At 38.3% G+C, this 72,089-nt stretch overlaps 3 protein-coding genes across 3 annotated transcripts; all 3 read left to right on the top strand.

The window, feature by feature from the left end:
* Positions 1-21,822: 21,822 nt before the first annotated feature.
* On the top strand, positions 21,823-22,566 carry LOC110944594. Its single transcript, XM_022186251.1, has one exon. It carries the CDS (start codon positions 21,823-21,825, stop codon positions 22,564-22,566), a length of 744 nt encoding a protein of 247 aa, XP_022041943.1.
* A 16,470-nt stretch (positions 22,567-39,036) lies between these two features.
* LOC110944593 lies at positions 39,037-39,763 on the top strand. The gene is made up of 3 exons (XM_022186249.1): positions 39,037-39,277; positions 39,379-39,472; positions 39,538-39,763. The coding sequence occupies exons 1-3, from the start codon at positions 39,037-39,039 to the stop codon at positions 39,761-39,763; spliced, it is 561 nt and encodes a 186-aa protein (XP_022041941.1).
* A 19,444-nt stretch (positions 39,764-59,207) lies between these two features.
* LOC110944592 (SWI/SNF complex subunit SWI3D-like) lies at positions 59,208-63,447 on the top strand. The gene is made up of 2 exons (XM_035974112.1): positions 59,208-60,600; positions 63,434-63,447. Exons 1-2 carry the CDS (start codon positions 59,277-59,279, stop codon positions 63,445-63,447), a joined length of 1,338 nt encoding a protein of 445 aa, XP_035830005.1. The 5' UTR covers positions 59,208-59,276.
* The last annotated feature ends 8,642 nt before the right edge of the window (positions 63,448-72,089 follow it).

Below are 72,089 nucleotides of genomic sequence, written 5' to 3'. Positions count from 1 at the left end.
GCAGAACAACCCAGTCCCTTGTAGTAACTAGGACATTCCTGTCACTAGTCATGAAAATCATGCACGTTTGTGAAAATACGCGTTTGTTTTGTAAAACCGGTATGTTTAGTATAAACCGTTCGTAAATCATTTGAGTTCCTTGAAATCCATTCGCAATATGGTTTAGAAATATGAGTTTTCGTTCAACGAAAAGTGGTTATATTTGCAAAACTTGCATGTCTTTCCACCCCCGAAAACATTTATAAAAATGTAAAACAGTAAAAAGTGGGGGTTATGAACTCACCTTGACATTCCTGTGCAATGCTAGCTTAGTGTGATTCTGTGATGTCATTCCAATAATGTGAACTCGCTAGCGTGCATCTATAGTATTCCTAACAAGGAATAACTTATCAGTTTCTAGTTTAAACGTAGCTAAACTACGTGTCCGAGCTCTACCGAGTCGTTAACTAAACGACGTTAAGGTGGTGTTATCTTGACTTAGAATAACCAATCCATGGTTATTTGATCCCGTTTATAAACAGGATAAATACTAAGTCTCGAGAGCGACTTAGTTTTCTAGTGTTTTAGGCTATATATATTTATATGCATAAATATAAATATTTACGAAGTCGTGTTAATCGTCGTGAATTAGAAGTACGTAGGTAAATAATGGTACGTATTCGAAACGTCGTGTATGATACGGTAACATACCATTGTAGTTTTCGTAGGATGGAAACTAATAGATATATATATATATACATATTCGAAAACGTGACGTTTGAAACGAATATAACAAATATATTCATGTTATAAGATTGTTCGAACTAACAACGTTATAACAAATATAACTAGTTATAATTTGTTAAATAATCGTCGAATAATAGTCATTCGAAATAACTATAAGCAAAAATATTTATCGTATAAAAATTATACGAATAACGACGTTGGAAACAAACATAGAACATTTTATATTTATTTTATAAATATGTTCAGAAATCTCGACATATAAAATAAATAGAAACTTCATATTTATTCTATGTGAATATTCAAAGTATTTCGAAGTGTCGGCGTTTTGGAAAGAAACATAAATAATCATGTTATTTTATACAAACATCAAGTTTCGTTAAGTAGTAAATTAAGTTTGTCGGAATATTATAACTTTGTTTTGAAATTCGTAATACGTTGCCAAAATAAATATACTTTCATATTTATTTTATAAGAAAACTCGGACTTTGATAAATATATTTGCTATTTCGGATTTTTACGGAAAATCGGGCAGAGTTTCCTCTGTTTTTGGACGATCCCGACAATAAAAGTGTCGATATTTTTATCAAAATTCAACAATTTTCAACAACAATTCGATATTATAATCAATCTATATAATAAGTTTTCGTCGAGTATAATAAATGTAAACTAATACCAATTCAAAACGGGTCGAGCTCGGTCGCGTAAGCTAGCTAAAACTCTAAAGCTATATAACTAGAATTTTTCACGTCGTTAAAACTTTACCGGGTCTCGTGAATTGACCGGGCGTTGACTGCTGATGACCGGTTCAAATCTGAGGTTGACCAGGTTTGGCTGAATCACCAAAAACTGAACCAAATTACGCGTGACTGTGGTTTGACTTCCGCTGACCGAGTTGACCGAGGATACCAAAGCTGACCCAAGCCGTCACGTTAACTGTCTTTGACTGATGTTGACTGCCTTAACTGTATGACCCGGACCCGAACCGAGTTAACTCGGTTTAACCGAGTTGACTCGAACCAGAACCAAAAACTCGAACCCGAACAGAAACTGTTGACCCGAGCCGTTGACCCGAACCTGAGACGTAACCCGAAAATGTGAGTTCATAACCTTTCACTTGAATCTGAGCCAAAACTAGATGAAATCACCATACTTCTGTCTTCATCGAACTCCGACGGCCGGAGCTTGTCTCCGCCATCAATATCTTCATCGTCAACAACAACAGTTAAAAATAAAAGAAATAAAATGAACAAGGACAGAGGGGGGGGGGGGGTCTTACTGTGAAACCAGGCAGAATAAGACACCACCACCGCTGCTGTTGTTAACTCCGGCAGCCATACCGCCGCCGTTCGTTCCGGCTAACCGATCGTCGCCGGTTATTGCGGCTACCGCCGCTGTTGTCGTGACACCGACTCCTCCTCTCTCTCTCTGTCTCTGTCTCTCTGTCTGTGTTACGCCGTAGTCGCTCACCACCTTCAGCCTCCATCATCATCAACATCATCCGAAAATCTGTCGGTGGAAAGCTCCACCGCCGCCGCCTCCACCGCCTCATCTTTCTCTCTCCGTGCTTCTCTGTCATAGGTGTGTGAGGACTGTGGTGGTCGGAATCACGAAGATCGGAGGGGAGAGGGTGTCTCGCCGGAGATTGTTGTCGGCTCCTCCCCATGGCTCGTCAGCAAGGAGATCGAGAGGGGAAAGTGGAGGTGTTGAGGGGTCTGCTATGCTGTGATTGAGAGAGGAGTTGTAGAGTTAGGGTTTTCTAAGTTGAAGAAGGAAGAGCAGAGTGAAGATCTGGGCGTGTGCGTGTTTGTGTGGTATGTGGTTTCAAATGGAGAGTTTAGGGTATCACTACACCTTTATACCTAGGGTTTTGTAGTGGGCTTTGGGCTTGGGCCCAAGGCCCACAAGCCCAATCCCGGTGTTTAGGTGGCCCGTAATTTTTCTACGTGACCCGTTACCAAAACCCGAGCTCCACTTAACGTCGAAAGATAAAATTTTATTATCAAAATACGTAAAACATAATCAATAGTCGTTGTTTATGCGCTCGATCGTCGATTACGGTAATATTCGCCTAAAGTCGCGTCATTTGTAGTTTTAACCGTTTTTCGATCCGGTTTCGACCACAGTAGTTATAATTTAATCACGAAGCTAAAATATATCGTAAAAATTTAATATTTGTCGACGTTGTCAGTATTTTGTTCGGTTTCAGTTTGTTACCGTTTAAATTCCAGCAGTTTCTCCGCAGATCGTCATACACGTACTGAATTGTCGAATAGATGTTTCTACGCACTCCAAAGGCCTAATTAAGTTAATCCACGTCTTAAACACTATTTATTATCGTCTTAAATATTGTTAATCGCATAATTAAGCGGCGTTAATTACCGGTTGTCACATTCTCCCCCTGTTGCAAAAATTTCGTCCTCGAAATTTAGTCTATGTTATCTCCTCAGAGTTGTGTCGTTCCTAGGTAAGTCCGAATAATATCAAAGTGAATGACCGTGTAATCGAACCAAAACTTATTCGGAGTACATGATTGTAAAGACATTTTGCATCAAGAATAACCCAATGGTTTAACTGAGTTTGTTCCAGAAATCGATGTCAAGTGAACGAGATGTTGTGATACTACCACCAATGTGACCAAGTTTACAGGGATCCAACAAAAGAGAAATTTCGACCAATAGAATTCCAAATGAACGTTCAGGACATGTAATTCAATTTTTGAAACAAAAGAATTCACTACCAACGGAAACTTGCGTTGGTCGTTGTATGATTGAAACTCGAGTTTAACAAGCTCGAATAAATAATAGAATCATAAAAATGATTTGTCAACTATTGAACCACTAAATTAACAAAATCAACGTGTTGACATTATTGAGTTGCAAGGATACACCGAAATGAAAACAATCGAACCTGGTGTATCATTGTCTTAATACATAGTTGCATTAAGACTACTTAAATGATGTGTCAAACGAAAAGTATATACAGTTTCACATGAGACGGTTGATCTTGATTAGCACAAGCTTCAAGTTTATACTGACGCCACAAGGTGTCGTAATGAATGAAACAATTCAATAATAGCGGTGATCGAACAAGTATCACCTGTGTTTTGCATTAAAGACTCGATCATGATTAGCCCAAGCTACAAGTTTATACCGACACCACAAGGTGTCGTAGTGATTGAAATATTTCAATAACGGTGATCAAACAAGTTCACCGTGGTTGAATTCAACTCAAGGTACAACAAAGTAAATCTGAATGTTTGTTTCAAACAAATCTCATAGGATTTTCAATTGAAAATGAAACAAGGAAATAATGTTTTCGATCGAAAATGAAAAAGCAATGAATATCACAAAATGTTCGATCGATGCTGAAAGAACTGTTAAGAGGTACACTGAAATACGAAATGAATTTGTGTACCATTATCTTAACACACGAGTGTATTAAGATTGCTTTAATATGACAAATCAACAAAGCGGATTTAATATCAATAAACAAATAGATAAATAATTAAATCCGTACATGATGTGTGTAAACGAGGTTAGCGCAAGCTTCAAATTTGTGAAAACGTCACCACAAGGTGATCGTGATCAAAGAAACGATTCAATAAAGTCAAAGACCAAACAAGCCTGTTATGGTTCAAAGCAAATGAAGTGCTTGTTGGGATTATTTCGAATATGATGGCTTCAATTCATCATATGGAATCTTGAATCGAATATATATAACGAGCAAGTTTAATCAATTGAACTTGGGTTAAGCACAATTCAACAATGATTACATGTATCAACAAGAAAGTTTTGCCATGGTTACAACGAAAAACCATGTATGTAGCTTGAAAAGAAAGGAGTTTCAGCGAGTTTCGTTGACTCGATATCAAAGAGTCAACATTATACAATAATGTTGTTTAGCTAGATCACAATGCAAGGAATGAAGATAGCGAAATAATATTTGAACTTGATAAAGCAACAATTTCAAGTGAAGCCACATGCTTAACAAATAACGCATGTGTAACATAAGAATTCGTCAAGAATGAAGCAAATGAGTATTCGCTATTATGAAAGAAAATTTTCGTGATGCAAGGATCATTAGGGGGAGTAGAAATATGAAAGTCTACTCACGATATGCAAAAAAAAATCAAAATTTCAACAAAAGAAATTTAAAGACTTTACCTGGAAGTTCACGTGAGGATTGGTTGTTATGTGACACTACCATAGAATGTCGTACATATCATAATCGCCATGAATGAAGTAGGGGGAATGCGGAGGCATGTGACTTATTTTGCGGCGCTAATAGTTGTGAGTCTCATTAGACTAAGTATCGATCGTTATGAAATCTTGTTTAAGCATACCTCGGCGTGATTCGTGTCGCTTGTAGGATCACGTGGCAAATTACCGTTTTTCGATCAGTAGTTCTCCCGTTGTCGGGATTAGCATCGTTGTTGTCGTGCCCATTCGTGTTTTCCCCAAGGCCTTGCCTAGAAGTCGTGTGTGATGTACTTCGACGTTTGCTGACGTATAGTTTAAGTTTCCTGTATATTCGCGCACTAGCGTTTCGTTCCACGTAGATTACCTGCTCGGGTAATTAGAATAGTATAGACAACATAGATAATGGCGTGTTCCCGAGTTGTTAGTCACGGTTTCTAAGGGAGGACCTTTAATGAGTTTCGACATAGGTTCCCAAAGGTCCTAAATGCATCTTATTCAAAACTCTCAAAGTTTTGCTTTCTGTGTGTTATTGTTTCGTGTATCGTGTATCAAACGCAACTCTTGTGCATGTTTAAAATCAAAACAGTTGGCTCAATGTTCTTGGCAACGGTTGGAACCCATATTCGAGTCTTAGGCGTTCTGTATGTGTTCAAGTCTTAATAATCTAATTCCTAGAGGAAAGTGAGGTTAGAGCCTAGGAATCTCTACAGAAACCTAATTCGCTGTAACCTATAGCTCTGATACCAATCTGTCACACCCCGAAATATCAGAGCTGGCGTGACTGGACTGGTATCTTCATTGCACAGCGGAAGCAATTAAGCTAAGACTTCTAGAAAATGAACGCAGCTAAGTACTCGAATTCCCATGGGTTCTCCTATTCCAACCGTGCCATATCTTTGAAAAGTAACCTGAGAAAGAACATGCGAAAAAGTCAACATAAAGTTGAGCGAGTTCATAGTTTGTCTTGAAAAGATTTAAAATAAATCTTTTTGATAACCGGTTTTAAAGTTTTTGAGAAAATATAGTAAAATTATTTTCTTGGCATGATATATGAAAAACTGTGAGTCTAGCCCACAATAGTCTTTGTGCATTGCACGAGAGAGAGTGGGCCGAGCCCAAACGAACCTTTGTAAGCAGGATCAGCGCTTCCTCTTACTTAGGTATAACTTGAAAACCGTTACTAAAGTTTGTAAATCCATGTACTTGTGAGTTTACATCAAATGAATCTTAAAAACATTTGAAAGTTCAGTTTATAGGTAGGTATGTAATGCGTCTATGAACATGTTGATCATTAATGTGTAGCTAAGACATTAATATGTGTGCCGACATAGGAAGCACTCAAGCCGGTAGACGATTTAAGTGTCGATTCACTTCGACAGGGACACAAAAGCACTCTAAGTGGCCGCACAAGGACCGTGAGTGGGGCTCGCCCGTACCCGATAGATCTACCCCCTGTTCCGTGGTCCTTAAAAGGATTAATGGTGCCTAAGTTAGCGCCTATTCGCACGTGATCCAAGAGTTCATTCCATAGCTTAATCATACCCTGGTTAATATGTATTTCAAAAGAAAAAAAGGGGGACATAAACCCATTGGGTTGTCTCGTTGTTCGTACGCAGAACAACCCAGTCCCGTTGTAGTAACTAGGACATTCCTGTCACTAGTTATGAAAATCATGCACGTTTGTGAAAATACGCGTTTGTTTTGTAAAACCGGTATGTTTAGTATAAACCGTTCGTAAATCATTTGAGTTCCTTGAAATCCATTCGCAATATGGTTTAGAAATATGAGTTTTCGTTCAACGGAAAGTTGTTTATTTTTGCAAAACTTGCATGTCTTTCCACCCCCGAAAACATTTACAAAAATGTAAAACAGTAAAAAGTGGGGGTTATGAACTCACCTTGACATTCCTGTGCAATGCTAGCTTAGTGTGATTCTGTGATGTCATTCCAATAATGTGAACTCGCTAGCGTGCATCTATAGTATTCCTAACAAGGAATAACTTATCAGTTTCTAGTTTAAACGTAGCTAAACTACGTGTCCGAGCTCTACCGAGTCGTTAACTAAACGACGTTAAGGTGGTGTTATCTTGACTTAGAATAACCAATCCATGGTTATTTGATCCCGTTTATAAACAGGATAAATACTAAGTCTCGAGAGCGACTTAGTTTTCTAGTGTTTTAGGCTATATATATTTATATGCATAAATATAAATATTTACGAAGTCGTGTTAATCGTCGTGAATTAGAAGTACGTAGGTAAATAATGGTACGTATTCGAAACGTCGTGTATGATACGGTAACATACCATTGTAGTTTTCGTAGGATGGAAACTAATAGATATATATATATATATACATATTCGAAAACGTGACGTTTGAAACGAATATAACAAATATATTCATGTTATAAGATTGTTCGAACTAACAACGTTATAACAAATATAACTAATTATAATTTGTTAAATAATCGTCGAATAATAGTCATTCGAAATAACTATAAGCAAAAATATTTATCGTATAAAAATTATACGAATAACGACGTTGGAAACAAACATAGAACATTTTATATTTATTTTATAAATATGTTCAGAAATCTCGACATTTAAAATAAATAGAAACTTCATATTTATTCTATGTGAATATTCAAAGTATTTCGAAGTGTCGGCGTTTTGGAAAGAAACATAAATAATCATGTTATTTTATACAAACATCAAGTTTCGTTAAGTAGTAAATTAAGTTTGTCGGAATATTATAACTTTGTTTTGAAATTCGTAATTCGTTGCCAAAATAAATATACTTTCATATTTATTTTATAAGAAAACTCGGACTTTGATAAATATATTTGATATTTCGGATTTTTACGGAAAATCGGGCAGAGTTTCCTCTGTTTTTGGACGATCCCGACAATAAAAGTGTCGATATTTTTATCAAAATTCAACAATTTTCAACAACAATTCGATATTATAATCAATCTATATAATAAGTTTTCGTCGAGTATAATAAATGTAAACTAATACCAATTCAAAACGGGTCGAGCTCGGTCGCGTAAGCTACCTAAAACTCTAAAGCTATATAACTAGAATTTTTCACGTCGTTAAAACTTTACCGGGTCTCATGAATTGACCGGGCGTTGACTGCTGATGACCGGTTCAAATCTGAGGTTGACCAGGTTTGGCTGAATCACCAAAAACTGAACCGAATTACGCGTGACTGTGGTTTGACTTCCGCTGACCGAGTTGACCGAGGATGCCAAAGCTAACTCGAGCCGTCACGTTAACTGTCTTTGACTGATGTTGACTGCCTTAACTGTATGACCCGAACCCGAACCGAGTTAACTCGGTTTAACCGAGTTGACTCGAACCAGAACCAAAAACTCGAACCCGAACAGAAACTGTTGACCCGAGCCGTCGACCCGAACCTAAGACGTAACCCGAAAATGTGAGTTTATAACCTTTCACTTGAATCTGAGCCAAAACTAGATGAAATCACCATACTTCTGTCTTCATCGAACTCCGACGGCCGGAGCTTGTCTCCGCCGTCAAGATCTTCATCGTCAACAACAACAGTTAAAAATAAAAGAAATAAAATGAACAAGGACAGAGGGGGGGGGGCCTTACTGTGAAACCAGGCAGAATAAGACACCACCACCGCTGCTGTTGTTAACTCCAGCAGCCATACCGCCGCCGTTCGTTCCGGCTAACCGATCGTCGCCGGTGATTGCGGCTACCGCCGCTGTTGTCGTGACACCGACTCCTCCTCTCTCTCTCTGTCTCTGTCTCTCTGTCTGTGTTACGCCGTCGTCGCTCACCACCTTGAGCCTCCATCATCATCAACATCATCCGAAAATCTGTCGGTGGAAAGCTCCACCGCCGCCGCCTCCACCGCCTCATCTTTCTCTCTCCGTGCTTCTCTGTCACAGGTGTGTGAGGACTGTGGTGGTCGGAATCACGAAGATCGGAGGGGAGAGGGTGTCTCGCCGGAGATTGTTGCCGGCTCCTCCCCATGGCTCGTCAGCAGGGAGATCGAGAGGGGAAAGTGGAGGTGTTTAGGGGTCTGCTATGCTGTGATTGAGAGAGGAGTTGTAGAGTTAGGGTTTTCTAAGTTGAAGAAGGAAGAGCAGAGTGAAGATCTGGGCGTGTGCGTGTTTGTGTGGTATGTGGTTTCAAATGGAGAGTTTAGGGTATCACTACACCTTTATACCTAGGGTTTTGTAGTGGGCTTTGGGCTTGGGCCCAAGGCCCACAAGCCCAATCCCGGTGTTTAGGTGGCCCGTAATTTTTCTACGTGACCCGTTACCAAAACCCGAGCTCCACTTAACGTCGAAAGATAAAATTTTATTATCAAAATACGTAAAACATAATCAATAGTCGTTGTTTATGCGCTCGATCGTCGATTACGGTAATATTCGCCTAAAGTCGCGTCATTTGTAGTTTTAACCGTTTTTCGATCCGGTTTCGACCACGGTAGTTATAATTTAATCACGAAGCTAAAATATATCGTAAAAATTTAATATTTGTCGACGTTGTCAGTATTTTGTTCGGTTTCAGTTTGTTACCGTTTAAATTCCAGCAGTTTCTCCGCAGATCATCATACACGTACTGAATTGTCGAATAGATGTTTCTACGCACTCCAAAGGCCTAATTAAGTTAATCCACGTCTTAAACACTATTTATTATCGTCTTAAATATTGTTAATCGCATAATTAAGCGGCGTTAATTACCGGTTGTCACAGTATACCCCCAAAATAGCGAGGTTCTGCTACGATGTAAGTATCATAACCCTTGGAGACGTATTAGATACTCTGCCCGATTGATTTAGGGTTCCGTAACGGCTGTCGTGGTTCTGCCCGACGTAGTCATTGGAATGCCATCTCGGGGAGGCTATTACTAATGTTAAAATGGGTTATTATACTAACACACGTGCATTTGTGTAATTTATAGATTATTCCCAGGAAATCCTTACTGAAAACCTTAAGATAGCAATGTGAGTAATCCTCTTTTTGTTAAATGTTTTTACAAAACCTTAAATACTTTTCCATGCGAATAACAGTATTGAGTATTTGTAAGAATACAATTATAGTGGGTATGTTGGGGTTTTGTATACAAAATTTGTTATCACCTGGTCAAGGAGTAACATTTCGACAAGCTGAGTATGACAGTACCACTGATGTTAATTGTTATAACTTGGAAACAAATGTAATTGCGGATGCGTCCTCAATACTGTGAAATGGTTTTTACTTAAACTTGATTAAACTGGGATTCACTCACCAGTATTTCCCACTGACAAAATGTTTTTAAAACGCGTTTTAGGTAACAAAATGTGAAAGCCAAATAGAAGCCAGCCGGACAGCACTGAAGGCTTGGAAAAGTGGCAATAAAGTTACCTAAGAATAAAATATATTAAATAAAATGGGATTTATTCCTATGAAATTATGTGTACTGAAAACTTGGGTTTTACCCATGTGTTTAATGATATGGAAATGTGGTATTTTACTCTGATAAAATATTTCCAAACTACGGTCCTGATGTAAAATTCCGCTGCCAAATTAGACAATAACGTGATACCACCGAAACTGGCTCACGGCCGCCCGTTCCTAGGGATTAGCGATCGGGGGTTGCGACATAATCGACCCGTTTGGCTCATTTATGGAATCATCCATTTTCGATGACTGCCAAACGTTTTCTAATCTAACTTTTGATTCATTCAATTAAGTAGGGATCATCGTCACTTCAACTAATACAAATCCTTATTTTACAACACGACTTTGAATCACTAAAATATCAAATTTACATAATGTAACGAAACAAGTTACATACTTGCATAATTCATCGTCATTGATTTCTAACAATAATTACCCATTCCCGGGGTTATCCATCTTAGCGTATCACTTCCATTCCATGGTTCACGCTTTTACAATTCACAACGATCAAGTGACATTCAAGTCACTTCTAAATTACTTATGTAAAATCCTTGTTTGACCCGTTAGGTTGTCTAATGGAATCCACCATCTTAGTGACAAACCAAACATACTTCAACAAATCTTTTGACCCGTTTTGATTAACTAGTGAACTTCATCACTTCTACAATAAACTACAATCTTTCATATTGCTAATTTCAAGATATTAACTACAATAAAATCAAAGTATAATGTAATGAAACCAAGGTTACATACCTTTAAAGTGCTTCTTTCAATCGCGTGTCTCCACCGGCTTGTCCACTTGACAATCCGGATTCCTTGCCTATAGAGTTCAACCAAATATTGTTTAGAACTCATTTCACAACATATCACGCATAATTTGCCGTATAGTTCAAACATGCGTTTTCATCCAAATTTCACTATGTTAGCTTTCTCTTAAGCGTTTTAACAAACACCTTAAGGGCATCGTTTTTAAATAACCGTCATCAAGTTCATGACTCAACTATTTCGCCGAATTTTTATACTTTTTTGCAAGTTTGCTATTTCTAACATGCATATTAACATCAGATTTGCTTCATGCAAACCATTAACATCAGTTTTCTTATTACATTTTTAGGATTCTTTATCAATCACAAAAACCCATTTAACACATAGATGGGTAAACATGAACATTCAAAATTTGAACATCAATTTCACAAATTTATTAGCTAGGGTTTACATCTAACATGTTTCCAACACTAAATTCATCTAAACATCAACATATCAGGTTTAGATTTAAATTTCACAATTTATCAAGAATCTGAGATGGAACTAAATGTCGAAATTTAGCATACCTTATGATCACTTTACTGAGAGGATCACTAATTTATGATTGGAATTCGATTTGGATCAAATTCGAGCCTTCAATTTGATCAAATGGTTGAAACTAGGGTTTGAGGGTGAGTTGGTCACCCCTGTGTTCTTGATCGTTCCAGACACACACACAAGTGTGTGTGTTTGAATTTAATTTTTTTTGTTTTATAAAAATTAAGTTTTCAACTTAACACTTTTGGCCCTCCTACTAATATCAAGTTAGATTTTTCCATGTTTTCAACCCAGTTTCTTGTTATAACTAGTCTTATGACTAACTAGGTTATATTCCAAGTTAGTTTATTCTTGTTTATTTTATACTTTATAATTTCAATATAGAGTTTTATATTTTGGGGTGTTACAAGTCCACCCCCCTTAAAAAGGGTTTCGTCCCTGAAACCTTCTTTAAGTAGTCCTTTGGTTTAGACCTAACCATCTTAGTTTCGTTTTTCAAGGCATTCTTTTCTTTTCCGGCATAAGGTTTTTATTCGTATTGACATGTGCGTCTTTACGACACATGTCCTATTGCACCGTAACCTTTTATCATTTATTTCCTATCTTTGTCGCCTATTTGATCGGGTTATCTTTTGACTATCCAGTCAGTCACTGAGTCCCTCAGCATACTTACTTCACGCTAGTCTTACACTGACAAGCGCTCTACATAGGTCACAACATTATTTTGACTATAACTTGTTTTATAGCCTAGACTGATTGGTCACCGTTTTACCTCATACCTCGTCATTCGGGTATACTATATTGTCGTCATCGGCCCTTTGCGTGTTTATAATTTCATATCCAGTAACTTATATTACAACGTGGTTGTATTCTGTATCACTTTTGTGTCCGTGATCACATCAGGTCATGTTTAGGTTTACATCAGTTTTTCATTATAATGAATCTTCTTTTGAATGCATCGTCTTACAACTATCGACGTTAAGACCTATATCTTTTAGTATTAACCACTTTCTAATTTCTCTCATAGTATTCATATTTGTTAAATGTTGTTTCTTACTGAATCTGAATCTTAGTTTAACGTCTATCTCTCTAACTTATGTCAATTACTCATATTTAGGAATTGACGACAAGAATTTATTCTTTTCCGCTATTATAGTACTCGGGGAATCGTAACCAGTCCTCGTGCTTTTACCCCAAGTGACCCGCAGGTTCTTTTGCTTAGCCTCGTAGGTTATTTCTTTAGGCTTTCACCCCTTTTTGGTTTATTTCTTTCTATTGCTGACACGTGGTTCATTTAAACCTTTAAACCCTTACATGGTTTATAATCCCGAGGGTTATGATGATTCCGTAGATCATCTTTTACTCATGTCATTTCATTTCAACATTGTTTAATTCGTTTTATTTTACTAATCCTTTATACAATCACACCTATCAATGTGACCGTCGTTCTTCCCCATAAAGATTTTATTAATAACATGTTACTTGGATAGTTACCCATACCCAAGTTTCTAAATCCTAATTTATTGATACTTCATTATTCACAGTAGCGAATAATACGTATTACCCATTTAGCTTCTTTCTTGAGGATATTTTTGTCCGAGTCTTAATTTTCTTATTTTTTACCTTAATCCATTGTAATAATAACAAAATCAATTTACTTCATTTTATTGTTCTATATTGTTGTAGAGAATTTGTCCACATTGTTTATTGATATAGACAATGCTTCTACATGTTTTATTTCGTTTGGCCAAGTCCATAACCATGTCCTTGTCATTTGTTACTATTACAAATTCCCAGGTTTAGGTTTGGGTGTTATTACGCTTCTTTCCAATACATCATTTATTTACTTTATTAAGTTCCCGGGTTTGAGTTTACGCGCACCCTTTCCCATGGCAATATTTATCACGACTATTTTTGCCTTGGTTTCACATACTCACCATTGTTTATTTTCTTATACATACATATAAAAGATAATCTCTTAAAATGCCCAAAGTGCAGAAATCATCAAACGGGTACATGATAGATAAGTCGGGTCTAAGTGATTCTTTCTTGTCTATACGGTCTTTATAAAGCGTGTTAATTGCCTGTAAGGGGGTTACAAGGGTGGATTAAGCAATTCTATATCTCGTTCAGTGTATAGATCCTGCGAGAACCTGGTGCTAGTTTAGTACTACTCCATGGATTGGCTGGGAATGACTGGCCCGACTGAGAGTAAGAAAACGCTTGCACCCCTTATTCATAAACTACTATTAAAACTTTAAACCAACCCCGCGAGGACTGTATCCTTCTGACTCAGACCAACAGGTTGAGGGTGATCGCCGCCTCGTAAAGGGGTCCACCACATTTTGCATTAATAACTTACTTAATTATCTTTCAATATTCTGACCTAGTGGGATTGTATCCTTGCTGACTCAAACCACTAGGTTGAGGGTAATGTCACCTCCAAAAGAGGGGCCAACTACTATAACTAAGATAATCTCTTAAAAGGCCCAAAGTGCGGAAATCATCAAAAGGGTACATGAAAGATAAGTCGGATCCAAGTGATTCTTTCTTGTCTATCATTTTTATTTTATTTTCTGTTTTTATCTTTTTATTAGTTTAATAGCCTTTTCTAAAAATTTGGTTCGATTAAACGTTGACGATAAGCCGGTACTAAAAGCTCTTGTGTCCTTGGACGACCTAGGTATCTTGCCATCACTATACTACGTCCGTGGTGGGTGCACTTGCCCTAACGTGTGTAGAGTGATAGTAAAATATCGTGTTTTATTAATTTAAAACTTGAAAATCGGTGAGTTAAAAAAGAGCTAAAAATATAACTAAAAATATACTCACTCCGACACACGTCAGCACAAACCTATGTGCGTATGTGTGTGTGCGTGATCAGAGCCATGAGAAAACCCCCAACTCTTCAATAACTAAATTGATCAATTGGAGGGCGAATTGGGAGTATCTTTGATGCATGTGTCAAGATTATTGATCTTCCGTACGTGACTTACATAAGGTATGTGGAAATTTTGAAAATGGTGAAGTAAAAATCTTGATAAACACTTGCAATGAAATTAAAGTATGAATTGTGGATGTTAGAGTAAGGATGGTGGTCAAGCTCTACGAAGAACCGAACACAAAGAAAATGTCATGCTTCCGCTTTTGAATTCTGTTCTTAAATGTTTTTTTTTTTGTATCGGCACTATATAAGTATATATAGTGCAAACTTATATGAAGATTATATTATACATATCAAGTAAGGGTCTTACAGAAATGCGTCGAAAAAATTATAGAAAAAACTGATTTTTAACATGTTAAGTTAAATTTTAAAAGTGTTCCCCGGTTCCTCGCTTTTTTAGTGTTCCCTAATAAACTCTCCCATATATATATATATATATATATATATATATATATATATATATATATATATATATATATATATATATATATATATAGAGAGAGAGAGAGAGAGAGAGAGAAACGGGATCAGGAGAAAACGTCTCAAAGTGTGAAAACGGTGAGAACGATTCTCAGCCACAAGATCTTAGTGGTTTGTGGCTGAGATTGATGCGGTTGCATTTTTGTAACTACTAGGGGTCTTGGAACTAACAGGAGGGGTAAAATAGAAAGATCTAAACAAGGGTGCACATGCTAATCACATGCCATTTCCCCAATCATATTTAAACGCCAATAACTTTTTTATACGCGATTATTCTTTCAAAAAAATCACACCATAAAATTCACCGTTTTTTTTATCTTTCCAACGAATATACTATCAATATATTTTTCAAAAAAATGAAGTGGGTTTTTTTATGGTGTTTTAAACTTTGTCTTTTACGGCGTTTTCAACTGGGTTTTTATCACGGTTTTTTTTTTTTTGAAGTGGGTGTTTTTATGGCGTTTTTCAACCATTTTTTATGGCGTTTTCTGAACTAAGTATTTTTCTGGGGTTTTCAACTGAGTTTTTCATGGTATTTTTCTGAACTGGGTGTTGTATGACGTTTTCAGTTGTATTATCATAACGTTTTTTTCTAAACTGGGTGTTTTTATGTCGTTTTCAAGTAAGTTTTTATAGTGTTTTTCTGAACTAGGTGTTTGATGGTATTTTCAACTGGGTATTTTTCATGGCGTTTTCTGAAGAAGGTATTTTTATGGCATTTTTATTTGAACACCCAGTTCATGTTATTTTTTTATTTCAAAAGTATAGCAATAGTATACTCATTAGAAAGATAATAAAACACTCAATTTTATGGTGTATTTTTTTTAAATAATCACGTATAGAAAAGTTACGAGAGTTTAAAAAAGATGGTGGAATATGCATGTGAGTGACATGTGTATGGTCTTTGACATGTGAGTGGCATGTGCATGAGTTTTTTGACAATATTACCCTTAATGTAAGTTAGCACCAACCCCACATGTCAACACCAAAATCGTGTCACCGTTTTCACACTTTTAGACGTTTTCCCTAAATCTCACCCATATATATATATAGGGGACCGCTAAAATGAGAACCACCTCGAGTTGTAAGAACCGTGAGAACTACACCGTACGGGGCGAGGTGGACCAAAATTTTTTTCATAAACGTAGATGTGTGTATTATAAACACATTTGTAAAAAGAATTCAAAAAAAAATGTCGTGTGTGTAGTTTTCAGCACCACAAGTTTGTGTTTACGGGTACCGTAAATCTTACCAGAAAATTTACGGTACCCGTAAACACAAACTTGTGGTGCTAAAAACTACACACACGACATTTTTTTTCAATTTTTTTACAAATGTGTTTATAATACACGCATCTACATTTATGAAAAAAAAAATTTTGGTCCAACTCGCCCCGGATCAAGTAGTTCTCACGGTTCTTACAACTGGAGGTGGTTGTTATTCTAGCGCAATTCATATATATAGGACAAAGATCCGTTAAGAACCACCCTTTATTGCGAGAACCGCGAGAACCAATGTGAAAACAACCAAAAATGCCTAAAAATAGCTAAAAAACACACAATTTTTTTTAATATTTTTTATAAGAAAATCGCTACTAAAAGTAGCGATTTTAACATAAAAAAATTTAGATTTTTTTTTAGATTTTTTTAGGTTTTTTGGGGGTTTAGTTTTTAGCATTTTAGCTTGGGGGGGGGGGGTTAGGTTTTTGGGGGGTGTGGGAGGGAGGTTTAGGTTTGGGGGGGGTGGGGTGGGGGGGTTAGGTTTTTTTTAGGTTTTTTGGGTTTTAGTTTTTAGCATTTAGCTTTGGGGGGGGGGGGGGGGTTAGGTTTTTTTTAGGTTTTTTTAGCTATTTTAGATTGTGTTCACACTGGTTCTCGCGGTTCTCGCAATAAAGGTGGTTCTCGCATGAACCTTACCCTATATATATATATAGGGAGGGGCTCATGCGAGAACTCCATTTATTTCGAGAACCGCGAGAACCAATGTGAACACAACTAAAATAGCTAAAAAAACCTAACCCCCCCCCCCCAAAAAAAAAAAAAAAAAAAAAACTTTTACCCCCCCCCCCTCTCCCCAAGCTAAATGCTAAAAACTAAAACCCCCAAAAAACCTACAAAAAACCTAACCCCCCAAGCTAAAATGCTAAAAACTAAACCCTCAAAAAACCTAAAAAAATCTAAAAAACCTAAAAAAATCTAAAAAAAAAAAATTTTTTTATAATTTTTTATGCTCAAATCGCTACTTTTAGTGGCCAAAAAAAAAAATTTTTTTTTAAGAAAAATTTAATTTTTTTAAAAAAAAAATTAATTTTTAATTTTTTTTTTTCTTCGAAAAGTAGCGATTTTTATATAAAAAATATTAAAAAAATTTGGGATTTTTAGCTATTTTTGGTTGTGTTGACATTGGTTCTCGCGGTTCTCGCAATAAGAGGTGGTTCTCGCATGATCTTCTCCCTATATATATATATATATATATATATATATATATATATATATATATATATATATATATATATATATATATACACACTATATACAAAAGGATATCCAAGGGGTTGGAATGGTAATTTGCCAATGTGTTGAAAACACCCTCAATGCAGAATGTACAACACTTAAAGCACCAAGAAACACAAATAATTTACCCTTGAAGTGGTTCATCTTCAGCCGTCCATTTCTCTCAATTTTTCACACGGATCGCGATCTCAGCCGTCCACTTCAGTTCACACGGATCAACTTTTCAATTCCTTTCTCTCTCAGACAGAACTAGTGGGGCGGTATGCCCCAAGATGGCGCCTGAAAACGCCCCCAAACACCGAAACGAGGGGCGGTATAAATGAAAAAATGGGGTGGGGCGCGAGTATTATAGCGGCGCTATTTGGTGGATTTTTGAAAATTTGACTGTTAAACAATGGTCATAATCTTAAAAAAAATCAATTTTTTTTTTTAATTTCACTCTATAAATAAGTCCCAACTCTTCCATTTTTTTTACAATTCATACTCAACTATTCTCTCCTTCTCTATATATTTTTTTTAAAAAGTGTTGAAGCTACTCTCTCCCTATTCAAAAAAATGGGTTCCCCGTCGGAAGACTCCTTCACCGATATTTACCGAAGATTTTTTTCACCCGAAGAAGACGCGGAGGAGGAAGAAGCGGTTACGAGTGCATATACTTTTGTGATACAAGCATTTGAGCATGTTCGGCCTAGTCCCCCTCCACGACCCATCTTGCGGCGCACCTATATCTTGCGAGATCGTGAAGCCGCGAACAAGCGTTTGATGAAAGACTATTTTGATGCGACACCGGTTCACGGACCCAATGTTTTTAGACGCCATTTTCGGATGAGCCAAAGGTTATTTTTGCACATTAATAATGATTTGGAAAATAAGTATGATTTCTTTAAGCAAAGAATGGACGCGCGAGGATATTTAGGCTTCACCTCAATTCAAAAGGTCACATCCACCTTACGCATATTATCATACAGAAACACGTACGACATCAACGACGAGTACTTGAAGATGGCGGAGAAACAACCCGAGATTGCTTGGAACATTTTTGCTATGGTATTTTTAATTGACTTTTATTTATTTACTTTTATATATTTATTTTTTTCGTAGCTTACTAGTAAAACTTTTATATATTAAATTATATTTTAGGTATATGCCAGTTATATGGAAAACGTTATTTGAGAAATCCCACTTGGAACGACCTTCAACAAATATATGAGGTGCATCTAGAAAAGCATGGAATACCCGGCATGATTGATAGCTTGGATTGTCTTCAATGGCGTTGGTATAATTGTCCAACCGCATGGTGAGGTCAACATACACGGGGTGATAAAAAAGGGCCAACTTTGGTATTACAAGCTGTTGCGTCATACGACCTTTGGCTTTGGTCGGCCTTCCTTGGTGTAGCTGGGTGTTTTAACGATATTAATACGTTAGAGGCTTCACCATTATTAGAGAGCTACATTTCTGGAACTATACCAAAGGCCGGTTTTCATGCGAACAGGAACGACTACGAGCATGGCATACTATTTGGGCGATGGTATATACCCGGAGTATTCGATTATTGTTAAAACGTTTTCTGAAACGTTCGATGAGAAAAGAAAGTATTTTAAAAAATTACAGGAGTCTTCGAGAAAGGATATCGAGAGGTGTTTTGGGGTTCTACAGCAACGATGGCATTTTATCAAAAATCCTTGTCGCATGTTGCACAAGGATAGAATACGAATGACCATGTATTCTTGCATCATTTTGCATAATATGATCATTGAGGATGATGGAAGAGCGATATGCCAAAAATATATTCCGGAAGATTTAGTCGAAGGAACCCAAGCAACAATGGAAGAGAGACTCGTAAATGCTCAACTATTGCGATCTAAGGAAATACATAACACGTTGAAGGCGGATTTGGTTGAGCATGCTTGGGCGATTCGCCCAATTCGATACAACAGTAACGACGAAGAAGATTCCGAGGAAGAAGAGGTTGAGGAATTCGAAGACGGGAACTTTGAAGACGTAGGTTTGGATGCCGGAGAAAACGAAGAGGAACAAGGAGAGAACGAAAATTAAGCCGAAGAATAAATTTATTTTTTTAGGTGTAACGTTTTTTTTTCTTTAACGTTTTTTTTATTTTAATGTATTGTTTTTTATTTAATGCAATGATTTTTAATTTTATAAAACTTAGAAATTAATTAAAAAATGAAAATTAAAATAATTGAGTAATGATGACAAAGGGGCTTTATGACTATGGCCTCAACTTGCATAACGCCCCATAAAGCCCCGTGGTGACGTGGCATGCCACATGTCGCATAACGCCCCTTAAAGGGCCTTATGACTACAGATGGCCTCACAACTCACACATCTCACAAAACCATCAGACCTTCTCTCACTCTCTCTCTCTCTCGGTGACTCAAGAAAACCATGCCAGATCTCTCACCAGATCCGTTTCATGACCAAATCTGTGAGGATTCCACCGCCTATTCCCCTCCGCCTTGTTACGCTGCTTCAATCGCGGATTCTCCTTCATTCCAGGTATCATACTTCTCCAATTGAATCGACAACTTTTAATTTTTTTCTCAAGAACTCAAAACTACCCATGATTTGTCTTTTTTTATTCAGAAATAGTCAACCTAAAATCAAAGCTTTGATCTTGATTTTGTTTTTAGGGCTTTGCTGATGTAAGTAACCATTGAGTCAAGATCAATCGGTGATGAGTGTACCATTTGATAGAAGGTTCGAAACTGAATCACCTTTCATGGTTCAGGTTAATTTCTGTTTTGTAGCCCTAGTTTTGGTCGCAATCCCAATTGGGTTTTCTTGATTTTAGGGATTTGTGTGTTTTATTTCAACTTTTCAAGATTTTTTGATCTGTGTTTGTTGTATAACCTTTTTTATGTTTGAAAGTTTGTGTTTATCTTTGTAGGGATATGTGCGATGATTCTTTAAATGTTTTAGGTTTGCAGGTTCGAGAAGATTTGAGAAGAAGACAAAGACGGATGCTCGCGTTTTATCATATCGGAGCTGCAAGAAAACTTTATTTCTAATGTATTACGCTCTCAATTTGGTTCGTTTTCTACTCCCTTTGTTTATGTATATTTTGTCTTATTTAATTTGATGTATCCAAGTTGTCATTGGCGGGATTACTAGGAGTATTCTTAAATTGTTTTGCTGAAGTGTTTAACGTTTTTTTTCCTACTAGAGGTAGAGGTTTGACTGGATGCCAAATGCCAATAACGTACTGCAAGATGTTTGACAAAGATTATACGGATAGCGCGTGTCTGCACGCCTTTCGTCTCAGTTCGTTATAAATTCTCTTTACTTTTTAAACATGCATTCTCATCTTTTTTGCTTTGATCTTTTATTTACAGGTTGTCTTCGAGTTGCGCTTACATTGTAAGTAGCATTTGGTACGAAGGTATGTCTTCCGGAAGTTATAAACTATCGTATAATCTACAATCTCAGGTTTTAAACTATACTACTCAACTTGTAAAAGTAAAGGATTAAAAGCTATTTTCAATGATAATACATTTCACCATGATGATTTTGAAATCCTTAATCTCTACACATCCAAGTACAAGGGTTTATTAGTTATTAGTTAAAAGATAGTTATATGGCAATTAAAGGTAGTTATATGGCAGTTACAAAGTACAGGGACTGAAGTTGACAAAACAGAACTTGTCAACCACCACCCTAAAGGGTGTGAAACCCCTTGGGAGGCACCTATTCACAAATCGCAGCCATACAAGGATGAAGGGACGCGACTTTTGGATCTTAGAGACGCACCTCTTCACGTTTAATTACAACCACAAGATCTAGAGACACATCCATTCACGAAGGGACATGTCTCTACACTCGTACCCGTTAGATTAGTATAAATAGGGATAGATAGTTTCATTTGTAATTCATTCTGTTGTATTCAAATTTCAGTATTCAATAAAGTTACATTTATCATTTGCGATCTAGAGATCAAAGATCATTCTGGGCAACAATTGGTATCAAACCATCAGGCTCTAGGCATCGCAGGGAATTCGTGATCAAGTTTTATTATTCTTTCTCAATTCGCAAGTTAGTTTTATTTTCGGTTCAGGGTCGAATAGGGGTTAGGAATCTAGGGTTTTGATTCTGGGGTTTAGTGCGAATTAGATTGATTGTTTGTTACGCGTTGGGTTATACACGAGGGTTAAGGATTAGAGGTTTGTTGAAACCAAGAAAAATAAAAGTTTTTGAAAGTGAAGATTGTTCGGTCGGAAGACATGTCAAGAGCAACCGGACCAAATTCACAAGTTCTAATTCAAAAGGAAGGAAGTTCTCTTTCCCAATTCCAGTGTCCTATTTTGAAACCAACAAACTATACGGTTTGGGCAATTCGCATCAAAACGATTTTGGAAGCGAATGGACTTTGGGAAACGATTGAACCGACAGAAAATACGCAAACGGATGTTATGAAATATAAGGCGACAATTGCTTATCTGTTCCAAGCAATACCGAAGGATGTTGTATTGCAAGTTGCAAGTTGTAAAATTGCAAAGGAAATTTGGGAAAATCTCAAGACAAGTCACGTTGGTGTTGATCGGGTACAGAAGGCTCGTTGGCATACACTTATATCAGAATTCGAGTTAATGCAAATGAGGGAAGATGACACTATAGACTCCTTCACCGCAAAGAAAAATAGTGTAGTTACCCGGGCAAGCGAATTAGGGACAACACTGAGTCAACCGACTCTGGTACGTAAACTCCTAAATGCAGTGCCGGATAAGTTTACTCAGATTGTCGCCTCGATGGAACAGTACTCCGATCTAGAAACAATGACGCAAGAAGAAGCGGTCGGAAGGTTAAAAACGTTCGAAGAAAGACTTAAGCAAAAGAAAGGAAGCCCAGAAGAAAGTCAAGACAGGTTGATGTTTACACATCACGACAACAACTCAGGCAGAGGAAGACAGTTTGGAAACCGCGGGCGTGGCAGGTTCAACCAAACGTGGAAACTGGCGAGACAATAAAGACAAGCAAGGCACTAAGTATGAAGGATCTTCGTATAGACCTAGAGGTAGAAAGTCTAAGAATTGGAGGAATTTTGGAAGAAACCAAACACACACAAGTAAGATCCAGTGCTACAAGTGTCAAAAGTATGGACACTTTAAGAAAGACTATCCTGAGAAAGATGTTGTACAAGAACAATCAAACCTCGTCAAGGAAGACGAAGCACCAACATTACTAATGGCAATACAAGAAGAAAACGTTGTTCAAGAAAGGGTTCTACTAAACGAAGAACGCATAGAACCAGCAAGTTACGCCACAGAAGATGAAAGTCTATAGTATTTAGACAACGGGGCCAACAACCACATGCCAGGAATGCGAAGTCACTTCAGAGAATTAGATGAAAAGGTGACAGGGCAAGTTCGGTTCTGTGATGGGTCACACGTAGAAATTAAAGGCATAGGTTCAATACTGCTGGAATGTCTGAACCAAGAATAGAAGATTGTTTCTCAAGTATACTACATTCCAAGTCTGAGAAGCAACATATTGAACCTCGGACAACTCACAGAAATCAGTTGCAAAGTAGTAATGGATGGAGACTTACTAACAGTCCGCGTCAGAAACAGAAAGTTACTAATGCGAGTCAGGAGAATGAGGAACAGGTTGTATAAAGTAAAGTTGAAGATTGGGAGGCCAATCTGCCTGCTCTCAAGCACAGAAGATTTAGCATGGTTATGGTATGCAAGGTTTGGCCATTTACACTTCGATGCTATTAAGGAAATGACTCGAAAGAACTTGGTACATGGAGTTCCTCAAATAAATCATGCCAATCAAGTATGTGAAGCATGCTTATTAGGAAAACATAGTAGGACACCATTTCCAAACCAGGCGAAATTCAGATCTTTAAGACCTCTGGATTTAGTCTATGGAGATTTGTGTGGTCCTATATCACCACCAACACATGCTGGGAAGAAGTATATATTTCTACTTGTAGATGACTGTACTCGCTACATGTGGGCATATCTACTAACTTCCAAGGATCAAGCATTCGAAACTTTCAAGCAGTTCAAAGAAAAGGTGGAGACAAAAAATCGAAGCAAGTTAAAAATGCTAAGGACGGATAGAGGAGGAGAATTCACGTCAGCTGAATTCAACAAGTATTGCAAAGACAATGGCATAGCAAGACAGCTTACAGCGCCATATTCCCCACAGCAAAACGGAGTAGTGGAAAGAAGAAACATGACGATGTTGTCAACTACTCGAAGTATGTTAAAGGCGATGAACATGCCACAAAATTTATGGGGAGAAGCAATAAGAGATCCGTTATATGTATTAAACCGGATTCCAACGAAGGCTTTGGTAAACAAGACCCTGTATGAAGCACTGAAAGGAAGAAAGCCGAATCTGGAACACTTAAAGGTTTTTGGCTGCACAGTATACGCTAAGGTATTACCACTTCAACAAAAGAAGTTAGATGATAGAAGTGCACCTATGGTTTACCTTGGAATAGAAGAAGGATCAAAGGCATACAGATTATATGATCCGGCGAAGAACAAGATATGTGTCAGTAGAGATGTAAAGTTCATGGAAGGTCAACCATGGAACTAGAATAGTTATTTGGAAACGGTAGATTCAGGGAATCCCGAATGGACAACCTTTGTCATTCAAGAAGATGACAACCCACCAGAGTTAGAAGAAAATGAACCAAGTAGTCCTGGTAGTAGCGGGCCACTGTAGGTCCCCTTGAGTCGTATGGATCTTCACAGAATTGTATATCTAACCTAGAGTGTGGAATCCTCTAGATCAGATTTGTTACAGAAACGAGTAGAAACAGAAATTCCAATTAAACAGGTCTTCTATTGATTATCCAAACAATCAGTTTACAATCAATTCAAGACATCACAACCTCACAGCCTATCTCTGTGATATTGCCTCACACAAATTCGTTTTTCTCTCTCTCTCTATGTTTTCTCTCTCTAAAACTCTCTAACCTCTAAAACCCTAATCACAAAAACATGTTTATATACCACATGTTTGTGAACTGGGCTTCCTACATGGACTAGGCCATTTTCCAAGCCCATTACAACAATAAACTCACTAACCAATAAGCTAAGCCCAATACAACATATCCAAAGACTAAATAATCAAACTATTAAGCTGTTGTCACCGAATATGCACCAACAGACTCCCCCTTGACAATACCTTCATAGTGTAACTTTGTCTTCAAACATCTTGTGTTCTTTTGGTCTTTGGATAGCGTCAGCTACACAGTTTCTGACATCAACAGACTCCCCTTTAGCTGATGCTTCCAATCTCCAAAACTTTCATTCTTTGTAGATCAGTTAGCTAGCAATCCTTGGTTAAGCAAGTATCTCCAAACTCTTCCATATCTCTTCATCTTTCTTCAATGTAGTAGAAGGATCCTACCATGCATCTTCACACATCTTCACTTCACTCTCAATCTGCACTTTACTTGTATTCTGCACTTCATTTTGATAACTGCATCAATCTGTTTACCAACACAAGCAAGTATCTCGAAAAACCATTACTCTTTTTCACATTTAAAGATAAACTAATATTTTATCTTAGTTTGCAAAAACAACTACCTGTCAGTTGAAAATGGAAGTCCTTTTAAAAAGAAATATTTTTGGTATTTTTGATATTTTAAGAAAGCAGTAAACTATTTACAAAAGCAATAAACACTCTATTTTTGTGAGAATCACCGGTAAGAAGATCATATCAGCACAATCAAACTTGTTTTCACACTATTAGATAATTCTTTATTTAATTTTTCATGAAAAGCAGTCCAAGACGATTACCAGTATTTTTGTCCATTTAAACAAAATGCATGAACATTTCAAGTACCATTACCGTATGATACGTTAAGGTAATTTTATTTCTGATATACTAGTGTGTCCCACTTCAGGATATACCCCCGCGATCAAGGTATGTACAAAGATTCATCGTAGTAGGTGAGTATACTGATGTCATCCTTTAAGATATCCTGACTGTGTCTAGGTCTGCATATAATCTGTGTTATCATGTTTTGATTGCTTAACTATGAACACCCAAATAAATACCAATCAAATCCTGGAAATATAAACAACACACTCTATCATGCAAGTATCTTCCCTACCACATATTTCACAAGTCCAATCCAGATTTCTAAAATCTTAACTGGGAATAGGTTGAGAAGAGAACAGAATAGATCTTTAGTAGAGATGGTATAATATACAGATCAAATGAGATTTTCTCAGTTTGATATAGGTTTCTTGGGTTTCTTTTGGGCACTTGAGGGCCTCTTTCGGGTGTATTAGATCTATAGCGCGACAACGTACAGCTAGGTCAGCATGTATCTGGATGCAGCAGAAGCTGTCGTTGCCTAGCACCTCCAGGTCAGCATATATCTGGATGCAGCAGAGGAGGTACACGACTTTTTTCAGAGAAGATTTCAGAGTCAGATCAAAATTGTGTGTATCGGGACAACATACAGACATTCAAATAGAAATGAGCTAATTCCAAGTGACTTTCTTTCCTGGGGTCATGTACAAATTTTAGTTCTAAACAGAAAGATAGCCAAGATATCCCCAGATGAAATAACAGTATAAAGACCCAAAACTTCAGATTTTGGTAATCTATCAACGCAAGAATTAAGGTCATTAAACCATACACCACTGATGTCTTCCCCACTCATATTCAGTTCATTTAAGTTTATATCACATTGGTAAGTTGATTATTTCATGCTTTTTGCCTACTGGTACATTATATAATGAAGCTGCTATCACACTTAAGCAATTTTGGTTCAATTTCAGTGTGACAGTCTAACTTGCTGATGTACTATCATTTCTTCTTTTTCACACAGTGAAATCTCATTTTTGTTTTTCTATTTTTTTTATGTTTTTGGTTTTTTTTAATGTTTTTGTATTTTTATGATTTTTTAATTTATAACTTACTCCCCCTAAACACACGCACTAACTAAACTCTTTTTGGCTTAGGGTGATTTCTCCCCCTAAATTTTTGTTTTTATGGAGCAAGTTTTGAAAACACAAATTTTAAACACAAACAGACTCCCACTTCAATCTGACAATAAGTTTTTCACTTTTGAAGTCTAGAAAAATCATATCCATCACTGATGTAAATAGTTCGTTACCCATGTTAACCTACTATTCACCTCAGACGCTTTACAGGAACAACCACTGTCGAACACATCAACAGTCCTTCTTGGTCATCCTGCACACATTCAACAACTTAGTTAGACTTAACAACCCAAACCTGGCCGGTTTTGGGTCGACCATGTAAATCCGTATAAGATGCTTCTAACCAATATCCATCACACCTTACTGGTGTCTTGGATGTTGTACTCGTTGTTGAACAAGATTTATAACTTCCACTAGGTCTTTGATCGTGAGAGTTCCAATAAATTCTCGGATTTTCCGACCTTTGAAAATTATTATCTTGATACCTTCTTCGCCCATTATTGTACCATGAGTTTTGAATAAATTTTGGATGTTGTTGAACATTTGAGTTACTAAAACCCCTATGTTCGTTTCTTCTGTGAAAACATCGATTACCAAAAGTATGGTATCGATTTTGATATCCAAAATTTCTATTTTGACTTTGAAACTGATCTGATTTACCATTAAAATAGCTAAATTGTGTAGAATTGATTCTTGGCCTATCAAATCGTCTTGATGTTGAAGTTTTAGATTGAAATCTTGGTTGATTACTTTGACAATGTGGTTGCATATTATTATTTAAACCAACCCTATTCCCATCTTTAACCTCATCAACTTTTCCCTTATTCTTCTTCAAAGGACAACAACTCGCCACATGTCCTTTAGTGTGACATTTAAAACAAGATTTTGTCTTATAATTTTTCTTTTTCTGAAATCTCTTTTTAAATGTTTTCTTCTTTTCCTTTTCAGTGTCCTCATCCGATTATGAGGTGTACTGTCAGACTCAACAGATTCTTTCAAAGATTCTGGACTACTTGGCAAGTCCACAGCTATCGAATCCACTACAGCTGGTGTAGTAGGCACAAAATCAATTAGCTCATTTTCATCAGGTAAAAACGAGTAATCTTGATTTTTAGAAGATGAGGCTTTACTAAACCCCAAACCCTTTTTATCATTACTCTTTTTCAAACTTCTTTGAATTTGAGTCCTAACTAATGAAGAATTTCCAAATTTGTCTAACTTTTCGTTAAGTTTGACAATTTGGTCTTGTGCAATGGCCAATTCCCTGCACTTATCAGAAAATTCATTAGTTTTATCTTTCACAGTTTCACGAGCCAAATCAATAATCTGTAACAGTTCATTGACTTTGCTTGTTAAACTGCTGATTTCTTGTTCATTTGATTTGAGTTCATTTAAGCAATTTGACTCTCTTTTAATCAAAAGAACATTTGACTCTTTTTGTTTTTCCAATTCAGCTAACAGAATTTTGTTTTGCTCCGATAGTTTGTTAACATGACCTTGTAGTTCAGTGCAATTATGACTTGTATGACTTACAGATTCTGTTGTTACCTTCACCTCTGTTGTAAGTTCATTCACACCATTCAAGCACTTTGAAACTTCTGCATGTTTCTTCTCAACATTCTCCTCATCAGCTTTTTTCTTCTCTTCTTTCACAGCATCTGCATTTCCCTGATATCGCTTTTCTAATGCATCCCACATATACTTTGAATTAGTGTACTTCTTAAAGGTATGCTTGATGCCATCAGGTAAGGACATTTTTATTGCAGCTAAAACTTTCTTCTCAGCATCAACCACCTGTCTCTCAGATTCATCCATCTTGTCATAAGACATCACTATAACCCTTCCTTCGACACGACGTGTAGGAGCAACATATCCATCAATCATACAATACCACATTCTAGTATCTTCACTCTTCACAACCGATTCAAACTCCTCCTTCCAGACAACATATTCTTTAACGTTTCTCAGCTTTGGCCAATTCTTAACAGTCTCACTGACCTTATCCATTTTAACCATCTTAAAACAAGTTTTACCGTAACCGTACTGATAAAACCGTACAAAATTTTTCCGAAAACTGTTTTTACCAAATTATACCCTTAGAATCGTCTCGAAAAAAAAACGAATCCAATGATATATAATGTCGAAAACCCAATTCGGAAATTTCCAAAGGTTTTTTTTTTTTTCTTACTCCACCTTTTAATTCCTCTAGCTAATTTTGCTGGCAAACCAAGTTAATTTCGCCGGGTTACGCTAATTATGCTGGCAAGCCAAGTTAAATATGCTGATAGAGAAATTATAAATTTGCTGGTAGAGTAGATATAAATATGCTGACTTTTTAAATTCGCTGGAACAAATTCGCTGATTAATTCCTTTGATCACTTAAATTCGCTGGGTAATTCCTCTGATCACTTAAATTCGCTGGGTAATTCCTCTGATCAATTAAATTCGCTGGGTAATTATGCTAGCTGATCAAATTCGCTGGTAAATAATTTCGCTAGCACGACGTCTAGTAACTTCGCCGATCACCGTAATAATGTCGCTGAGGACAATTAAAACGGTCACCAAAGTCGCCTTTGGATTTTAATTTCGCCGGTCACCGAGTTGCTAGGATTTAATTTCACCGGTCACCGAGTTGCTAGGACTTAGTTTCACCGGTTTGTCAGTGTAGATGTTAAATTTGCTACGAAATTGTTAAATTTGCTAGCAAATTTTGGAAACTCAATCTGATCGAATTTTCAGTAGATTTTCCAGATTCTTCTAACAGTTTCCTGCAAATCAACACAGCAAATTATCAGTAATTTTCTGCAAATTATGATGAACACCACGAAGAACACAAAGAACAGTTCTTCAAATCTTCAAGTTTCCTTCAAGCAAAAACACCAAATATGCAGAATTAAACTCGCTGAACACCAACAACAGCCTATTTTCAACCAAAAACCTTAAAAATTTCGAAAATTTTCCTCCAAAATTTCGAAACCCTAGGTCTACCACCTTCAAAATTTTCGAAAATCTCCAAAAGAACCCGAAAATCCACCCTTTTCTGCAGCAATAAATTCTGAACCGAGCTTCTTCAAGAGCCTAATGCTCTGATACCAATTGTAGGTCCCCTTGAGTCGTATGGATCCTCACAGAATTGTATATCTAACCTAGAGTGCGGAATCCTCTAGATCAGATTTGTTACAGAAACGAGTAGAAACAGAAATTCCAATTAAACAGGTCTTCTATTGATTATCCAAACAATCAGTTTTACAATCAATTCAAGACCTCACAACCTCACAGCCTATCTCTGTGATATTGCCTCACACAAATTCGTTTTTCTCTCTCTCTCTATGTTTTCTCTCTCTAAAACTCTCTAACCTCTAAAACCCTAATCACAAAAACATGTTTATATACCACATGTTTGTGAACTTGGCTTCCTACATGGACTAGGCCATTTTCCAAGCCCATTACAACAATAAACTCACTAACCAATAAGCTAAGCCCAATACAACATATCCAAAGACTAAATAATCAAACTATTAAGCTGTTGTCACCGAATATGCACCAACAGCCACATCATGATGATTCGGGAGTAGATCAGACAGAAGAACCAAACTCCTATGTAACCTTGCCAACACAATCGTACAATCAAAACTCATCAGGAAGTTCAAGCAGATTATCAAGTAGAGGTCCATCTACCTCTGAAAGTATAATGGAGAGTATTAGTGACACTCTAGTAAAACTAAGAAGTCTCAAAGAACTATACGAAGAGACAGAGGAAATTCAAGTAGATCCACTAGAATTATTACTTGCTGAAGAAGAACCAAGGAATTACAAGGAAGCATCTAGTGACAAAAAGTGAATTGAAGCAATGAAGGCCGAGTTAGACTCGATAAACAAAAATAACACTTGGAGGTTGACAGAGTTGCCAAGAAATCATAAGGCAATAGGTTTAAAATGGGTATTCAAGACTAAGAAAGATGCAAACGGAAACATGGTCAGACACAAAGCAAGGGTGGTTGCAAAAGGATATGTTCAGCAACACGGAACAGACTTTAACGAAGTCTTTGCACCAGTAGCACGCATAGAGATAGTTCGACTAATGTTGGCTTTAGCAGCATATCAAGGTTGGGAAGTACATCACTTAGACGTGAAGTCTGCATTCTTACACGGAGATCTCAAGGAGGAGGTCTATGTCTCACAACCAGAAGGATTTGTAAAGCCAGGAAATGAAGGAAAGGTTTATAGACTATCAAAAGCACTATATGGACAAGCACCAAAAGCTTGGAATACGAAGTTAGATCAAACCCTAAAGTCACTTAACTTCAAGAAGTGCACTTTAGAGAATGCAATCTATACAAGGACGAGTAAGACTTCAACACTAATAGTCGGAGTCTATGTTGATGATTTGATAGTCACTGGAACATCAAGGAAGGAGATAGATGTTTTCAAATCTCAGATGAAGAACAAGTTTGAAATGAGTGATCTAGGATTGCTAGCATATTATTTGGGAATAGAAGTTATTCAAGCAGGGGGTGAGATAGCCATCAAGCAGACAGGCTATATCAACAAGATACTCAAAGACACTGATATGTTATCCTGCAACGACACAAAGATTCCCATGAATCTAGGAACACAATTAACGAAGACTGAAGAAGGAGATCTAGTAGATGCAACACATTACAGAAACCTGATAGGTTCTCTCATGTACCTATTGCATACATGGCCAGATCTATGTTACCCAGTCAGTCTGCTTAGTAGATTCATGTAAGAACCAAAGGAGCAACACTTGAAAGCAGTGAAGCAAATACTGCGTTATATCAAAGGAACTAAAGAGCATGGAATCATATACAAGAAGCAAGGAGGATGTAAGATCACAGGTTATAGTGATAGCAGTTTTGGAGTTAATACAGACAAAGGAAAAGGAACAACTGGTTTGGTATTCTACTTTGGAGAATCACCTATAACCTGGTGTACACAAAAGCAACAGAAAGTGGCACTATCATCATGTGAATCGGAATTCATGGCAGCCACTGAAGCAGCATTCCAAGCACTATGGCTTAAAAGACTATTAAGTGAAATTATAGGCTGGAAGGAAGAGAAGATAACACTCAGAGTGGATAATGTTTCTGCAATAGCACTCTTGAGAAATCCAGTCTTTCATGGAAGAAGCAAGCACATTGATACACGCTATCATTTCATAAGAGAATGCGTGGAGAACGAAGATATCACTGTTGAACACATCAGTGGAGAACTACAACGGGCATACATACTAACAAAGGCACTAGCAAGGGTCAAGTTTGCTACAATGCGAGAACTACTCGGAATTCAAGATCTGCAACAACTCAAGGATGTTCAAGATTAGGGGGTGAATGAAATCCTTAATCTCTACACATCCAAGTACAAGGGTTTATTAGTTATTAGTTAAAAGATAGTTATATGGCGGTTAAAGGTAGTTATATGGCGGTTACAAAGTACAGGGACTGAAGTTGACAAAACAGAACTTGTCAACCACCACCCTAAAGGGTGCGAAACCCCTTGGGAGGCACCCATTCACAAATCGCAGCCATACAAGGATGAAGGGACGCGACTTTTGGATCTTAGAGACCCACCTCTTCACGTTTAATTACAACCACAAGATCTAGAGACACATCCATTCACGAAGGGATATGTCTCTACACTCGTACCCATTAAATTAGTATAAATAGGGATAGATAGTTTCATTTGTAATTCTTTCCGTTGGATTCAAATTTCAGTATTCAATAAAGTTACGTTTATCATTTGCGATCTAGAGATCAAAGATCATTCTGGGCAACAGATTTCAGTGAGCCTAGAAAGAAGGCTAGGAGAGAAGTTGAACAAGATACCGTGTTCAAAGTGTTCATTCTGTGATGTTGTCATTTTCTAGCTGATGTTAAGTTAAAATAAGCATAGTTAGAGTATTAAGTGTCGATTGTTAGTTAGTTATCTACGTTAAGTTGTATGAGTTATGTTACTTATAGAATATTGATGTTTGTGTTTAGCAGGGCTTAAAACAGGGAATAATGAAGGTTTAAGGAGCTGACAAGTCAACATATGGAGCTGAACTGGAAAAAGTCAACAGGGACATCCCCGCGATACGCAGCACATGAGCTGGTTAGCTCCGCGACTCGCCTGAGGATATTAAATGAAGTCGGTCCAGATACTCATCCCCGCGATACGCGGGGTGATATGCGTTTTCTGTCGCGACTCGCGGGCCAAGGTGCCGAGAAGAAAAAGTTTTTAATCGCCACGATTTGATTTTTAGGGTTGGTCCGCTATTTTTCTAGAACAAGCAGCCGGCAATCAGGTTTTGACGAACGTAGAGCATCATCTCTCCATCATACGCAATCATTCAAATCCATACTTCATGTTTTGCAATTCCCGAATCATTACCGAAGCTAGTATGACAACAATGAGCGGCTAAACTTCTTATAACTTCTACTCGGATGAACTTTTACATTGTTTGGCATTAATTCTTGTTTGCGGATTCGTGTAACTGGTACAGCTTGACCACTCGTGTTGGATTCTTGGTAAACGTTTATTGTGTTTGAATTATTTGTCGTTTATTAAGCGTATTGGCAACTTTCTTGCGTTGTTAGCGGGTTGGTAAATTGGCGGGTAGTTGACACAACTGAACGGGTTATTAGGTGGCATGGTGAATCTTAAAAACTATCCTTGATAACTGATCAGATTCATTAATTCCGAGGCCATGTCTATGTGGTGTTTTGAATCGGTAAACAGGTTTTGATGTTAAACGGGTAATTGGGATTCCGGGTAGAGGTTATTCTTTCTCGTATTGATTACAACTTTATTAATTAGCTTTCTAGTTTTTATAATCAAATTCATAAAACCCCCAATCTAGTTAATTTAGTTCTTAGTTAAAAACGCGACACTGACCACAAATTCCCCGTGGATACGATACCTTACTTACGCTATCTACGTAGTTTAATTAGGTTTTTGATTGACCCTTACGACAGTCATCAAAATGGCGCCGTTGTCGGGGAGTTCGGCGCTTAGTGTTAGTTTAGTAGTAGTCGTTTCTTTTATTGTTTTTGAAAAAATCATAAAAACCCAAAAATATTTCTTTTTGTTAATTTTTGTTTTGTCGGTATTACGCTTTGTTTTCTTGTTTCCTTGTGTGCAGGTGATCTTTTTGCATGCATACTCGGTTTTCAGGAAGATCTTCTCCACTCTTGTTTGATCCTGAAATTGAAAAGACCGCACGCCAAAATCTGCTTCTTCGTTCAGCCTTGAAAGGAAAAGCAAGTCAAACCACCATGAATCCTTCAGAAAACCAATCCACCCCACAACAGCCAACACCACAACAAACATCGACCACTGAAGTGCCACCAATGCCACCGCCTCCATTTACATCTGAACCACAACAACAGATCACACCCATTGCACCATCATCAAGCACAACCACCCAACCAACCTCTGCTCCAACTGGAGAATTTCATTTTATTGGTGGACCACTCTATTCTCTAGAAAGCCGATTACCACCACAGCCCGATCCTTTACAGACTGTGAATCAACCAAATCTTGTGCCACACCCGAACCGGTCGGGTGCTATGTTTGAGCAAGTGGATAATAGGGCGAGAACAGAGACATGGGATGATGGATATGGAGACGAGGAGTGGGGGATAAACGATGGGTATATGGGGTATCCAGGAGGGTACCAAAATCAGGCAGTTAATCGCAATCAACCGATGTATCAGCGACAGAGGCAGCCACGGGGAGTAGATGCTTATCAGACCCCGCCACAGGTTCATAGGGCACCGATTGCACCTCGCCAAAGACAAAGAGACCCTCGATTTCCGGATCCGAATATTCGAGGAGTTGAAAGCCACTTTAGGCCGCACATTGCTGAGCATGCATCCCCGATAGTGATGCCAGTAGCACCGGGTAATGTGGAACGTTCATTTGAAGCAAAACCACATATTCTGAACATGCTACCTACCTTTCACGGGAAAGGTACTGAAGAGCCATATGCACACATAGCAGATTTTGAGGCAGTTTGTGGTATGATTGCTGGACACGGTTTCACGCCAGATCAGGTTAAGTTGGTATTGTTTCAGTTTTCATTAAGGGATGCTGCGAGGGATTGGTTTACATCGTTGCCATATGCTAGCATTTATACATGGCAAGAGCTGCAGCAACAATTTTTGGATGAGTACTATACCCTGCAAAGAACTAAAACGGGGAGATTAGCAATTAGAGAGTTCCAACAATTACCGGGTGAGCTTCTTTACGAGGCTTGGAAACGGTTCAATCAATTGATCCGTAATTGTCCTCACCACGGTATTCAAAGATGGGAGTTGATTACCGCATTCCACGATGGGATTTCAAATGAGGATAGACGGGATATTAAGGCTATCACTGGGGGTACCTTTTTGAAAAATCATGTGGATGTAGATTGGGATTACTTGGATATTGTTGCAGCAGATTCAAAGAGGCAAGCACAGTCGGATAGGAATAAAAAGTATCCAATTGTGGCACCATCAAATGCAGGAGCTTCTAATGCAAGGGTTGCTCAGCTAGAGAGAGAAAAGGAGGCATTGGAACGCCAGTTAGCGAAATTTCGAGGTTTGGGCGAACGGGATGCACTGCATGCGGCGCAAACCTTCCCAGTTTGTGATTCATGTGGAGATTTGGGACATACGTTGGATGCATGCCCGAGTCAGTTTGTAGCGGCTGAGGAGGACGTGAACATGGTCTATGGAGAGCAAAGGAATTATGATATGAATTCAAACACATATCATCCAGGTTTGCGTAATCATCCAAACTTTTGGTACAGTAATACTAATCAATTGAATCCTCATTTTCAGGTACCGAATCAAGGATGCCAGCCGTATCAGAACCGTCAATCGAATTATAATCAAAATTACCCTCAAGGAAATTACAATAAGGGCAACCAAAGAAGTTATCAGCAACAACAGGAGCAGGGCAAGGCCAATACTTCAAACGAGGAGGTTTCCAATCGGGAGATTATGGAAATGTTGAAGCAAATGAAAAAAGACCAAGAAGTGCAAGCTAAATCTCATCAAGCATTGGAAAAGCAAGTCGCCCAACTGGCGACCGAGATGGCACAAGGGAGAAAAGATTCGAGTCGATTTCCTAGTGATACCACGAAGAATCCACAGCATCAAGGGAGTTCGTCTAACGCCAGAATTAATCAGGTAAGTATTCTTCGTTCTGGGAAAGTTTATGATAATCAGGTTGGGACTCCTCCACAGTTGGTTGAAGGTGTTGTGGAGGAGGTTGATGAGGAAAACGAGTCCGATGTGGAGCCGGGACCTATTAGCCCTAAAAAGAATAAAAAAGAAAATCTCGAAAATAATAGGGTGATAGATACTGAACCGGGTGACAAAAAGGAGAAGGGTATGGAGGGTAATACCGTACCATTTCCTAAGGCTTTAATTAATCCCGAAACAAAAGTTGTTAATAAACGGGGCCCACAACAGGATGAGATGTGGGAAGTTTTTAAACAGGTGAAAATTAATCTTCCGTTACTAGACGCAATCAAGCAGGTTCCGGCATATGCAAAATATTTGAAAGAGCTTTGCACCCAAAAACGGCACAATAAATTTCCGAAAAAGATAGCTTTGACCGAAAAAGTTAGTGCCGTTTTGTCGGGTGATCTTCCACCAAAGCTCCGAGATCCAGGTGCTCCTCTAATCCCCATTCAAGTGGGTGAATTTAAGATGAGTCGAGCCTTGCTGGATTTGGGAGCAAGTGTCAGCATCTTACCGGGAAGTTTATACGATCAATACGACTTTGGACCATTGAAACAAGCCGACACCACCGTGGTGCTGGCCGACTTGACGTTAAAACTACCCCGGGGGATCTTACGTGATGTCATTGTCAAAGTTGACGAGTTTTATTACCCGGTTGACTTTTTGGTTTTAGACTACGTGCAAATTGAAAATACTAAACAACCTAATGTCATACTTGGTAGACCATTTTTAGCAACCGCTAATGCACTAATCGATTGTAGAAATGGTACGGTTGACATCACGTTTGGAAATCGTAAGGTCCGATTAAATGCTTTTGCCAGTGCATCTGATTCTCTAGTCAATGATGAATGCTTCATGGCAGACATTATTGATGGGTGTTATCCTCACGAAAGTGGGGAATGCACTATAGAGACGTGTTTTGTTTGTGACAGGGATTTGGCAGAAATAGAGGGGGAATTGGAATATGCGGAAGAAGAGTTGGAGGTGATGGCTGCTAGGGAAGTGAAGCCGACTTGGACACATCAAGTCGAGAATTTACCGGATCATATTGACACTCAGTTGAAGCCATCACTTGAATCACCTCCATAAGTCGAGTTAAAGACATTGCCAAAGCATTTGAAGTATGCTTTCGTTAGCGACAACAACACCCTACCGGTAATTATTGCTTCCAATTTATCACCTGAACAAGAAAAAGCTTTAATGGAAGTGTTAATAGCCAACCGGGCCGCAACTGGGTGGACAATCGCTGATCTCAAGGGGATTAGTCCATCCATTGTTATGCATAAGATCATCACTGAGGAGGGAGCAAAACCGGCTCGAGATGCTCAACGAAGACTGAACCCAAACATGCGGGAAATTGTGAAAAAGGAAGTCTTAAAGTGGTTGAATGCAGGGATCATCTATCCCATATCAGACAGTACTTGGGTGAGTCCGACACAGACGGTGCCTAAAAAGGCGGGCATCCAGATTGTTACAGGTGAAGACGGTAAGGAAGTGGCCACCCGACCGGTAACCGGGTGGAGAATTTGCATAGATTATAGAAAGTTGAATGCTGCAACTTCAAAGGATCACTTTCCACTTCCTTTTATTGATCAGATTGTGGAAAAGCTCGCAGGTCAGAAATTTTACTGTTTTCTTGATGGTTATTCAGGTTATAATCAGATTGCTATTCATCCTGATGATCAACAAAAGACTACGTTTACATGTCCTTACGGTACTTTTGCGTTTAGGCGAATGCCATTTGGACTGTGTAATGCCCCGGCCACCTTCCAAAGGTGTATGATGAGTATCTTTTCAGATATGGTCGGGGAGTCTTTGGAGATTTTTATGGATGATTTTTCAATCTTTGGCACATCTTTTGAGGCCTGTCTGGAACAATTGTCACGAGTGCTAAAAAGATGTGTTGAAACAAACCTGGTATTAAGTTGGGAAAAGAGCCATTTTATGGTTCAGGAGTGCATCGTGTTGGGACACGTTGTCTCAAGTAAGGGAATTGAAGTGGACCACGCAAAAATTCAAGTAATTTCAACCTTACCACCACCCACAAGTGTGAAAGGTGTCCGTTCCTTTCTTGGACACACCGGTTTTTACAGACGGTTCATTAAAAACTTTTCAGTTATTACTAAACCGTTGTGTAATCTTTTGTTAAAAGATGTCCCATTTGTTTTTGACAAGCATTGTAAAACATCTTTTGAGACACTAAAACAAAAGTTAGTTGAAGCACCCATCCTACAATCCCCTGATTGGTCACTTCCCTTTGAAATAATGTGCGATGCTAGTGACTATGCAGTAGGTGCAGTTTTGGGACAGAGAGTTGACAAGAAACCGGTGGCAATCTATTATGCGAGCAAGACTCTCGCGGATGCTCAGTTGAATTACACAACCACAGAAAAGGAGCTGCTTGCTGTTGTCTATGCTTTAGACAAGTTTAGACCTTATATTTGTGGTAGTAAAGTAATTGTGTTTTCTGATCACTCTGCAATTAGGTATCTTATGGAGAAAAAGGACGCAAAGCCAAGGCTTATCAGATGGATCCTTTTATTGCAAGAATTCGATTTGGAGATACGAGATAAGAAGGGAAGCGAAAACGTGGTGGCAGACCACCTGTCACGAGTGGTGAATGAGATTGAAGGACCTGAACATGATATTCTGGAAACTTTTCCAGATGAACATTTACTTACTATTGATACTCAACCATGGTTTGCTAACTTTGCTAATTATGCTCATTCAGGTATCATTCCGGACCATTGGTCGAGATCTAGGAAGGCGCACTTTCTTTCACAAGCAAAGCAGTATATATGGGATGAACCGGATCTGTTTAAAGTTGGAGCTGATCAGATTATCCGGAAGTGTGTTGAGGATGAAGAAATTCCATCAGTTTTGTCATTGGTGCACGAGTCCGCATGTGGTGGACATTTCAGTGGACATAAAATGGCACGAAAAGTGCTATCGTGTGGGCTATATTGGCCTACGGTGTTCAGGGATTCGTTTGAATACGCTAAGAATTGTTTACGATGTCAACAAATGGGTAGCATTTCGAAACGGGATGAGATGCCCATGCAGCCGATCCTTGTTGTCGATATTTTCGACGTATGGGGAATTGACTTTATGGGCCCATTCCCGAATTCGTTCGGAAATCTCTATATCTTGGTGGTAGTGGATTATGTGTCTAAATGAGTTGAGGCCATTGCCACCAAGACCAATGACCATAAGGTTGTTTGCAAGTTCGTTCAATCGAACATTTTTTCGAGATTTGGTGTCCCTCGCGTGATCATAAGCGATGGGGGATCTCACTTCAAAAATTTTAACTTTGGCAAACTCCTTAAAAGATATGGTGTTGATCATCGAATTGCCACTCCGTATCATCCTCAAACGAGTGGGCAAGTCGAAGTTTCTAACCGGCAAATTAAAGAAATTTTACAAAAAACTGTGTGAGCCGACCGCAAGGATTGGTCCAATAAACTGGACGATGCTTTGTGGGCGTATCGTACAGCGTACAAAACACCGATTGGAACAACACCGTATCGATTGGTCTATGGAAAAGGATGTCACTTACCGGTAGAAATTGCACATCGTGCATTTTGGGTAGTTAAACAGGTTAACATTGATTATGATACTGCAGGTAAGGAGAGACAATTGACATTGGGTGAATTGGAAGAGATAAGGAATGAAGCTTACGACTGTGCTGCTGCATATAAGGATAAGATGAAGAAAGTGCATGACGCGAAGATTAGGCCAAAAGTGTTTGAATTGGCCAGCTTGTTTGGCTATACAATTCCAGGTTGCAACTGTTCCCTGGAAAGCTGAAGAGTAAGTGGACAGGGCCTTATCGGGTGACAAAGGTCGGAAAACATGGCAATTTTGAGATTGAGGACTTTGATGATCATATTCGCCAGATGGTAAATGGTCACAGGCTAAAACCATATTTCAATGCAAGAGAAATCAACGGTCCTGGGAAGAACGTGGAGGTGCTATTCGTGAGCACCGTTCGCGAATACGTCGAGTAATCACACAGGTACGATCTGGCTGAAGATCTAAAACTTAGCGCTCTTAGGAGGCAGCCTAAGGTTCATCTGTAGTTATTGTTGCTTTCGTAGTTAGTTAGATTGTTTTCTGTGGGTTTTCGAGTATAACCGTGTCGTTATTCAAGTGTGGGGAAGCTCGGGAGGTTTGGTCAAGCTTTAGTGCAGTTGAGGGCAACGCACATTCGTTTGGGGGGTAGGGCGAGGTGATTTTCAAAGCGATCACATAAAATTTTTTGTTGAAAAATCAATTTTTTTGAGTGTTTCTGCGAAATTTTCGGTTGTTTCGGGTTGTTTCCGGAGTATTTCAGGGATATGAGATGAGTCGGAGAAGGAAAACTATTAGAAGAGGACCCCAGGTATGTTTTTATTGCTAAATTATCATAAAAGCTCGTTTGGGGGGTGAAGGAGGTGAAAACAAGTGAAAAACCAAAAATTTTCTAAGGCATGGAGACTAAAAATTTAAGCAAACTCCTGGAAAATTGGTTCACAGGCGTGTCGCGAACGGATCCGTTGTCATTTCCGCGTGTCGCCTAGCATGCAAGTCAAAAAGTCAATTTTTTTTAAAAAAAACAGCTTAGCGTGTCGCGTGGGGTTCCTCTTATTCTTCCGCGTATCGCGGCCCAAACCAACTAAATAAAACCCTTGGTCACGCTCAGTCTTTCACCCTCAATTCTTTCCTCTAATCCCTTTGTTCTTCTCCATCAACGACCCACACCCACCTCCGACTACTGTTCCTCTCCACTACCACCATACCCACCACCGTCTCCTCCATCGACCACCGTGAACCCACCCATCATACCAACCGTCATCCACCATTCATCACCTTCTTTTACCACCACCGTCGCCGCTGGTGACCACCACTATTACCGTCGTCGACATTCAAGCAACGACCAGACTTGTTCGATTGAGAGATTCTTAATTTTTCTATTGTCAGTTCAAGGGAACCCAGGTACGAAAGCTACATTTTCTCAATTGTTTATATTTTGGTTAATTGAAAGATTGAGGACTATTATGTGGGTGTTGAGATTGCTTATTGAAAAAAAAAATTATTATAATAATAGTGATGGTTCAGGAATTTCAACCTAGGATGAGTTCAGTAGGGACTTGTATGAGAATTTTGGGATTGGGTTGATTTGATATTGAAAAAAAAAGGGTTTGATTTGGACTCGAGAGATGTTTCAACGAGTGTTTAGGATGCCTTAAGAGTTTTAGTCGAGATATATCAGTAGGTAGTAAATGATTGAATGGTGAAAGGGACAATTTCGAGTTCATGAATGTGTCAAAAAGCAGAAAAGTTAGGATTCGAGAAGGATGTCTTATAGAATAAGTTGAATTACATGTGTAGGAATGTGTTGAATTGGCCATGAAAGTCATGAAGATTTGATGTTCGGGTTAATAACACATGTGTTTTGCGGGGTGAGCGAACCTAGGAGGTAGAGATTTTAAGTCAAGTTGTGTAGTAATAATCAGACATCGCCATTTAGTGTAGTATGTCTAAGCATAGGTTGCGAAAGGGTGAACACGGGTCGATGAAGCAGGTAAGTGGTAAGTAAGTACAGTTATTGGCTATGTGGCAACTGCCGAGTCTTGTGAAAAAGGGTTATGAAGCATAATGGAGTGTATTTACTAGGTCGGGAAGGTCAGTTGCTTAAGTGTGTTAAAGGTGTAATGAAGTCAATGAGCGGTTCGGTTAATATCTATTAGGCGTTGAAGTAAGTTGAGAGGAAAGTAAGGTCGGTTTAGTCGGGGCTCGGTGTATATATTGTGTATATTGTATATAAAAAAATTGAAAATTAGAAAATGTCCCGTAAAGGTTTTCGCACAAAATGGAAAATGATAGGTGTAATTGAATCAGTGGCTTTTCGATTACTATATATATGAGATAATAAATAATGGGTCACACGTCTAATTTAGGATATGTGGATAGGCCCAGCCGGTTGAAAGGTTCCTTAGGCTTCATATAAAATAACTTAAAAATAGGAGTCTTGTGGGTTCCCGCCTTAGGAGCTATGGTAAAACTGAAACTGTGGAAGGTATAAGGGGTACGTCATAAGTAAAAAACTTATAAGTTTCTCCGATTAAACTGGCACACCTGTTTCTTTTTGTGAAAACAAATCCGAAACAGTGTGGCGCCTTGTGAAAAAAAAAATTCCATCCATCCATTCATCTGAGACATGTAAAAAGGAAAGAAAAAAAAAACGTGAAGTTTATGGCATTAACCATGGGGATGGTGATTCGTGTGGCGTATGTCCACTAAACTGATCATATACAAAAGCATGTAAGCTCGCAATATCATCCATTCTTCCAGCATAAAGTTTAATCGGACTAACATAAGAGTTTTTTATATAAGACGGTAGATTTAATATCTTTTAATCTCATAAGCTTGAAATGGGAATAGGTGGAATCGTAGTCTTTTGAGTGTGGCATAGACAACTATATATTACTTGAACTTAATAGATCGAAAATAAGGGCTTCGAAACCGGCGGTCGGGTTTAAGTGGATCGTATATTCACAATCTTGGTTAATCTGTGGTTAGATTTGTCTAATAAGATAATTGAATATATCGAAAGCCATTTGTTTTGATTGTGATTCCATTGCGAATAATTTTTTCGGGAACGAAAAAAGATAAGTGTGGGGATGTGATGTTAAGTTAAAATAAGCATAGTTAGAGTATTAAGTGTCGATTGTTAGTTAGTTATCTACGTTAAGTTGTATGAGTTACGTTACTTATAGAATATTGATGTTTGTGTTTAGCAGGGCTTAAAACAGGGAATAATGAAGGTTTAAGGAGCTGACAAGTCAACATATGGAGCTGAACTGGAAAAAGTCAACAGGGACATCCCCGCGATACGCGGCACATGAGCTGGTTAGCTCCGCGACTCGCCTGAGGATATTAAATGAAGTCGGTCCAGATACTCATCCCCGCGATACGCAGGGTGATATGTGTTTTCTGTCGCGACTCGCGGGCCAAGGTGCCGAGAAGAAAAATTTTTAATCGCCACGATTTGATTTTTAGGGTTGGTCCGCTATTTTTCTAGAACAAGCAGCCGGCAATCAGGTTTTGGACGAACGCAGAGCATCATCTCTCCATCATACGCAATCATTCAAATCCATACTTCATGTTTTGCAATTCCCGAATCATTACCGAAGCTAGTATGACAACAATGAGCGGCTAAACTTCTTATAACTTCTACTCGGATGAACTTTTACATTGTTTGGCATTAATTCTTGTTTGCGGATTCGTGTAACTGGTACAGCTTGACCACTCGTGTTGGATTCTTGGTAAACGTTTATTGTGTTTGAATTATTTGTCGTTTATTAAGCGTATTGGCAAATTTCTTGCGTTGTTAGCGGGTTGGTAAATTGGCGGGTAGTTGACTCAACTGAACGGGTTATTAGGTGGCATAGTGAATCTTAAAAACTATCCTTGATAACTGATCAGATTCATTAATTCCGAGGCCATGTCTATGTGGTGTTTTGAATCGGTAAAGAGGTTTTGATGTTAAACGGGTAATTGGGATTACGGGTAGAGGTTATTCTTTCTCGTATTGATTACAACTTTATTAATTAGCTTTCTAGTTTTTATAATCAAATTCATAAAACCCCCAATCTAGTTAATTTAGTTCTTAGTTAAAAACGCGACACTGACCACAAATTCCCCGTGGATACGATACCTTACTTACGCTATCTACGTAGTTTAATTAGGTTTTTGATTGACCCTTACGACAGTCATCACTAGCAACGGATGTACTACCACTAACACTTTTAGAAGCCCTATTGTTAATGATTCTCCATGTGATGATGTGGTGATGGTTGGGATCTCAAACAATTTGGTCAACAGGCCGCAAGTGATACACATGGAAGGTTTTGGCATTCCTTCATTCGATAATCATCATGAACAAATGTGGTTAGATGACAAACTTTTTTGGAGCTCCACAGCATCGGTCTATATCCTGAGTTAGTGGCACGCTCATACTCATTTTGCTTAATATATGATTTACAATACAGCTCAATAAAATAATGGGTCTAAATTGTGTGTTTAGCCTAAGTTGGACGACAAGGAGGATGAAGCAATCAAGCAAGAAATCAACCAACTGAAGATAAGACTTCGACAACAGGTTATAAAAATGAAAACGTATGACACAACATTGACAATGATCACCGATATTTACTATTCTTCCATTTTCTTTTTCATTTTTCGATAGAATTATAAAAAGAAGGCATACTTGGAGAAAATATGTAGAAGTTTCGGAAGCAGCAGCGTAGGTGGTTTCAAAATCAGGGAGGTTTTTAACTATATAAAACTATATCAACCATTTGAAATTCTACAGAAAAGTATTAGTTTGTATGTGGCTTATAAGGTGGGTGATAATATTAGTTATTGATATAATGAACTATACTAAACATTTGAAATTTTACTCATAGAATATTAGTCTGGTAGATTTTTATAGAATTATAGAACTCTATAAAACTATAGAACTTGAAAAAACCTAACGTCAAATATTTCTTTGTTTTAGTTAATATGATTTACAAATGCTAGACAGTATTTTTTATAAGACTCAATGCACATCCTTGTCAAACCATAGACCAAACTCTAATCTGAAAACTAGAGTTTTTGTCAGAAAATATTTTGTTAATCAGTGTATTCTAATTTGGGATTAGTTTCATAGGGTTACAATTATCTGAATGCGGGAGTTGATTGTTATAATATAGATTTGAACTTTTGATTGGAAAATATTTCGTCAATAAATGTGTTTTAATTTGCAATGAATCAGTTAGAAGATGGGAGTAGGGTTGAGCGCCTTCAAGCGTAATGGTGTTGGGCCAGACTTGATCATTTAGAATCTGCAGACGGTGACGATATATCAGAGTGGAATAACATGTGGTTGAAGCGATTACTGGTGGACTATGTGCTGCGAATGTCACACTATGACAGTGTCACAAAGCTTACAGGTATTTGGCAAACGTGTCTATGGTATTGTTTTTATGTTTCGAAGGTTCTGTTTCGAAGTAGATCAAAGTTGGGACCATAGAAGGTTCTGTTTCGAAGTAGATCTATATTTTAAAAGTTTGAGACTTTGTTGGCATCATGTCAGTTGATTATGTTCTTTCATTGAGTGGTACATGTAAAGATTTCATATAGAGGAACTATCTTGGATCTAAATGGAATTTGTTCCCCAACAACAAGCATGGTTAATATTGAGGAGTATTTACTGATAGTGAGATTTTTATTTATGTTTTTGCTTGTTTCTTTTCTTTTGACAGGATTATGTTGATATTGAGATCTGTTTATGAAGCCAATAGTTATCGATGCTCTGCATAATAAGGAGGTAGCCCCTGCTCTAGCCTGGTATGCTGATAACAAGTCAAGGTTAAAGAAATTCATGGTACTTTTTATAGTTATAACTTGTAATTGCTATTGACATAAGAAGGATGCAATATGTTTGTTATTTTGGTTATATTGGTTTTTAATAAACCAACCTTTGCCCCATTGGTAAATAATAATCCTACCTACAGATTTGGTAATTAATAATCCTATGTTTCAATATGTTGGTAATCAATGGACCTCCGTTAGTTTTTTTTTAACTAAAGTTAGTTTTTAAGTTTTATTTATTACACAAACAGTCCCTGTAGTTATAATTTACTAGTTTTAAGTTTTATTTATTACACAAACAGTCCCAGTAGTTATAAAAAAATCATAAAAATAAAAAAAAAATCTAAAAAATCAAAAAAAATCAAAAAAATCATAAAAATTCTAAAAAAATCAAAAAAATTCTAAGAAAATCAAAAAAATCATAAAAAATCATAAAAATTCTAGAAAAATCAAAAAAAATCAAAAAAATCATAAAAAAACGTTTCGACCCGTACCGTTTCGACGCGAACCGTTTCGACGCGTACCGTTTCGACCCGGACCGTTTCGACCCGTACCGTTTCGACGCGTACCGTTTCGACCAGAACCGTTTTCGACCCAGACCGTTTCGACCCACCACCACCACCACCACAACACCGCCACGACCACCACCACCACCGCACTGCCACCACCACCACCACCACCACCACCACCGCACCGCCACCACCACCACCACCACAGCACCGCCACCGCCGCCACCACCACCACAGCACCGCCACCGCCACCACCACCACCACCACCACAGCACCGCCACCACCACCACCACCGCACCGCCACCACCACCACCACAGCACCGCCACCACCGCCACCACCACCACCGTTTTCGAAACGGTCCGGGTCGAAAACGGTCTGGGTCGAAACAGTCCAGGTCGAAAACGGTTCGGGTCGAAACGGTACGCGTCGAAACGGTACGGTTTGAAACAGTACGGGTCGAAACGGTACGGGTCGAAACGGTACGGGTCGAAACGGTCCGGGTCGAAACGGTACGGTTCGAAACGGTTCGCGTCGAAACGGTACGGTTCGAAACGGTTTTTTATGATTTTTTTGATTTTTTTTAGAATTTTTTTGATTTTTTTAGAATTTTTATGATTTTTTATGATTTTTTTGATTTTTTTAAAATTTTTTTGATTTTTTTAGAATTTTTATGATTTTTTGATTTTTTTTGATTTTTTAATTTTTTTTATTTTTATGATTTTTTTTATAACTACAGGGACTGTTTGTGTAATAAATAAAACTTAAAACTAGTAAATTATAACTACAGGGACTGTTTGTGTAATAAATAAAACTTAAAAACTAACTTCAGTTAAAAAAAACTAACGGAGGTCCATTAAGTACCAACATATTGAAACGTAGGATTATTAATTACCAAATCTGTAGGTAGGATTATTATTTACCAATGGGGCAAAGGTTGGTTTATTAAAAACCAATTTTCCTTTTTCTTATGTACATTTTTGTTTGTATTATTGGTTAACTGAATACATACACTGGAGCTTGAATTTTCCACAGTTTCATAAAATGTTACTACTTTATTATTTTCAATATTGAACAATTGGTCTATACATGATGCCTGTAACCATTTTTTATTGAGTATGGCTGATTAATCTTTGTGGTCGAACATACTATTTGCATTTATTAGAACGCACATCTGGTGATGTGGTAGTCCATCAAGATTCGGTATCGGGTCTGCATGAAATATATGTTGAACAGGTCAAACAGGTTCGGGGTGAAATAGGTTGGGTTAGGCCGACCCATTAACACTTTTTGATCATGAAGATAGTTATTTTATTTATTTTTTTGTTTTTTAACAGCAAACTAAAGCATTTGATGCTACGTGTTAGGTTATTTTGACACTCCGTTTAACCTCTTTGTCACGTTTGACCCAACTTTTTTTTTCTTTTAACAAATTTTACAATTTAAATTGCCCTTTTTAACAAATGGGTCAAGTTGAATATCACAAACACAAAGGTATTAGTATGTGGAGTTTACATCACAAATGTTGTCTATCGAGAGGATTGATAAACTATCAGGAAAAGAGTACTCTTAAGAAAGTTCGGTCATCATGGACTTGCAAGATTCGGTCATTAAAAAGGACAATGGGATACGAACTAATAAGAGTCCTAATCTTACTATCTTAGTCCCATACATTATTGCATAACGACGTTCTTTAACCGGTTAAATACCCAACCTAAGTGATATGTTTCCCGCCGCATCGTACGGGTAAACGACTAGTATATATATATATAGAAACGGGATCAGGAGAAAACGGAAAAAAATGTGAGAACGGTGAGAACGCATCCTGGCCGAACACGTGGCGTGGGGCATGATCAGGGTCCGAGGGGCTTTTTTGTCTTTTTAGTATTCTTCTCCTTTCACGATTTTCGCGTTTGACATGCTTCTTTATTTTTTGCATGCAAGATAATTTTGGCGTTATGTAGATTTATTAATTATTTGGCGTTTTATTGTTTTTTCTTAGATTTCTTCTCGTTGAATTAATTCTTTTTGTGTCACATAGTTAATCTTTTGGCGTTATGGCTTTTTCCATGTCATTTTTGGCGTTTTGTATCTTTTTGTTAATAATTCATTACTATAGATTAATATTTTATAAAACTTCAATAAAACAAAAATCAAAATATACTAATAGTCTTCCGTAGGTGGGATTACATCAGAGATGTACTATCGCTTTCTTCATCACTTTCTTCATATTCTTTATCATCAAATTTCATTTTTGCCTATAACGCCATTAGTTCGTCTCTTCTTTCCTGCAGCCTATTCTTGAATATCACTGCATCTTTGGATTTTGGATTGTTTGAAGGTGTTAAATCACAGAGTTGTTCAATGATAGATAGCAACCCTGTCTTCAACATTTCTTCCATTGGTCTTGAATATTACACCCCGTTTTGATAAGTAACTTCAAGTGTTCCTTCTTCCTCATGCAATACCCAACTACTAAGTTTTGGTAAATGAGTATCTTCAATATCATCATCATCTTCATCATCTTCTGCTGGACACTTTCTTTCCAGTCTTTTTATTACAGTTCTTGTTCTTTCAAAATCGTTGTCTCTTGGAACCCCAAGGGCCAGGATATCCTTCTGAACATTTTCATTCATTCCCATCATGGCTTTTATTGTTCTTACCTTTACCCTTCTCCTATCAGAGAACTTTATGATGAATCGTTTTTCTTTCCTTTCAAACCTCCATGCAATAACCTTAGCCCTTTTTTAAATTTTTTGGCGTTTTGGAGAATATGTGGCGTTTTAGTCTTTTTGGCGTGTTTGAGCTTGGGTTCTGATGGTCTTCTTTTGTATTGACTTTTTTTTCCCGCGTATCTTAGGTAATTATGGCGTTTTGAAAAAGATAAATAAATTTAATATAATAAATGTTAGTAATTATGTTTTACGTCGTTTCATTTTACTGTTTTTTACAGTTTTACCGTGTTTTGTTTTCAGACTCAACTGTTTTAATGGTGTAACACGTCAAATCTTTTGACGGCTGTAATTATGGTGTTTTGTTTTCCAATGGCGGTTAGATAACTATTGGGCTTCTTTTGTTTTATATTCTTTGCACATTGTTTCACGCTTTTTTTATAATATTAGTTGTTCAAATTAATTTTATTATAGTTTGGTAGTTTTTTGGGGGCTTTTTTATAGCATTATGGCGTTTTACACGTATTTGCTAAATTTGGCGTTTTATTATATTTTTCATTATAGCATTAATATTATTTTGTTGTTTATTAACTGTTGGACCGTGTTCCGACCCTAAACAGTCAGTTGAGAACGTTCATCTTCACATACGAAGGCGGAATCAACGTAAATGAAGTTACACAGCTTTTGCTATTCAATTCCTTCTCTTTTATTGCTTTCTGATACAAATTTGATAGAGTTTCGTTACAAAAGCAATCCACAAGTTCCGCTCCAACATTCTGAATAATGATCAGGTTTCGCTTCAACTACCTATATATAGTCCCTGTGCTATCGCTTATACGACATGCCGTATAAGCGAAACCATCTAAATACTATACAAGCGAAACTACATGTGTCACAAGAGCGGAACCACTACTACACATGTTCATAAAAGCGAAACTACTTATATAAAACATAATTTTGACTTTTAAGCTCCTATGTTGACCTATCTTGACCTAAGACGTAATGCAGACATAGTCAACAGACATTCCATGCATCAACAGACTCCCCCTTGAATGTTGACGAAGTTTTCAGCTAAGAGTCTTCAGTCTTGGTCTTTTCTCCAATTCTCTGTCTTCTCATCATAAGCACTCTATTTTCACAGGTTTAGAATCACAACCTGGCTCTATCTTCAAACTCCCCTTGGACTGTTGATCCAGACTCCCCCTTTCATAGACTCCCCCTCTCAATATGCTAGAATCTGAGGTCTTGTTCTGGTTCAAGCTTTAACAGTTAAATTCCGTGGGAATATTGAAGTCCAAAACCTGTTACTCAACCAATAACATTACAAACTATCTATTCAACAATAAATCACAGACTCAATCAGCTTTAGAAATCCACTCAAGTATTCAGGTCCAAGTTAATGACCCTGATTACTCAATTAATCTACTAAGTCCAATTTAATGACCTTAGTTGATCTTTTGACGAATCAAACTGATTTTAAAACAACAATTTTTCACAGTTTCCTGAAAATAACAAGTATCAAATTAATGAACTCGTTTTAACTTTAAAAACATCTCAAACTCCGACAAAGTAAGCTCTCCTCATTCTTCAGCTCAGAATATCCTGCATCTGCTTCAATCTTTGAGAATCCAACGATCAACTCTCCACTTTGGTTTGTCAAAAAATAAAGCAGAAATAAAATCTTTTTGGATTTTTACTAAAATGTTCTAAACTAAGAAATGAAATGCAGAAAACTTAAATTGCAGAAAGTAAACAAAGTAAACTATATACAAACTTATTTTTTGGCGAGCGTGTCAGGGAATCATATCAGCTTTTTAGACAAATTACTAGTACCGTTAAGCTTCATTACATATTCAGACTTAAACAATTCACCTCGATTGTCGATATACCGATCCATCTTAAATTTTCACACAGATTCAATCCACTCAGGATACGATTTAGATGACTTATGAACTTAGCTCATTCATGTGTCCCACCTCTTGAATATACTCCCGTATCCAGAATCCCAGATATTCAGTCTTACAGGTGAGTATACCACAAATGATATCTGTAAGGGGTTAAATGCGAGGGCCGTGAGAGCTCAGGTCGATACTTCCGTATACGCAGAGAGATGACGGCTTCGACTTTCTGGTGTGTCCCCTTTAGAGGATCTTTTAGTTACAACAGCAGCAACTATCAATTTTATTGTTTCATCAGCATGCTGAAGGCGATGCTATGTTTCAAGCATTTGCAGAAAGTATTATTCGGGGACTAGGTCAGTACTTCCATACAGCAGAAGTCCCGGAATAATACCACAGCTATCACTGAGTATAAAGACCTAGTATCTCAGAATATGGGACCTTTCAAATGAGATTTCAGGGTTACCTATATATCCAAGTAGTGTTCCCCACGAATTTCACAAGTTCAAAATTTTAGGTTTATATCCCGAATAAATCTACTAAATGTGCGAAAACCTATCGACACATCATTAGTGAGACTGTTTAACTCATTTAGTCTTTACAAATCTTTAGCATACTGTAATCGTCTAGCCGATGTACTATCATTTTCCCTATATACATAAGCTCTTTTTCAGATTTTATCATGTTTTTGTATTTTTTGCATTTTTTTACTGTTTTTGTATTTTCTGAAAATAAACTATATACACCTATCTACCTATCTACTCCCCCTAAATACCAAAACAAGTAAAAAATCGACAAACCATTGCAGATTGTTTCTTATCTTCATCCGCAACAGTACTCTCATCAACGCCAATTATGCCATCCGACACCGAAAGAAGCTTCATACCATTCAGTTTTAACAAATATTTAAACCGATTTTTATCAAAAGCTTTGGTATGTAAATCAGCTTTCTGTTCGTCAGTGTGGATTTTCTCAATTCGTATCAACTTTTTCTCGAAACAATCGCGAATAAAGTGATGACGAATTTCTATATGTTTAGTTTTAGCGTGATGTACTGGATTCTTTGTTATATTTATTGCGGCCTCATTATCAACAGAAAGAGGTGTGTTAAGAAACTGCAAACCGTAGTCGCGCATCTGTTGCTGTATCCACAGGATCTGAGAGCAGCAACTGCTAGCAGAAACGTACTCCGCTTCACATGTAGATAACGCCACAGACGTTTGTTTCTTACACTGCCAGGTAACCAATGTAGGAGTTCCCTTCAAGTAGCGTAAAGTCGCCTTTTCTAGGATACCACAACCCCAATGTAGGAGTTCCCTTCAAGTAGCGTAATATCCTCTTCACAATAATCATGTGCGAAGCTCTCAGGTTAGATTGATATCTTGCTGCGAGGCACGTTGGGTACATGATACCAGGACGTGAAGCAGTTAAATACATCAAAGAACCTATCATGGATCGGTAGAACGTTTCATCAGCCTTGTCTCCGGTGAGATCTGGATGAATTCCATGATTTGTTGCAAGTGGGGTAGCAGCTAGAGTAGAACTTGACATTCCAAATTTCTCTAGAATATCATGCACGTACTTCGTCTGATGAATGAAAATTCCCTCAGGTAGTTGTTCAACTTGAAGTCCCAGAAAGAATTTCATCTCCCCCATTGATGACATTTCGAATTTTTGCTTCATCACCTGTTCGAAATCTTTGCACAATTTCTCATTCGTTGACCCAAAAATTATATCGTCTACATAAATCTGAACTATCAGAAGATGTCCGCCGACCTCTTTAGTGAAGAGAGTGGCATCCACTTTTCCACGTATGAACTTGTTGGCTAGTAGGTGTTGAGACAAAGTCTCGTACCAAGCTCTCGGGGTCTGGTGTAAACCATACAACGCTTTGTCCAATAGGTAGACCTTATTTTTGTGGATTGGGTCAGTAAAGCCCAGCGGCTGACCAGCATAAACCTCCTCTTTGACCTTCCCATAAAGAAACGCCGATTTTACATCCAACTGATATACTTTGAAGTTCTTCCAAGACGCAAATGCTAGAAAAATTCTGATTGCCTCTAGTCGTGCCACAGGAGCATAGACTTCTGTAAAATCAATCCCTTCCTGTTGACTAAAGCCCTGAACAACGAGTCGAGCTTTGTTCCTTACAGCAACTCCTCTGTCGTCTCTCTTACACTTGAATACCCATTTTGTATTGATTTTCCTTTGACCATCTGGTAAATCCACTAACTTCCACACTCCCAACTTTTCAAACTGACTCAACTCTTCTTGCATTGCAATGACCCAAGAGTCTTCAGTAAGCGCCTCTTTATACGTTCTCGGTTCGATCTGCAAGATAAAACAACTTAATGAAAATTCAGTTTGTAAAGGTGCTACTGTAGAATAAAAACATGTTAAGCCCTAGTCTATTTGACGTCTTGTGCGAACGCCTGAATGCAATTCTCCTATGATCCACTCCTCTGGATGATAAGAAAGAGTTCGCGGCATCACTTCGCTTGGAACATCCACATCACCTCCAGATTAGTAACATTCTGATTTGCACTTTGTTCACCAACTTGGTTTATGTGACTTGAATCCTGAATCTGCTCCCCCTCAGAATCTGAATCTCCATGATCAAAGATCGGCATGTTCTCTGATTCTTGATTATCATTCTGATCTGACTGATTATCTTGAGCAACTTCATTCTGTTGGACATCATCGTGTTCACCAGCATTACTCGGACCTGCTTCATTGTCATTCGAATTTTCCCGTGGTCGTCTTGCATACTCAGCTGGGAACCTTTGCTGTGACTCGTACTCACGCAAAATATCTAACTCATCAAAGAAATCTTCTTCTTCTTCGTCTTCTTCCATCATCTCAAACGATCCCACAACTTGTCGTAATGATAGTATAACCTTGACATTCAACATTTGCAGCTTCAATAATCCGCTTCTTACCTGGAACGAAGACACGTCATGTAGGACTTGAATATCCAACAAATATACCCTCAATGCACTTCGGACCAAACTTTACAAAAGGCTCTATAACTGTACAGGGTGACCCGAACGGTTCTAGATACTTCAAATTCGGTTTGCGATTATTGATCAGCTCAAAGCATGTTTTGTTGAATTTCTTGATAGTGAGAACCCTGTTGAGCGTATAGCATGCGACAGAAACAGCTTCAGCCCAAAAATTAATTGCTAACTTTGAATCTGCGAGCATAGTTCTAGCCGTCTCAATTAGCATCCGGTTTTTGCGTTCTGTAACTCCATTCTGCTGCGGAGTGTACGGAGCACTAAACTCATGCAAAATACCTCTTTCATCACAAAATTCTCCATTCTGCTGTTCTTGAATTCAGTACCATTATCACTTCGAATTCTTTTGATACGCCTCTGGTACAGATTCTCTATCTTCTTGAACAATGCCATTAAACTGTCAAACGTTTCGTCTTTCGTCTTCAGGAAAGAGACCCACGAAAATCTGGAATAATCATCAGTAACCACAAGACAATATTTATCTCCTGTAATACTCTTGACATTCACTGGACCAAACAATTCCATGTGAAGTCTCTCCAAGGGTCTTGAGACTGAATTGACTTGTTTTGTAGGGTGTGACTTTTTCTTCTGCTTGCCTTTTATACAGCTAATGCACTCCCCTTCCAGATGAAAACCTTTGACATGAACTCCTGTAACCAAATCATTATGCACCAAAAGATTCATTTTTCTAAGATGTATATGCCCCATCTTCCGGTGCCACAATCTCGATTCTTTTTGCTCTGGACATGAAACAATGAGCTTGACCCGTGGTTGCAGTAGCTACGCTCATATCCAACACGTACAGATCATTAACTCTCGGTGCCCTCATGATAATCCATTCCTCAGGGATAACAAATCCTAGTTTCAAGATCAAACATTCTTTATCAGTGAAGTGAGTGGTATACATCCTGTCACAAATCTGCGAGATACTCAGCAGATTGTTCTCCAGCTCAGCAATGTAGTTAACTCTCTCAAACGTCACAATTCTGTTGGATAACGTTCCTTTACCAATAATCCTTCCTCCTTGATTACCCACAAAACCTACGTATGCTCCATTTATGTTTCTGACATCACACAGCAACGCGGTCTTCCCTGTCATATGTCTTGAAGCTCCACTATCCATGATCCATCTGGATACAAGTTTTGGAAGATCCTGCACGTAGCAAACTTTGACTTAACCAACTTCAATAAAGATGCCGATTCATGCTTCGCGATCAAGGAAGCTCCGGCAATTCAAACTGCTTAGTCAGACATGGTGTCCACCCAGGCCTCATCAGCCTTAGGTGTACCCTTGACTGTTTTCACTCTCGCAACTTGAATTTTAAAGTTTTCAGCCTTCAGAGGTGGAAAATTCGCATCATAATCAATTTGAATTGAATCCTCAGAAGGTGAAATCTTTTTCTCTGTTTTGGGTTTCCAAACTTGTTGAGATAATGCAACCCTTTTGTAAAATTTGTCATTTTTTGTTACCGACTTCTTTACGTGTTCATTTTCACTTTGATGTTATCATTTTTCACACTCTTTTTCTCAACAACGATTGGTGCTTTTCCCTTCACATCAACTTTCTTCTGTTGAGTCTTCACAGTTTCAGTCTTAGGCTTCACGTTGGTACACTTACGTGCAATGTGACCAACTTGATTACATCGAAAGCATATTCGAGTATCAGCCACTCGACTTGTGCCTTCAGACTGAGACTGAGAAGCTCTTTTCTCAAAGAACTCTTTGTTTGATTTTGAAAAATTTTCTTTCTCTTCATCAGCAAGTGAACTCAAACTGTTCACAAACTTTTTCTTCTCAACAAACTTCTTGTTTGAAACATTTCTTTTCTGATACGATTTACCCCCCTGATAACCACCCGACCAATTGTTTCTGTTGTTATTATAAAAACGTGGTGGATTAACATATTTCTTGTTGTAAACTTTTTCTTTCTCAAACCTCATTTTACTTTTCTTTTGACTCAGATTGTTCACTTCTGACAATTCAACTTCGACCAACTTGAAAACATTTGTCAATTTGTTCATGTTAACATTCTCTATCGGAAACTCTAAATCCGAAAACAACTTATCCGAACCCAACATCTTGTACAAGACAAGATTTGATTCTTCATTTAAGTTGTTCTTGGACTTTTGTTTCGGAATGTATTTATCCAAGAAACACCCATCTTCCTCAGTAGTGTCACTATCTGTTTTTAGCACATTTTCAACAACACCTTTTACAATATCATTTTGGACACTATCGTCATTGGAGGATGTGAACGTGACATCAATGTTCTCCGGAAGTTTTACTTCACTTTCTTCTCCAATTTCAACCAACCCTGATTGCTTTTTCGTGTAATTATCCAAAATCGGCGGTGGAACTCTATGAAAACCCACCCCGGTTCCATCAGAATACACGTCTTCGCCAGCTTTGTTTTTCCCGATGGGTTTGGGATTAATATGTTGCAAAACAAAGCTTGCGGAGCTGTAACTATTAAGCTTCAACTGGATTCGCTCGTTTTCAATCTCAGCCTCTTGAAATTTAAGTTTCAGATTAGCGATTTCATCCAGTTGTTTGTTGATTGATTCTTCTTTTACTCTCAGCACTGCTTTTAAATGAACGTTTTCTTTATGAGTTTTACCATTTCGATCATCACAATCTTTCATTGTGCTTTTGAGTTTTTCAAACTTTTCAGAAATCTGACGGTTTTCAAGAATTAACTTTTCATTTTTTTTTAACTTTTTCATGATCAATTTTATCATTTTCAATTTGGCTAGTTAATTCTCTTATCCGTTCAGTTGAAGCTTTAACTGTTTTGTCATGATCTAGAATTTGATTCTCAACGCTTCTGACCTTTGCTGTCAGATCTTCAACTTTCTTACCGTTGAGATACATGACTGTATTACAAAATTTGCACTCTTTGTTGCAATTTTTGCAATCAACATTTCCATCAATTTGTTTACCTGACGCATTTGTTGACAAGTTTGAACTGACCTGGCTTTTTGACTCAGACACGGAGTTAGAGTCTACCTCAAGTGCCTTTGCAGCCAGCACTTTGTCAGCCATTTTTCCCAGGTTCTCTGTAGTTAACTCATGCGTTGTGTCAATAACTCCAGTATCAATCTTCTTTGATTTCTCCATCTCTTCTTTCTCCTTTTTCTCTTTCTCTTCTTTCTTTCTTGTCTCCAGTTCCCCACCATTTATTCTGCCAATACTCATCTTCTTCTTTTAACTCCTTGATTATGGCTTCGATATCAGGCTTTTTGTCATCGATCGCAATATTTCCATCCTGATCAAGATAACACTCCATGTCCGGATCCCATCTTCTCGCTCTCCTTGCTTCCAGATAGATACCAGAAATTCTAATGATTCTGTTCTCAGCAATCATTTTTCTGTATCTATACTTCTGCTCTTCAGTACGAGTATCTTTCCACGGAATAGGTTCAGTTTTCACCATGAATGCGTAACCAACTGCATCTTCCTCTGGTAGAACCTCTTGACTCCAATCATACCCCTCATCATCATAAATCACCGCAAGAGCTCTAGATTTCTCTTTGTTGTCTTCAAGCTGCTTCAATCTAGGTGGCTCAGATTTATTCTGGTGATAAATCGCCTTCTTGTAGTAATCATCTCTTAAAGGGTTCTCTGATTCATCAGCATATGCGTTTCTGCATTCTCGCTTGAAGTGACCTTTCTGCTTACACTTGAAGCATGTCACTTTGGATTTATCGAACCCCAGCTTGGTAGATGGACCACCAATTGTCTTCCTGCCGGTAATTTCCATGAAACGTTGTGCTCGACGAACAGCACTGGCCATAGCCCAACGAATATCGATCAGCTCCATTTCTTCAGGATCTATCTGATCATAATCTTCCTTCGTTAAGTTGGTATTGCCTATCTTCCCAGCTACTAACCCTTCATACGATTCCAACACCAATGCTTGGAAGATCATCTACTGTTTGGCCGACTCCTCATCAAAATTCTGAGCATTCTTCAAGTCTATTGCAATGTTGCATTGAAAACGATTCTTTGCATCAGAATGACTTGCAGATGATGAAGATCCACTGTGATAACCACTATGCTTTCCACTGCTTTGACCACTTTGACTTTCTTTGCTTGATGTAGACACATTCTCAGCAGTAAACGCAGTCTTGGGAGAAGTTGCTTTTGGCATCATGCTTTTTGGATAATACAAATCCAAATTCTGCTGATAGGATGAGTGATTGACTTTGTATGTCTTCTTCAGTTCCAACTCGTGACTTTCAAGTCTCTCAATCACCAAATCCACAGTCAACTTCGCAGGCTCGATAGTGTTTTTCAGCATCAGCGCATAATATCTCCAATCCATCTCGTCAGGTAATGAATCGAACAGTTTGTCGATAAGCTCTTCATCAGGAAATCTGATATCATGTCTTGCTAATTCCAGCTTCAGATGACCAAACCTTTCTATCATTTTACAGACTGGCTCATTCTTTAAACAGCTAAACATATCAAATTCTTTTCTAAGAAGTTTCTTTTTACTTTTCACAATTTCAGCACTTCCTAGACATTTCGTTTCTAGCTTTTTCCAGAGATATTTTGCGTTTGAATAATCGATCAAAGAAATAATATCCTCTCGGACAGACTGAAATAACAAAGCCACACATTTTTGCTCAGCTACAAATGATTCAATCTCATCATCAGATGTTAAAGTTTCACCATTTTTTTTTCCATTTTCATAACCGTTTTTCAGACTCTTCCAGCTAGCAAATGCAAATGCCATCAACCAATCTTCAAACTTTCTTGACCACCGACTGTATTCCTCGATAGCCATTAGCTTTGGAGGTTTATTGAAGGTTCCGAAGGCACTTTCCGATTCCCAAGCTTCCATTAACTTTTTCTTTGCATTTGGCGGGTTCTCGTTTGCATTACTTGACGAAGTATCATCGTTTCTGGAATTTCCAGCAAACGCGTACATGTCACTGAATGGGTTCAAGAATATATCATCCATCTTGAATACACCTGCAAAAACAGCAAACACTTAGAAAAATTTCCGAAGTTTTGAACAGTAGTGACAAACAAGCAAAACTATCAACTATTGTGACTGATAAGCGAAACCAGTAGTGTCCGTATAAGCGAAACTACTAGTGTCCAAATAAGCGAAACTAGGACTTGTTCGTATGAGCGAAACTATCAAGTCTGTATGAGCGAAAGTCAATTGTTCGTTCGAGCGAAACCACAATGTTCGTTCGAGCGAAACTACCAAGTTCTTTCGAGCGGAACTATCTTGTTCAAGAGCTAAACCTATGTATTTTCGAGCGAAACTAGCGATGTCCGTAAAAGCGGAACCTAGTTTTTAACTGATTTTAACCATTTTTAAGCCGTGTTTTAACCTGAAACTTTCTAGGGTTTGTTAATTGTATGTTTTACACGTTATACTCGATTTTCAGGCCATTTCAACCATACGAACCAGTTCAAATCGAAAAAGTATGAGAGAAAGTGAGTAGAAATGAGATAATTCTGTAGAATCAAGCTGTAGTAGTATGAACTCCTCGTCCTGAGCTCTGATACCACTTGTTGGACCGTGTTCCGACCCTAAACAGTCAGTTGAGAACGTTTATCTTCACATACGAAGGCGGAATCAACGTAAATGAAGTTACACAGCTTTTCCTATTCAATTCCTTCTCTTTTATTGCTTTCTGATACAAATTTGACAGAGTTTCGTTACAAAAGCAATCCACAAGTTCCGCTCCAACATTCTGAATAATGATCAGGTTTCGCTTCAACTACCTATATATAGTCCCTGTGCTTTCGCTTATACGACATGCCGTATAAGCGAAACCATCTAAATACCATACAAGCCAAACTACATGTGTCACAAGAGCGGAACCACTACTACACATGTTCATAAAAGCGAAACTACTTAGATAAAACATAATTTTGACTTTTAAGCTCCTATGTTGACCTATCTTGACCTAAGACGTAATGCAGACGTAGTCAGTGTGTGTAGTTGCAGATCTCCAAACTGTTCAAACACTCTTTCACAGTTTCCTTCAGAAACAAACCCTAAAAATGGAAGAAAAGCACAATTCACCGGCAACCGCCGGTGAACAACCACCACCGTCTTCATCGGAGGCTCCACCGTCACGGCGAAGAGGCGGATTGAAACGGAAAGCGTCAAATCTCCACAACAACAACGCATCGACACCTCCGCCACCGTCCTCAAGGCGTCAAACGCGAGAGAAACCGTCACCGGTGTTGTTTTCTCCGATCCACAACGGTCCGTTGACTAGAGCGAGGTTACAGCCTAATTACGATGATACGTCAACGTTTTGGGAGGCGGTGGCGGTGAATGAAGGGGAAGGTGCAGTGGCGGCGGCGGCGACGATGGCGGCGAAGGTGGAGGAGGAGTTGAGTGCGAGGAGAGAGGCGTGGGAGGCGTTGGAGGCGAAGGTTGAAGCGGAGTATGGTGTTGTGAAGTCTCGTGGTGATAGTGTTCATGTTGTACCTGTTTCTGCTGGTTGGTTTTCATGGACAGAAATTCATCCATTGGAGGAGAAAGCATTGTCGTCTTTCTTCAACGGAAAGCTGGAGAATCGGACTCGTGAAATTTACTTGGAAATTCGTAACTCAATCGTGAAAAAATTTCATGAAAATCCCAAAACTCAAATAGAGGAAAAAGATCTTTCCGAAATACCAGTTGGAGAATTGGATGCTAAAAAGGAAGTGATGGATTTTTTGGACTATTGGGGGTTGATTAATTACCATCCACTCCCCGAGACAGATGTTGTTAACTCAGTGGGTGATACTGAAGAAGCTACAAAAGTTAATTCACTAATACAGAAACTGTATGAGTTTGATGTGGAACAATCGTGCTCCCCCACTGTACCCCGGAGTAGCTTTGCAACACCTGCGGTTCCGTACCGGTTGCCCGAGTCCATACCGGTTGATGACTCAGCACAGCCCGAGGGACCATCTCTTGAGTATCACTGCAATTCATGTGCAGCTGATTGTTCTCGTATGCGTTACCACTGTCAAAAGCAAGCAGATTTTGACTTATGTACTGAATGCTTCAACGAAGGCAAGTTTGACTCTGATATGGCCCCATCGGATTTCATTCTCATGGAGCCTGGTGATGCTGCTGGTGCAAGTAGCGGAACCTGGACCGATCAAGAAACACTACTTATTCTTGAAGCTTTGCAACTCTTCAGTGAAAACAGGAACGAGATTGCTGAACATGTTGCCACAAAAACCAAAGCTCAATGTATTCTGCATTTTCTTCAAATGCCGATTGAAGACACTTTTCGGGATTGTGATGATGATGATGAGAAGAAAGATACAAAAAGTGTTGATGATAATGGTGAGAAGAAAGATGTAAAAAGCTCTGATACCACTTGTTGGACCGTGTTCCGACCCTAAACAGTCAGTTGAGAACGTTCATCTTCACATACGAAGGCGGAATCAACGTAAATGAAGTTACACAGCTTTTCCTATTCAATTCCTTCTCTTTTATTGCTTTCTGATACAAATTTGACAGAGTTTCATTACAAAAGCAATCCACAAGTTCCGCTCCAACGTTCTGAATAATGATCAGGTTTCGCTTCAACTACCTATATATAGTCCCTGTGCTTTCGCTTATACGACATGCCGTATAAGCGAAACCATCTAAATACCATACAAGCGAAACTACATGTGTCACAAGAGCGGAACCACTACTACACATGTTCATAAAAGCGAAACTACTTATATAAAACATAATTTTGACTTTTAAGCTCCTATGTTGACCTATCTTGACCTAAGACGTAATGCAGACGTAGTCAACAGACATTCCATGCATCAACATTAACTAACATTACAAAACAAACAATAGATAAAGAAAATTAAAAAAACAAAGCAGAAACAATTTATGATTTAAAATCTTCAGTGTCATCAGTCTCTTTTTTCTTTTGAAACTACAAGAAATGTGACAAATAAATGGCGTTTTGGGTTTGGCGTTGTTTATTTTCTTTGTTCATGTGTTGAAGTGTCTTTGTGGATGTTGGAGACATAGAGTGGCCCCCAGTGGGTGGATGCTATCTGCCTGTGGTCTTCATTATATTCATTGAGGCCAAAGTAGCATTTACACTGGCATAGGTCTCTTCTTATCATCCAAACCTTCTTCAGGAACAAAGATGACAATATGACATATGGGTGTCATCAGTCCCTCTTTTTTCAATTTGTCCATCTCATGCAGCAAAATCTTTCTATACTCACGTAACAAATCATTAAATGAAGCTTCATGCAGAACATTACTGAGGATCAAAGAAAATATGTTTGTTGTCGTTGTATTTTTTGGCGTTTTACATTGAGTTGTAAATATTTTTAGCAACCACTGTGTGTTTTTTTGTGTTTTTTTTTTTTTTTGTGTGATAAACGGAAGGTGGTGAGGCGTTTCTATTTATAGAATTTTTTTGGCGCGTAGTTTAGGCGGGATGTTATTTTTATAACAAAAAATGTAATTAACATTTATCCGGATGTAAATTTGGCGTTATATATAATGGCGTTTCATAGCGTTTTTGTAGGCAGAGAACTTAAATAAAAACACAGAAAAAAGTACGCAGTGATAAAATTGGCGTTTTTTTATTTATTTGGCGTTTTATTTTTCAATTGCGTTTTATGTGAGGAATGGTTTTTTACTTTTTTCCCCTTAATGACGCGCGTCCATGTAATAAAATTGGTGTTATTTACTAAAATGCCACCGCGCCAATCTAGTCCATAGATTGTTTTGATCGAACGATCCATAAGCTTTCTCACCGTTCTCACACTTTTCACCGTTTTCTCTAAATCCTGACCCTATATATATATATATATATACGTATATATATATATACATATATATATATACGTATATATATATATATATATGTATATATATATGTATACGTATATATATATGTATGTATATATATATATATGTATGTATATATATATATGTAGGGGACCGCTAAAATGAAAACCACCTCCAGTTGTAAGAACCATGAGAACTACATCGTACGGGGCGAGTTGGACCAAATTTTTTTTTCATAAACGTAGATGTGTGTATTATAAACACATTTGTAAAGAAAAATCAAAAAAAAAATGTCGTGTATGTAGTTTTGAGCACCACAAGTTTGTGTTTACGGGTACCGTAAATTTTATTTAAAATTTACGGTACCCGTAAACACAAACTTGTGGTGTTCAAAACTACACTCACGACATTTTTTTAATGTTTTTTTTTACAAATGTGTTTATAATACAGCATCTACGTTTATGAAAAAAAAAATTTTGGTCCAACTCGCCCCGGATTAAAAAGTTCTCATCGTTCTTACAACTGGAGGTGGTTTTCATTTTAGCAGTCCCATATATATATATATATATATAGAGAGAGAGAGAGAGAGAAACAGGATCGGGGGAAAACGCTCAAAAGTGTGAGAATGGTGAGAATGCTTCTTGGCCCAACACGTGTCACCCGGCTTAGAGAAGGGCGGAGTGGCTTTTTTGTCCTTTCATCTTCTGCTTTTCCAGTTCCGCTTTTCCCGATATTGTTTTAATTTTTGGTTTTTAAGATTGTTGGCGTTAACCAAATTCAATAATTTATGGCGTTTTTAATGGTTTCATTGTATCAACATTTTGGCGTTTATGGCGTTTATTCACATCTTCTGCCATTGGAACCCAGGGGGCATGAAATCTATTTGAATGGCGTTTTTCAAGGGGTTTTAAACAAGATGGTCCATTGTTCTATTATTTTTTATAAACATTTTGGCGTTTGGGTTATCTTGGCGTTTTACAATTGTTGGATTATGTTTCAGCCACATTAAAAAAAATACAAGCAAAGAAAAATAAATTAAAAATCCTAATCAGATCTCTCTTCACAATATTCACTGTCATCAGTCTCTCTATTCTTTAATAGTACAAGAACTGACACCAAAATATGGCGTTTTATGTAAAACTTAACAAACCCATCGGTTTGATTATTTTCCCTGCCTGTCTGTTGAAGTGGATTTTTTGTGGATATTTGGGGACATAGATCTATGACGTGTGGGTGGGTTTTTTGCTTTTTCTTCATGTTGATCTTCATCTTTATCATCATCCCACTCTTCAGTGTCATTGATCTCTGCTCCTCATCCAAGCCTTCTTCAAGAACAAAAAATACAAAAAGCCATATGACTGGTAATAGTATCTTTTCTTGAATTTTTGTCCATCTCATGCAGCAAAATCTTACTGAGTTACTCACCTCCCCTAACAATTCATTCATTGAAACTTGACGAATAACAATACTGAATATCCAAGAAAGCATATTAGCCATCTTTGATTTTTTTGGCGTTTTACAGTGAGTGATATTTAGTAATATTGGCGTTTGTTTTTTTGGTTTGATCAAATGGAAATTGCTGAGATGTATCATTTAATAGGATGTCTTTTTGGCACCTAAATTAGGCGGTGCGTTATTATAATAAAGTATTCGTCTTTTCAGTTACTGTTTGTAATTATTGTTTTTGACAAGCTTTATCTCTGAAGTTTGTAACACGTCCCATCTTTCAAGTTTGGCATTTTATATTCTAATATAATAAATTTCCCGTATCTTCAGTTTTTCTGATTTGAAGTTACTGTTTCTAGTTACATTTTCAAGTTTGTTTTTTATTTATTTTTTTTTTTTGGGTTTTTTATAATACTTTTTCAAACTAATTTTATTATAGTTTGGGAGTTTTTGGGGGCGTTTAACATGATGATATCGTTTAAACAAGCATTTTGGTTGTTTTGGCATTTTTCTTATATATGGTGTTTTTATTTATACAACAATCAACTGAAACGGAAAATAAGAAAAAGAATTCATAAAAAAGTTTTTATATAATACTTGTCCAAAGTGATTTTATGATGGTTTGATAAACACCAAAGGTGTAAGACATTTGCCTTTTTGGCGTTTTTATTAGATATGGCATTGTTTATTAAATAACAATCAACTGAAAAAGAAAATTAAACAAAATAAATATTGATCTTCAAATCTTCACTGTCACCAGTCTCTTTCTTCTTTTGAAGCATCCTCACTGGCTGTTTCGACTTTCGTATGAAATCAGCCTCTTTTCTATAATTTTTGTCCATCACATGCAGCAAAATGTTATTGAGTTTACACCATTTCAGCCAAAATGTTATTTTTTTTTGGCGTTTTACCAAGAAAAAGAACGCCACAAAATAAACCATCTTAAAACTGTAAATTTGATCATGCTAAAATCAATAAAGTGTTGTTGTATGGTGTTGGATAACATTGTTAATCCTCAGTTAATAAAGATAACTGTAACACCTCGTGTTTCGAAAGTCAAAGTCAAAGTCAAGATTGAAGTCAAAGGGAGACGAGATTGCTAATTGCGATCTGTCACTCCTTGCCCAATTACTGTTTTGACTTCTCTAACTTGTAAATAGTCTATTTTATGCTTTGCGTTAGTTGTATTATATGGAGCACCTATTAATAATCGAGGTTGATCGATGTTTATCGCATGTTTTATCGCTTTATCGCTTATCGCAATCGCACTCGCAACTCGAACTTCGCGTTCTGGATATTGTTTTATGTGTGTGTTCCTTTTATGTGTTACTTGTGCATGTTTAATTATATGTTATTGTGGTGATTAATCGAAACGCAATCGCAACTCAATCGCAATCGAATCACAAACGCCAAATTAGGATGATTGCATGTTAGATATAGTAGTTGGGATTAAAAGTAATTTGAATAGGAAACTCTGCCGCATCGCAACGCTCAACACATGAATCGGAAATCACAAAACTCATCGCGCCGCGCACCCGAATTGAATGGTCAGCCGACCGAGCTGCCACCCGATTGAGGTGTCGCTCGATCGAGCTGCCACCCGACCGGGATGCCACTCGATCGACCAGCCTCTTTTCCCCCTTTCCTTTTATAGAAACCCTATAAATACCCCTGTCAACATCACAAACTTACATTTTCTGCACCTCTCGTCTGACCAGCGCTTCTTGCCCACTTTTCGTCAGATTTCTCGCGATTCTTGTAAGTTTTCAACCTAAATCTTGTACTTTCTTAATCTACACGCACTCCTACACCTTTCTATCTTTTGAATCTTAACTTTTAACCATGAAATCACTAGATTTGAGGTGTTCTAGGATGATGTTATCGTGGTGTTCTTATGAACTTCATGTTTTGGCTTCAATCCACCAAGAACAACTTAGATCTGAACGATTTCCACACAAATAAACAAAGATCTTGCATAGATCTGAACATATTCATGGTGAAAAAGGATTGAAAGATGGTTTCTAACTTTCTTTCAACTCTTTTACACTCAATGGACTCAAAACTGATGGAATTGGATCTCGTTCTGACCTCTACTCATTCTTAGTGTTGTCCTAGCTCAAGATCTAAATTCTATCCACGAGACCACCGATTTCGGGTTAAGCAAGAACAACCGTTTTGAACCGGTTAACTGGTTGAACTTGGGTGATTCCTGTTCGATCGGGTCACTTGGGTCATAATGGGGTTCTGTTGATTGGCACGTTGTCACACCGTCTCGATAAAACTACAAAACTACCAAAACAACCAAGTGTGAGACGATCAGGTCGACCAGGACGGAATGTCGTCCGATCGGACTACCATCCGATCGGATTGTCACCCGCTCGGGTTGCCACCCGACTGGCTTGCACTTTGGCCCCACACTTAACTTTTATTTCAAACTTCAAGAGTTCTGAACCTCGAACGGATTGCCACCCGATCGACCGACCATCCGACTCTATGATGTTCTGAACTCAACACTTAACCAATTTTCAACATGTGTAATACATAAACAAGGATCAAGGATTGCCACCCAATCGGACTACAACCCGATCAAGTGACCGTCCTGCGGTGAACTTGTTCTCAACTTGAGAAGACTCGCCAATCGGATTGCTGTCTGATCGAACAGCCGTTCGAGCGACCGACCTGAAAGGTAGAGATACTTCTCTATTTTCAAAATGCTACAACGAAAACTTCTAAAGACAAGCCATCATACACAAGCACATCCTTCCCAAACGAAGTAACAATCCACTCGAAAGGTCACTTGGTCGGATGACCATCCGAGCAGATTGTCACCCGATCGACCGGCTACCCGATCGGATTGCCATCCGATCGGATTACCGTCCGATCCACTGACACTTCTCACCAATTTACGTATCACTTATCGTTATGCTATCATTCTGATCAGGCTAATCCCACTCTAGCGCTCCCTTCAATCCATCATCGCGGTGAGTATACTCAATCCCTTTTTGCTTTACGCACTTTTGGGTGTTACATACGTTACTTATTCTAAATCACGTCGAACACACCACGTAATACTTTAAACGCTAACTCTTACCGCATGTTATACGTGACTTAATGAATGCTTGTTTGTTATGTTTACACATGGAATGTTGTCTACCTGCCTTAGCAACGATAGTACTATTTGTTTGGACTCAGCACCTGTTCACTCAGGGGTCGTTAAGGACAATTTGTGTTGGTGCACGAATGTCTAAAGCCTACGTCTTAGTCTTAGTCAACCTTGTATAGGGTCTAGGGGTCATATATGCAAGTTTTGTATAGTATAGGGGCTGTTTTGTAAAGTTTATGTATTAAGGAGCTGATTCTGCTCGAAATGACATTATGTCATTCGGAGCGAAATCAGAACCTGCTGATTCCGCCCGAAATGACACAATGTCATTAGGAGCGAAATCAGTCCCCTATAAATAGTAGTTTGTGTTTTCTCATTTGTAACTGAATGTCGACCGTGTAGCCGAACTGCTGCCGAATTTTTCTGAGAAATATTAATGAGAAAACGTGTTTAAAGTAATCTACATTCTGTTTCTACTCCATTCTACTTTGATTCAAGCTGTTTGTGTATTTCCGCTGCATAAACAGTGGTGTTTAGCTCTGATTGACTCATCTGATCGTCAATAACGATCCTACAATTGTTATCAGAGCCAGTTATGAGCTAGAATACCAGAATCAAAGCTTTTTTACTACATTTTTTGAGTTTCTGGACATTGCCACGGACAAAATGGACTGAAATTTGGACATATTGTGTAAAATTGACATTTAACAAACCCTTGAGAGTTTCAGATTAAAATACAGCTTAAAAGTGGTTAAAAATGGCTCGAGACCTGATTCCGCTCAAAATTGCATTTGGTTAATTCCGCTCGTAATTCTGAGTGAAATCAGGTTTTCACTTGATAAGTTTTTGATTCCGCTCGAAACGTTTGGAGCGAAATTAAGGTGTTAGTCTGAATCTGTGATTCCGCTCGAGGACACGTCTGATTCCGCTCGAGGATTCATACTAATTCCGCTCGAATCAGTCTGTTTGTTGATTTCGCTCGAGAGAATCTTTTTGATTCCGCTCCAAATTCATAATTCTGATTTCGCTCGAGAGAATCTTTTTGATTCCGCTCCAAATTCATAATTCTGATTTCGCCTGAAAGTTTAAACTATGATTCCGCTCCTAAAACCTGTTTTAGTTTGAAAATCATGGTTTGAGGGTTTAAGTCCGTTTCGTTCGTGATATCGTGTTGGGAATTCAGTCTGTGTAGAAAGTTTTTTTTAGTAAAAGTAATCTGTTTTTCAAAAAGTTAAAAAATTTTCAGAATTTGTCACCTAAAATGGAAAATCAAGATTTTTACAATCTTTTTGCGGGTAGCGGCATGACGGCAACACAAAATCCGGCAAGCATAGTTCAAAATGTCAACATGGAGAATGAACTAGGAACAATGCAAAAACCGCCAAAGCTTATGAACTTGGACGAGTATGCAGGATGGTCGGGTCGATTCAAGAATTGGGTACAAGCCAACCATTTTGAGTGTTGGATGAAAATAGAGAAAAAATATGTTCCACCTATTGATGGATTGGGATTACAGAAAGGCATTGGAAGTTTGACTGAGACTGAACAGAATGATTTTAAGGCGGAGAAGAAGATGGTTAGTATTCTCCAACAGGCCATAAAAGAAGATATTCTTGTGCTGTTACAACATGATGACGACTCACAATCGATGTGGCAAGCATTAAAGTTGAAGTTCCAAGGCAGCGTTTCTATGATCAAAAGGAAGAAAGCCCTAATCAAGAAAGAGTTCGACATCTTTACTGGGATGAAGGGTGAAATGACGAAGCAGTTGATTGAACGTTATTGCCATCTTATGGTAGAGATGAAAAGATTGGAGATTACAAAGACAGACGAGGAATGGATTGACAAGTTGTCCGACGCATTACCTTATGATGAATGGGGCACGTGCTTAATGACGTTGAAAGACAACTCGGATTTTGTGAATTTGAATCTCAGCACATTCATTGAAAAGATAGAAGCTCATGAATTGGAATTAGAAGATTAGAAGAAAGCAATCAGAGAACACTTCAAGAACAATTTCATCAGATCTTCGTCAAGAACACTCCGATTACGTCACGTTGATTAGATCTCGAGTGTGTAGTGTGTAGATCGAGTCGAAACTCTGTCCGGATGTCGTCGTTACGCAATAAACATTATTTAATTACATATTCGCGCACGGTTACGGTTCGATTTAACAGATTCCGCACGTTAAATCGAATCCACCGCAGATCTAGTGATCGTTTACGATCCGATCCTGTACTCACAAGTGGGTTGCGAAGTCGAAACCATCTGTCGAGGTGAAAAAGATGGAAAATGCTTTTAAAAAATGAAACAAAGGTTTTAAAAGATGATGTTGCAGAATTTGAATCTGAACTTGACAAATTTCTTGCTGAGTTTCCCCCGATTAACAACAAAGTTAAACCAGTTGTGAAAGATGATGTTCCTAATGTCACATTTAACTTTCCTAAAACAGATCAGAAGTGTGATGTACTGTTTGGTACTGTTTCTGAGGTTAAGAAATCATGGGCGTCATTGTTTGAATAAGTTGATTTGATGTTTGCAGGGGCTGCCCAGGTCTATCCTTTCAAAGTGGATCATGGACAGTGGTGCATCGAGACATATGACAGGGACACTAGCTCTTCTTTACGACGTCAAATCAATAAATGGAAGTTATGTGGTCTTCGCCGGAAATCAAGGCGGGAGAATTGTTGGACAGGGAACGTTGGCGAATGGTGTCATCTCATTCGAGAAAGTGAACTATATCGTGGAGTTGGAAAACAATTTACTTAGCATTTCGCAAATATGTGATAAATCTTTCAGTGTACATTTCACAAAGAACGAGTGTGTGATTTTAAAACCGGGGTTTAAAATCCCTGATGAGATGGTGTTGTTGCGCGCTCCACGGGAGAACGACCTTTATATTCTTGATATGAGCGTTGCAACACCAACAACTCATCAAAAACAATGTTTTGTGTCAAAATCTAAAGCAACGGAAAAGGAGTCAATAATGTAGCATCGTAAGATGGGCCACATTCATGTTCGTAAAATGAATTTTTTAATGCACAATGATTTGGTAGAAGGTGTAAATCTAAAGAATTTTCACTTGAATGATGATTGTGTAGCATGTAAAAAGGGGAAGCAGACTCGGAAGTCACACCCACCAAAGATACTTAATTCGATCAGGTTACCTCTTGAGAGATTACACACGGATCTCTTCGGGCCTGTCAATGTAAAGAGCATCAGCGGAGATTTGTACTGCTTGGTGGTGACTAATGACTTTACAAGATTCTCATGGGTCGTGTGCTTAGAAAGAAAAGATCAAACTTTTGAGTCATTGATGGTGTTGTTCAAGAAGATGGAAACGGTGTATAAGCTGCCAATCCGGAGAATTCGTAGTGACAATGGAACGGAATTCAAAAACAACAAAATGTACGAGTTTTGCAATGAGAAGGGAATTCTTCATGAATTCAGTGCGCCGTACACACCACAACAAAATGGTGTTGCTGAACGAAAGAATCGGACTCTAATGTTAGCCGATTCCAAACTACCAATCTTCTTCTGGAGCGAAGCAGTATCTGCAGCTTGTTATACTCTGAATCGCGTACTCACCGTCAAAAAGTACAAAAAGACATGCTTTGAGTTGCTGCACCGATACAAGCCGAAACTTGATTTTCTTGAGCCATTTAGGTCTCCGTGTACGTTTATTAATGAGAATGGAAAATTTGGTGCTAAATCAAACGAGGGTTTCTTTGTAGGTTACGCAAGCCCATTGAAGAGGGTGTTCGTACCGTGCCTGGGGAAAGTGATTCAAGTTCAGCATATGGATTGTCAGAAGCACACTCCATCACCGCAACTTCCCGGACAAAGATTCTTGTTCGATTATGACAAGCTCTAGGAGTCGTTTCAACTACCGGTTCAGCCGAGTGACGAGGAACTAGCACTTCTGTACCAGTACCAGCAATATATGTCACAGGAGCAAGTGCCTAGACCGCTAGTGGTTCCTCCACCCACCGAGGGTACTCACAATGATGAAGCAGGACCAAGTGGAACAGCTCACGAACCACCAGAGGAACCAGCTCCAACATTTGATAATTCTGACGACTCGGAGGAGGAATCTACTCCGACCTTTGACGAGGAACCAAATGTTATTTCGCAGGAAGCTGAGGATCAAACCGTTGATCTTGACATATCGAACTTGCAATCGGAAGTGATTGTGCCTGACACCGTTATGCCTCGGACTTTGTCTTACCATCCGTCAGAGCAAATAATTGGTGACCTGCAAAGTGGTGTCGAAACCCGAGACCAAATCAATCGAGCTCTTACATGTTTTTATTCTTCTGTTGCACATTTGCAAGAAGAATTCTCATTAAAGTGTTTTATTTCGCAGATCGAGCCCAGAACTTACAAAGAGGCATTGACTGAAGACAGCTGGGTAAATGCAATGCAGGAAGAGCTGTTACAGCTTGAAAAGCTGGGTGTTTGGAGACTAGTTGATCTGCCACAGAACCAAAAGTTGATTAAGACAAAATGGGTTTTCAAGTGCAAAAGGGGTGACAGAGGAGTCGTGGTGAGAAACAAAGCACGATTAGTGGTACAAGGCTTTAGTCAGCAAGAAGGCATCGACTACGACGAAGTTTATGCGCCTGTTGCTCGGCTCGAGGTGATTCAGATCTTCCTGGCGTTTGCGTCATGGAAAGACTTTAAAGTGTACTAGCTGGACGTCAAATCTGCCTTCCTTTACGGCAAAATGAAAGAAGAAGTGTATGTGGGACAACCGCCGGGGTTCATTGATCCACTGCACAAAAACAAGTTCTATCTGCTGGACAAGGCGCTCTACGAACTTCACTAGGCCCCAAGAGCCTGGTATGAGACGCTTTCCCAATATATGTTGGCCAACGGGTTCATCAGAGGGACAGTAGATAGCACATTGTTCACAAAGGAAGTGGCTGGCCATTTGTTGATCGTGCAGATTTATGTTGACGATATCATTTTCGGTTCCACCAACGACGATCTGTGTAAAGAGTTTGAGAAAGTAACGAAGAAAAAGTTTGAGATGAGTTCGATGGGGGAGATGAAGTTCTTCCTCGGGCTGCAGGTGGAGCAGATGCCCGATGTAATCTTCATTCACCAAACGAAATACGTGAAGGACGTACTTGACAAGTTCGACATGACTGAATGCAGTCCTGCAGCAACCCCCCTTGCACAGAACCACGGGATTTGTCCAGACGAAAGTGGAGTAAAAGTGGACGAGACACTGTACCGGTCAATCATTGGATCTCTGATGTATCTCACTGCTTCCCGTCCGGACATCATGTACCCGACATGTCTCTGCGCCAGATATCAGTCGAGCCCAAAGCAGTCACACCTGAAGATTGTTAAACGTATCTTACGGTATTTGAAAGGCTACCCAAGCATCGGCTTGTGGTATCCTCGCTCGGGTGACTTCTCCCTATCAGGTTTCGCTGATTCTAACTTTGGAAGCTGCAAGCAGAATGCTAAGTCCACCACTGCTGGGTGTCAGTTCTTCGGA

This window comes from Helianthus annuus, chromosome 6 (assembly GCF_002127325.2).
Source record: "Helianthus annuus cultivar XRQ/B chromosome 6, HanXRQr2.0-SUNRISE, whole genome shotgun sequence".
NCBI lineage: Eukaryota > Viridiplantae > Streptophyta > Magnoliopsida > Asterales > Asteraceae > Helianthus > Helianthus annuus.
Note: the sequence above shows the minus strand (reverse complement) of the source record. Positions and strands in the feature narration are given on the sequence as shown.

Excerpts from the sequence above, each read along its gene's own strand:
- LOC110944592 (XM_035974112.1), top strand. The coding sequence starts at position 59,277 with ATGGAAGAAAAGCACAATTCACCGGCAACCGCCGGTGAACAACCACCA.
- LOC110944593 (XM_022186249.1), top strand. The coding sequence starts at position 39,037 with ATGGGGGATCTCACTTCAAAAATTTTAACTTTGGCAAACTCCTTAAAA. Across the intron at positions 39,278-39,378 it reads ACACCGATTGGAACAACACC|GTAAGGAGAGACAATTGACA; the intron begins GTATCGATTGGT and ends ATGATACTGCAG. Across the intron at positions 39,473-39,537 it reads AAGGATAAGATGAAGAAAGT|GTTGCAACTGTTCCCTGGAA; the intron begins GCATGACGCGAA and ends ATACAATTCCAG.
- LOC110944594 (XM_022186251.1), top strand. The coding sequence starts at position 21,823 with ATGTCAAGAGCAACCGGACCAAATTCACAAGTTCTAATTCAAAAGGAA.